At 41.7% G+C, this 72,089-nt stretch overlaps 1 long non-coding RNA gene across 1 annotated transcript; it reads left to right on the top strand.

Moving 5' to 3' along the window:
• Positions 1–19,767: 19,767 nt before the first annotated feature.
• LOC115903547 lies at positions 19,768–55,206 on the top strand. The gene is made up of 11 exons (XR_004060701.1): positions 19,768–19,844; positions 21,782–21,874; positions 24,063–24,202; positions 24,870–25,103; positions 25,360–25,517; positions 39,719–39,811; positions 40,768–40,950; positions 50,099–50,240; positions 50,716–50,763; positions 51,722–51,810; positions 54,906–55,206. It is a non-coding gene; the product is annotated as an uncharacterized LOC115903547 (long non-coding RNA).
• The last annotated feature ends 16,883 nt before the right edge of the window (positions 55,207–72,089 follow it).

Below are 72,089 nucleotides of genomic sequence, written 5' to 3'. Positions count from 1 at the left end.
TACAAGGAAAGGAAGAATAGGGAAGTCAGACTAATTCCTGCAGCAATTTCTCAGGAGTCAACAAGATGTCACTACTGATTGTTTTGACATAGATTTTTTGGTCCTGAGTAATTACCTGTCCTTTTAGAAAAAGAAAACACATGAGAAGACAGAAAATCAGAACAACTGAGGAGATTTGCTAAGGGAGCTGAGCCCCACCACCTCAAACAGTGCTGACCATGAGTTGTTCTCTGGCTTTGGAGGGGGAATGAAAAAGCCTGAAGGATCTATATCCTGCTCAACCAGAGATAAACTGCAATTACACTTATCAGTATCCAGCATGTTGCCTGATGTTATTGGTTGATGGAGACTAAAAAAATTATTGCTCCATGATTCCTTAGCTCTCTGTGACTGTAGGGCTGGACTCCAGTGACCCACACAAGAGCAGAGCCACAGCTGCAGCAATGAGAAGGTCAGTGTAAGGACTGCCACTGGCCATACAAGTTCCAGGGATTGCTGCAGGCTGGTGAACATACATTTTGAAGTTGGAGAATATTGCCTATCCAGTTTAGTCTCAGCTACCTTGCTGAAGGGCCTTAATCAGGCACCAAGAGTTCAGTCTTGAGCCTTGGAGAGAGACGGGAGCTCCAGAGCAGCTGGCTTCCTGCATCCTGGCATTCTGCCTCTCCCTCAGCAAAAAAATGCAAAAAAGGCTTTGAGTGTGATTGCCTCAGATGGGGTCTCAGTCACAGTCATTGCTGCCTTGATGAACCTGACCATCCTGAATGGTTTAAATTACTTTGGATGATGGATTTTATCCATTAGCAAGAAGGTGATATAGCAGCTCTGTCCCTGGCCTTCCCACAGGAGGATTTAAATGTGCTGAGCTGCAGGGTCTGGGCTTCAACATTAGTGGTACTTTATAGAATGAAGCAGAGTGCACATGAAAACATATCCAGTTAGGCAGTGTCTCCTTTCTACCCAGAGCTTTTTGGAGTACTGTGCCGCTGCCAAATACAGTTGAATTAGGTTCTCAGTGGAAGTAACCAGGCAGAAATTACACATGAACCTACGTAGGCACATGAGATGCTGCTTTGCTGCAGGCATTGCTGTGGCTGCACAGGGCTCCTCTGCTATAACCTCCTGTGCAGAGAGGACACTCAGCTCTTCCTCTTGGAACATGGTCCTTCACCCAGTGTCCTGGGGAATGAGTGGACACTTCATGGACTAATCAAGCTGCTGCTCCCTCATGTGTGCTGCTTGCAGTGAGGCACAGGTTGCCCACAGCAGCTTGTCCTTCCTGCAGCAGGCTTACATCTTTGCCCAAGCAAAAGAAATAGAAAATGCTTAGGAAAAAAAAAAAAGGCTTTCCAAATGGCTAGGAAAGGAGGGAGAGAGCAGTTTACATAAGCACTAGTGATGAGAATGAGGTTGCTTATACTTTTCTTAGGGTAGAAAAGATACCAGTGAAATTAAAAAGCCTTTAAAGATGCCTGCTGTTTTAATGTTACTTAGACTACTGCTTTGCTCTGGCATAGCATATTTCCCTCTCTTTGACTTTAGAAGCTGAAGAAAGCCTCAGTGCTCTGGGAGTTTGGGTTTGTCAGCATGGCATTCCTGGGCTGTGCAGTCATAGGGACACGAAGGGACAGACAACATTAATTCAGGTGTTTCCCTGCTCAGTGGAAGCTTTCCAAGCAGACCTTCAGGATTTGTCTTCTCTGGGCCTGTTTTTTCTTTGATCTCTATATGGCTTAAGAGAATGAGAATCCCATTCTACCCACTCTTCTGTCTTTTCTGGGTACCTCCTACACTCTCTATTAGTCAAGAACTTCATAGCTTATATGTTCATTTAAATTTTTGGTCAGGTTTAAAAATGTTCTGGTTTCCCCCACACCCAAACTAAAGGAAATTTTAGTCTACTTGTTTATGTTGGGTTTCAATTTTGCAAAATGTTAACATTGACTCTTTTGAACTTCTTAGGTTCTTGAATGTAAATGAGTTCAGCAGCAGCATTGATACATGCATTTTGCAGGATGGATAGTGAGGGGACAAAATTCTTTAAAAATGCTCAAATAGAGAAATTGTGCTTGGCTACAGGAATTCTCAGTGATCCGTGCCCTTGTGACAACACTGGAGAAATCCCATCTTCCTCCCCTCATTAAGACCAAGGGCAACTGCTATGTGCTGAATCTCTGAAAAAATGTGAAACTCAGTGCTTCAGACCTGCCTTTCTTTAAGAAGGTGATTACACAGACTTCCTCCCTCCACAAATTAATGTGTTAGAGATACTCTCCTCACAAAGCTGGTTTTCTTTTTGCTGCAAGAATACAGCACACAGCCTTTGCCTGGTGAAAAGCCTCTCCCTAATTGCCTAGGCTGGTTCCAGTGTTTGAATTTTGGATTGGGCAGGTGGCCTGAGCCAATTTTTTATGCTTTGACGTTTTAGCAAGGCCCAGCTGCCAGGCTGGGTGAGCTGTGAAAACAGTCTTCTGTAAGGCTTGGCTATTTATCTTAGCCACATCTTCAATGCCAAAACAGTCTAGGAGCATCTAGCTCTCCTGTGGTCTATCAGCCTTGAAATATAGCCATGGCTCAAACTAAGAGCCAACAAAACACTTTTCTTCTGTACAGTTTCTATACATTTACTCTTGCAGAATTTTTTTGGAAGGGCAGTTTACATATCAGCCTGAACAGCATTCTGTCTGTCTATTTTTCCCTTTGGAAGACAAAATCCAAGAACCCTTCAGTTTTTCAGGAGACAGAAAATGTGTTTTGTCTCTGATATCTGAGCTGGTAATCTAATACTGTGGGCAAAGTTTACTATTAGAAGTCAGTAAGACAGATTTGCAGCCTGACAAGTTTTCTGGGTTGGCTTGGAGTGCACGCTGACAAGCCTGATCACTGAAATTGGAAAAGTACATACCTCATTTTCACACCTCATGTTAGCACCAGGATAAACAAAACTAATTTTGAAAAGCAGTAGAGCTAGCTGGAAAATGAACTCCCAGCTCTAAAAGTGCTCAAATCTCAACACCTATTGTCATGTGACTTCAGACAGAGATAAGGACACTGCAAAGTCCTCCTTCACATCTCCTAACATCTGCTTTTCCTCATGCTTTTTGGACCACATGGATTCTTCAGCTGGAAGATGGAATTCCTATTGAGCATTGATTTCAAAATCTAGCCGGTTCGTGCTGCAGATGTACTTAAAGATCAGTGATGTTGGAAAGCACTGTAGGTCTAGGATGTGGTTGTTTGAATGCACAGAATGACAGCGACAGAGCCAAGAGCTGTGCAGGGCTCCTGTGGCCATGGTAAGGACTTTGTGCAATGTATGAACTGTTATGAGATTGAAAAGCAACATTCTTCCTTGCCTTCTGAAAAAATCTTGAAGAAATGAGTTCAGGGACACTCAGATATCCTTTTCTGCTGTCTCTCCTTTGATATATAATTTTAGAATTCTTTTGCCAATTTTAGAGTGCACAGAAGCAATTAAGCTCCTATGAGAAAGGCAGATGTCAAGAGAGTGAGATCCCATACTGATCCCACCAAAATAATACCCTGATTGCAGTGAAGCAGCCTTGTACAGCAGCATTGTGACAGTAAGAAAACTTACATTTATTAGACCTCAGTGAAACCAGCTAACAAGGTGGAACTGTGCAGGAATACAAATTTTCAACGTTACTTCTCATTGAATAATGGCTTGTTTTCAAAAAAGATGATTAAAAAAAAAGACAAAACATCTTAATGGTATAAATATCACCTGGGACAGTGCAATAACATAAGGTGATGCGTTTGCATGAGCTATGAAATCAGACATTCGCTTACAGGTGCATCATAGAATTTCTCCTGAAACTTACCAAAGTACTTCACTTTCTGTTTGATAAGATGAATGACTCAGAGCTCTCTGTAATCAATAGCCAGTGGTGTGTAGCTGTGTATTGGGTTGTGCAGTTACTCCTCTGAACCACAAACCAGCTAACCTTCCCCTGTGTGTGCAAATCAGATTAAAATTCAGCAATATAGAAGCAATGATAGCAGACAAAGCAGCTGTAAAAGATTAGCCATCTCACTTGGAAATGGAGGAACTGGGAGAGGATTGGTAACTACCACCTATAGAGATTATTTTTATCAGATAGAGGTGTGGTTTTGGGTAGCTTCATGTATGTGATAAAAGGGCAGGAGAGTATGGGATGGTGATCCTTTAAGAATGGGACAGCATTTCAGTAGTTCAAGTTGTAGAAAGTAAATGGTGGATGGCATGTGAGGAAGTGAGAACTGTCAGGGCTCCCATCAGCTGTGGCCAACATCTGCACTCATGGATTGAACAGTAGCAGAGAGCAGGTTTTGGTTCTCAGGCCAGCTGGCAGGACTTGACCTTGTCCACACTGTTAAAGTCCTTCAGCTGAGCTGCATGCCCACATGGAAGCTGCCTGTTGGACACAGTTCCTGGGTTGTGCTAATGGCAGAATTTGGGAAATGCTTTGCTGGCACAGGCAGCAGCTTGCTGGAGCTGAGCAGCAGATGTAGCATAGCTGACTGTCAGGCTTCTGTGCACAGAAGTGGTGTCTGGCATGGTGAGTTTGACTTGTGCAGCTTCAGTCCTACCCTTCTGTCTGTCCCTGGATTCTTGTGTTTACGGTCTGTTGTTTCAGAGGTCAGAATTATCATACATGCAGAAATTTGGTGAGGTGCAAGAAGCACTTAACGTCTGCAAGTGCCTTAAACTCTTCCCTGACTTTCTGAACCTGACTCAGGCAAATCCTCATTAGCCCTATTAATGACATGAGATGCCAGGGGAGCCATGAATTTGGTTTGCAGTAGTGACAGTCCCTGTTCTGTGAGTCAGACTTGTGTCACTGGGCTGTGACCCTTTGGAGCTGGCAGCCCCTCTGCCACTGGGGAAGGGTAAGTGCTGTAGGAAAGCTTACAGGTAGTATGGAATAGCATCATCAAGCAGATGGGTTCTGGCTGCCCCAGTCAAACAATTGTCTTTCAAGACATGTCCTAGATTTTAACCTATTGAACAAAAACACAACAAATCAAATGGAAAATGCATGGTTCACTGCTCTCAGTTTTGATAGCATCAGGAAGGTCAATCAGAGATTAATGTGTGTAACTGTTTTCTAAGCCTATCTTTAATGCTTTTAGCTTGGTTTCCAAAGGAAATAGGGTGTATGTAGTAATCCTCTTCAGGTTTTTCTTTTTTTCCTTCCCAGTCATTCTTAATCTGAACAAATCTGACAAGCATGTCAATTCTTAGAAGTTTTGTCTATCCAAGTATAGGAGAGAGTCTCTGTCAGTGAAGAAAGATGGTACTTCAGCTCAGGGAAAGATGAGCAGGGATTGCACAAGAAAGAGCAGTTCTATAAACACCCCAGCTGAAGGAAGAGCTGCTTCCTGAGTTTTCTCAATCAGCAAAGATCTGTAATAAAATAGGGCTTGAAAACTGCCTTTTGGTTACCCTCCATCACATCTCAGTCTTTTTTTCAGGGTAAACTTGGCAAATGGGACAAGGTTAATAAAAGCTGCTTTGGAAGGTGGGGCTGGTGTTTGCAGCTCTGCCTTGGTAGATAAGAGCAGTAGCTGCTTGGAAAGGAGGGTGATATCATCTGGCTTTGCTAACTAGTGGGAGCACTGCTGCATAAGCTGTAAAGAGATCCAGCTGCCTGGCCCTGCAAAATGCCATGTGCGCAGAAAGCTGTGCACACTGGAACTTCTTCTTAGTGGTAACAGACAAGAACAAGCATGTGATTTGCCTGGAATGAGATATTTTCATGCAGACTATTTTGAATGTGTCCTGTCATTTCTGTGACTTCTTGTGTTTAATTTAAAATAACAGCCTAAATGCAAGGTCAGGGTAACAGAGCTGCATGCAAAACCCCAGATAGCTTTCAGGGAGGGAGAAGGCAGTAGTCAAAGAAATTGTTTATAATCCTATTTTTTCTAAATTTTCTCTTCCTTTGTTTCTTTCCATGTATGTCTCAGCTTTTTCAGTGCCTCCCAACTGCCTTCTAGTTGTCTTTTTTTGTGAACCCTGTTGCTGCTCATTTTTTATTTTTTTCTCCCCTCTCTTCCTCCCCATTAGTTTATTGTTCCAGATAAATCTCATGTATCTGTTTTCAGCCTTGTTGCTCCATTTAACTCTTGCCTGAGACTGTTCCTTTTCTTCCCCCACCCTGCTCTGTATTTTGTCACCTTTGTCTCTGCTGATTGTGTCAGAATTCAAACACCATGACTCAGGTGGTGGACAGCAGATATCCCTGGGCACTGAGGAGACCCTTCATTTGATGGCAACTAAAGACAAGCTTCAGTATCTGTATTCTGATTAAAACAGTGTTGCATCTTTCCCCATCGCAGCCTGACTTTTCTGCAGCCCTAAGGAGAGTGGAGAATTGGGTGTCATTAGGATTAGCTGTCTCAAACTGGAAAGAGCAGAGCTGAACTCTGCTGGAGCAGCACTGTGCATACCCAGTGTCTCTGGACACAAGCCACGTGTGTTTGCAGCGGCCTGAACCCAGGAATGCTAACGGTGCTGCCATCCACCAGAGGCAGTGGAAATGAGCACTTGCTCTCAGCTATTTCACCTTGCTATTATTTTGGACCATTGACTATGAATGAAGTTCGAGCTGAATTGAGCACAAATCACCTAGAGCTGCGTGTGAAAGACTCAGATGAATTAGCAGCAGAGCCTCCAGCCTCACACAGCTAAGTGAGCCATCATTGCATATCTGCCCCTCAATGCCAGCGCTGCTCCTCCTGCCTCCCTGTTGCTGCAGGACTTAGAGCACACAGCCTTGGCAAGGCTGGATTGCCACCCTGCGCTCAAACGCTGCCTGTACAGATTGCCCTCCTCTGGGGCACTTTGTAAGCGAGCAGAGCAACTGCTGACAGCTAATAGAGTTGTGACACCGGGGACTGATGTTTGCTCTGTCTCCAGCAACACTCATGGGGAGTCCCTTCTGCATTGTCCTTCACTGGACCTTTCTCTTTCACACCCAAGGAAGGCTCCTTCTGCTGGGTACTCAGCAGCGGGTGCAGGAAGGCTCTGAAATTACAGGATCAGCCATAAGGACTCCAGTAAAAAGAGATACTGGAGCTTGCATGGGAAATGTTAGAGGACTGCCTGGCTTCTCTTCCAGACCCTGGAGCTGTGTGGCTTTTTGTGTCTGTCAGTAATCGGGAGCAGGAAAGAGACTCTTCTCTCTAATTGTCCATCTAATTTTCTTTAATTGAGGAAATGGCTCTTTTTGTGGACATTTCTCTCCATTGGGCAGGTTAGAGGGACTGCTTTGGGCATCTCCTGCAGTGCTTGAATGACTGGGAGGAAAAGCGCCTCTGAATGCATGGCATTTATTCATTGCCTCCTCCTTGAGAGGGAGGTTAGTGTATCACAGCATGATTAAGGGAAAGAGAATCTTACTCTAAATCAGAGAAAGATGGGGAAGAAATTAAAATTTACTTCCCCAGGCCACATATATTTTTTTCCTCACTGCTGTCTTTCCTCCATCACAGAGCTCTGGCACTGTTGGCATGTACAATCTAATGGGTACACCCGGGCCAGCAGCGTGATGGATTTCAATGTCACAGAGAGACTACTGAGTGAAGCACATAGGGGAAAAAAAGAGAAAAGGAAAGATCCTTGGATTTCATTGCACAAATAAATGTCAGAATGAAACAGGTCTGGCACGACTGCAGCTCTCTGCTACCCAAAGTCAATCACACTGAAATGCTCATACAAGCAAGAAATACTGTACTGCTCTGGCACAGGTGAAATATTGGGTCTAGAATAAACCTTTTTGACCACTTCAGTGCTGCCTAAAACTTAAGAATAGACTTAGCAGCACTTCAGTGGAGGCTGGAACTCTTCACCCAACCTTATAGCAAGGGTAATTAGTACTGCAGTTTGCCAGGCTAGGGTTGGAGGGGTGATGCTGAGCTGGGGGACCCCAGCTGAAGCTTTCCTCACCCCTTTGAGTGCTGTGCATTGAATACAAGAGGTGTGTGTCTTACACTGTGCCATCACCAACCCTCAGCCTATTTTTTTTTTGTGCAGCACAGATCCGTGTTACAGCTTGGACCTTGGAGATCAAGAGCAGGAGCACACCTCTCAAAGGAAAGGCAAAGGTGACTTGGCACCTCTGTGTGTTCCTGGCTGAAATGGAGGTAAGGGATGGTTGTAGAATGCAATTTAGCAATGTGTAGCAAATTCAGGTCATAAACAAGTGACCACCTCCAGATACGCTGTTTGCGCTGCTGCTGTGTGTGACAGCAGCTCAGAGCAGCTCTTCTCAGTAAAGATTTAGCCTGGACTTACTTGACTCGGGAGATCAGCTATTGCTGTTTAATGACTTTTACTGAAAATCCAGTCAGTAGGAAAAGGCTGGGTTTGCTTTGCTTCATCCTTTTTCCTTACCACTTCCCACAGGCAGGCTCTCATATCATTTGGAGCAAAACACTGTCTCCTCAAGGTAAATGAAATAAAGTTTAGAAGTACCAAAGTCTTTCTTTGTGGAATAAATACCCATTAAGAACCACCAAAAATATTTTTGAGATTTTAATTATAGAATCATAGAACATTTGACTTGAAAGGGACCCACTAAGATAATTAAATTCCAACCCCCCAGCCCCGCACAGGACAACCCAAAATTCACACCATGTGCCTGAGAATATTGTGAAAATGCTTCTTGAGCTATGTCAGGCTTGGTGCTGTGATCCTGCCCTGGGGAGCCTGTTCCAATGCCCAGCCACCTTCTGGGTGAAGATTCTTTTCCTAATATCCAGTCTAAACCTCCCTTCACACAACTTCAGGCCATTCCCTCAGGTCCTGTCACTGTAACCACAGAGCAGAGATCACTGCCTGCCCCTCCTTTTCCCCTCCTGAGGACTTAGTAACTGCAGTGACATCTCTCCTCAGTCTCCTCATCTCCAGGCTGAACAGACCAAGTGACCTCAGCCAGTCCTTGTATGGCTTTTCCTTCAGGCCTTTCACCATCTTCATTGCCTTCCTATGGACAATCTCTGATAGTTTAATACCATTCTTACATTGTGGCACCCAGAACTGCCCCTAGCACTCAAGGTGAGGCCATCCCAGAGCAGAGCAGGACAATCCCCTCCCTTGCCCAGCTGGTGATGCTGAGCCTGATGCCCCCAGGACACATCAAGGCTGGAAGAGATCACCAAGTCCAAGGCTTTAAGTACAGAAGTGCAACTGTGCCCTCAGCATTGCCACTGTAGCCCTTGAACCACTAAATCACATCACTCAGTGCCAGATCCAGGCACCTCTTAAACATCCTCTGGAGAGCCTCTCTGCCTATTAGTGATAATATTGCTTGTTACAGCACAGTCTCCTGTGCTTGTAGAGATTTTCCAGAACCTGCAAAAAGCACAAAGCAGCAACATATTCACTAAGCATCCTGGCAAAGGGTACACTTGTGATCAGGTCTAGATAGCAAAGATGTTTTCTTCCTTCATTAGTCTCTCCATTTCTGCAGGCACTACAAGGTGGCTTAGCACATCCACTGTTGTGGGGAAATAGTCTAATCTTTATTTGCCAAAATGATAGCTTGAAACCAGAAGCTAGCCCAAGAGGCATCATGTCAATTGAACAAATAATCCTGACAGTTTCCATGGCTCCTGCTAGGTTTTTCTTATTTAAAATAATAATAATAAAGCTGAAAGCAAGCACTGAATCTTTGTGTAACCCAGTGAGGGCACAGACAGTAAAATTGCTTTATATGTGTCCCTCTCTTGCCCTTATCTTTCTTCAAAGTATCAGCAAAAAAAAAAAAAAAAAAAAACAACAGAAAAAAAAACAAGCGGAAAGCAACAAATACTTTATAGACCATATCAAGTAACACAGGGTCATGATGCTGTTTCTCTCACTGATGCCAGGCTGCAATGAAAGGTGAGGGCTGTGTCCTGTATGTGGCTTTTGAGCTGCTACTTGAAAATTTGGTTTAGTTAATGTGGTGCAGATGTTTGGAGTTACTTGTACAGTAATGCCCTTGGGAGCTGTTTCATATAGAATAGTACAGTATAAAATCCAGTCATTAACCATATGGGATGGAAATCCCAGCTCTTAAGTGTCATTAGTGCCAAACCTTAATGTAGAACAAAACTGTATGAATAACATTCTTTGGCTGTTTGGTTTTTTTTCTTCTGGTTTACAGGACAAAAATAGGAAACAAGGTAATTAAAACCTCTGGTTCTTATTGAAAGAAAAGACAACCCCAGGGTGTTGAAAGAACTTTATTTAACCTAAATAACTGATTTTTTTTCAGTTTTAAACACATAATTTATCTCAAAATTGAAATTCTGATTGCAGTGATAGAAGCATTGAGTGGAAAACAACCTCCTGACTCTTTAAATGGGACTTAAAAAATGGACACTTGAAGAACTCACTCCTATCTTCTTACTCCTGTCTGTAGTTTCAGTCAGCACCATCATGAATTTGCCATGTTGACTGTATGGGACACCTGAGAGGGCCTGGCATTTTTAGGAAAAGTGTGGTGTATCACAGAAGGCATCCTTTCAAAAGGGCTTGTGATCACCTGGTTATACTTTAAAAGTAATAATCTTCTCAGTTTCTTTGACTGTACATTTATTGTTCTTGTTCTTTCCTTTCAAAGATAAAAATCCATTAATAACATGTACACACTATATGGGGACAGAGAAATAGCTTCCCATGAGGTCTTGAAATCCTTCATAAAGCGTTTGCCCTCAAGCTGTCTGGTGCGTTTTGCTGGGATTATTCTTTGCTGTCTGTAACATCATTGCTGCCGAGTCCCTGGATGCCTCAAACGTGGCACTCTGGGACATGACAGGAGAGGGGATATTTCATGCTTTACTGCAAGCTGTTTTGGTGTGAAAAGAAATGGGCCAAATTTACCTATTTCTAGCATTTTATGATCCTCTGCATAGGAAAAGAGGTTGATGACAGCACAGATCAAGAGAAAAATATGTTCCTCAGGAGTGCATCTCTTCAACATTGGGCAAGAGCAGGATTGAGGACATTTCCATGGACTTGGTAACAAATTAACTTCAGAGGACAGACATGTTTTGCCTATATTTCTGTTCTGCATCAGTGGAGGAACTTTGAAGATGGTTTGGTTATTTGTTTTAAAATCTGAATTGGGACAGAAGTTACTCTGGCATAAACATCGAGCTGGGAGTTTTTAGGATTGTCCCTTATATTTCTTCTATTTCCTGAACAACTTTTAGCAGAGATGTCAACTGCTTCTGTGGCAAAAAGCACAAAATTAGGACATGACAATGCTTAATTTGCAGCTGATCTAAAGTGTCTCCTTCATTTCTGATAATGAAAGTCAGTGAGTTTTCCCACATCTTTGGTATCATTAGGTAATTCTTAGTGCCCTGGGAAGCAGGCTTCCAACCAGTAATCCTCTAGAAATAGTGAGGTTCAGTTTGTCACCTGGATGTAGCTCTAGCAGTAGCTTCTTTGCTTTTTTCCTTTTTTTTTTGGTGATAAGCTGGCATCTTCACCTGTGGAGAAAAAACTCTGAAAATTTTCCAGAATGGCAGTGCAGAAAGGAATCAAACTTGCAGTTGGTGCTTACAGACAAATATCAGTACAGCAACCTCTGTTTCACTGGTGGCAAATGAAAGGTAAATATTGTAAGTGATGGGTTTGTTTGAATGGCTGAAATGAAGCTTTGCTCTGACTCTCCAATGTGCCTTAATTTTCAAGCAGAGGAGACCATGGCCCACCCTGAGAAGTGCACCAAAAGAAACTTAGGAGGCTGCAAGGAAAGCCAGCCTCAAAAGTGTGGATTGGGCACTCCCAGGTCCCTTCCACAAAGAGAACCAGTAATCAGAAGGTGCTGCAAGTGTTTGAGGGGAGGGATTGTCTGTGGGCATCATACTCCTGCCTTTGTTGGGTCCAGTGCTGATCTGTAGCTGCTACAACCTTACAAAATTCTTCCAGCAGCACTAGAGCAGTTGGAGTGGCTTTGAAAGGAGATGGTGGAGCATTAGTGTCTTTGTTTGGCATGTGTCTGTGGAACAGCTTGCATCCACAACCAAATCATTTCATTTACTTGCTTTCAGTCCATGTTCTCATCTCTTTAAAATGGGCACTATAATGCTGTCTCATTATGCACAGACTTTATGAGAGAGGTTCAGTAATCATTATGAAAAGGTCAGATGCTTCTGTGAAGGGCACCTATAAATGAGTCTATAAATAAATAGTCTGGAAGCCTTTAGGAGAGGCTAACAACTTATTTATCTTTTATCCTGCTGGTTGCAGGGGACGTATAAAAGCAAGAGCATACTGCTAATTAGTTTAATGCTGGAATTTTTGTTGGGGGCACTGAGAGACTGCTGGGTGTAGCAGTTGGCTGGATGTGACACCTGACCAGCACTTGGCTCATACTAATGCACACTGTGGCTCCATGAGATCTGTGCTGAGCCTCACTGGGGACTGTGTTTCTTAATTGGGAAAGGATTGTGTTTATTGAGATGATACTCACTGCTAAATATATCATCAGCAACTCTGTGGCACTGTTTTTTTCCACTTGGCTTAGGGGAGAAAAGCGACTCTTAGTAATGCTTTTTATTGACTAGTCTGAGTGCTGCTGGTTGTTTGGTTAGCATTCAAAAATGTCAGCTCTGGACTTGAAGCTGTCTAGCAAAAAGCTGGTTGCATTCCACACTCCAGTGATGTTTAAGCCAGGTAGTAAGAAACACCTCATTTGCCTTAAGGTTCTTTCTTAAAACCTCCTGATCTGCCTGTATACCAATGGGATGGATACTTTTGTTTGCCACCTGCCTGTGCAACAGGCTTTGGCTGCAACAGAGAGGTCCAGGGTGGAGCACAAAGACAATTCTGTGGGGTGGCAAGAGATGGGGGAAGTCCTGAGGTGACTGAGGGGATGCCTCTTCGCAAGGCTTGTCCCTTGGGGGCAGCTTGTTTAATTACTTCAGTATTGCTTAGCTTTTTGTCACATGAGGTGCAGCACTTCCAGCTGCAGAGAAGCGGACAGTTTCAGTGTGGAGGTTTTCAGAGCCTCTGGCACACAATCCTTAACACACAGCTCCTTAGGAGACCCATCCAACTCCTTGATCTCTGGCTGCAGACTGAAGCACAGAAAAAACACTTGAACTTGACTGTAGGACAAAGAGTGCCCCCTTCCTTTTCTCTCTGACTGAGGAGACTGGACTTACAAAGGGTGTTTTCAGTCCCAAATCATTTTGGTGCTTCTGAACCCAATCTGCTCCAGGCTGCAAATCTGCTTAGTCCTCTGACTCTTCCCTGTGTCACATGGTTTAATGGCAGGTAGAGAGAAGAAGGAAGTTATTCATTGCCCTACCCTTATCTCTCCTCTGAAAGAATTGAGGCAGGCTGCATGTTTATTTTAAATCTGGTTTAAATATTCAAGTTCAAAGACTGGCCTTTTCCCTTGACAGCCTGATCCCAGCTGGGTTTGCTTTTATCAGCAGTCTGAATGGAATAGGGCTCAAACACTGTGGCTTCATGACAGACAGTCTCATTTCTCACTGCTGGGCTTGCACAGGATGGTACCGGGTGTTACACTCTTTGCAGGTGGGATTTTAATGATTGCAACCTTTCCCCTGTTGCAGCCCTTCCTTTCAGAGAGGTGGGAAACACATGCATCTGTCCGAGAAAGAGCAAAGACTGCTTAAAAAGGGAGATGCCTTGATGCACTAGGGAAAAAAAAATGAAGCTGCAAACTTTGTTCCTCAGTGCAAGATGACCCATCTCAGGAAGGCAGATTTGGTAAGCGGTTCTTTCTGTCTTCAGACCACTGTCTCTTTTGAGTATCTCAGCCTACAAAATGTTCTCCTACTCTGGCATTTGCACTAGTTTGATTAGGTTGGAGAGAAGTGCAGGGCAGCCCCTTTCTCTGATGGCACCTTTAGACACTTCAGCCCAAGAAACAGGAGTACACTCTCTACAAAAACATGAAGGCAGTGCTGCAGCAGAGATGCAGCTGAAGAGCACCTGCATTCAGGAAGGTTCCCAGCTGGTGCTAGAGGAAGGAATTAAGCAATGTGTTAGCACATTGCAGATTAATCAAACCTCTGTCTGGCCCTCCTGAGCACCCAGGGCAAGCTTATGGTTGGGGCTCCATTTTCCAGAGGGGCATTGCCTGAATTGAGGTGTCTGTATGTATTAATTGATGTATTAATTGAGCCACATGGGAGCTGTTCCATTGGCACACCCAGCAGAGCAGTTTTATTCAGTGTCAGGTACAGCAATATCTGCCGGATTCCTCACTTTGCTAGAAGAACACAGGGGTGAAAAGAGCCTAAGCTTGGGCCCTGGAAAGCTGGGCAGTGCCTTCTGTGTGTTGCCTTTCAGTGAGATAAAGGACTGCATCTTCAGACCCCATCTCCATCTTGAGAATCATCTGGTTGTTTGACCTCTTTCCTTTTCCCTGGAGGTCTTCTCTTCTCCTCCAATCCCTCTGCCCCAACCTAAGGTGCTTTCTCACAAGAGATGTCTCCATTTTACTTCATGCCAGCCTTCTGAAGATTGTTGAGCTGTGTATGAGGTAGGGCAAGCTAAAGAAGAGCAGAGATGGAGACTTTCCCCATAAATACATCACCAGGTTCCTCAGACTCTTACAGCAGTTCTCTCCTCCCTTTCTCACAGGATGTTGTCTCTTTCTCCTGCAGCTTATTCTTAGCCCAGAGGAAGAAGAAACTTTTCTTTGCAACTTTAATCATCACTGAGGAGCATTGGATGGAGTGAAACAATACATTTGCTGGAGGGAAACAATACATTTTTGCAAGCAAAGTAAAAGGTGCTCTGATGACCACTAGAATAGACTTTCCTTTCAAGCAGAACAAAACATTTTTGTCAACCTGAGGCTGCTTTACTTTGGGATCTCTAATGACGGGGTTTATAGTCTTTGCTAGCTAAAATATTGTCAGTTCTTCAGGCTCACTTTCAGGCATTAGTTTATGTGTAAATGAGAGTTTTGCCAACAAAACTTCACACCATATAAAAGTATATGGAGCCAGGGTTAGACAGGACATAGAATTACCTAGACATTCATTTAAAGTGTGTTAAAGTTGTAAGGCTCATTCATCCAAGCCCAAATTTTTGCTATTTTCATTACTGCCCAGGTGCCCTCCTGGAAAATTTTCACCTAAGAATTTCACCTAAAAAGCTACTGAGTTAATATATGTGTATTTAATTTTTCTCCTTAGTAAGCTAGTGAAATAAGAGAAGTTCCCTCAACATCTTTCCTGTGTGAAGTTTTTTTTCCTGTAATACCAGCAAGACACTTCATCACTCTTGGTTTATGCTTCCCCCTTTTGAAACAGGCATTAAAGGATTGGCTCACTAGGCAGATTTGTAGCAAGGATAAATTCAGCTATACACATGAAGATGGCAGATATTGAACAAGGAAGTGCCATCCCAGATCAGTATCTCACTGTCCAAGCTGTGGGCTGGCTATGGGAGTTGCCAAGCAGCTCCCAACAGCCAAAGTATCCTTAAATAAATGATAATATTTTTTTGTCTCAAGTTAAAAGATGATCAATTTGGTGCTTTCTGGCATTTATATTTGCAGCTCTTTCAATTTTTAAGAAGGAGGTTTGGTTTTTTTTTTTTTTACATTTGCTAATGGAGAAGAAGTGAGGATATTTGTTCTACAAGTGCCTGCTCTAGATGGAATATTTCATCTCTATTTATATTTCTTCTTTCTACAATGGGCATGGATATTTTTGTCTCATTATTCATAGACTTCAGAGGATTAGATAAGCAATAATGGTGAACAGGCCAGATCTCTTATTTAGGGGTTCCAGATCAACAAGGCAATGAATGAATAGGACAAACAGATTTAGCCAAGGCTTACAGTGTATTAACTTCATCTCAATTCTCATTAATTTGGTATCGAGCTTGTCTTATAGTCTGCTGCAGTCATACTGTATATAAAAATCTGCTCTCAAAAGCAAGTTGGTAGTTTCTGGGATTTATTAATATTGATGGCTGAATGAGGCTCCCAAGTGTGTCATGACATTTCACACTGGAAAAGAAGAAAGTTGCAGCAGCTGTGCAGCTACCCAAGATCCCTTGCCACCAGCCTTTTTTCCTCTACTGTTCAGCCTTTCTTTTCCACCCTACTGAGGACAAAGATGTCTTTTTCATGAGTTTGAACCTGCTTGGGAAATAAACATTCTGCATACATAAAGGGTAATAGCTAACTGTTAGTTTTAGGCTATTCTGGTTAAAAACTCATTTCCTACATGTGGTTTTATGCTGTGCCCTCAGGCATGGTCAGAGGTTATGCTCTTCCATGTCTTGGATGGAAGTGTCAGAGCTGTAATGGCTCAGTTCTGTGAATTAGCTGATCAAATTCTTTCTCAGTCCTGGAAGTAAACAATAGGTAGGTCTTGTGTCTCTAAGTGAAGCACACACCTTTCTCTCTCTGCAAAGATCGTCAGGTTTAAGAGAACAAAAGAGAAGGTATTTGCATGTATCTTGCATACTTACTGAAATAGAAGTGACTCTGTTCTTACAAGCAGAGGTGTAGAGAGGAATCCAGGCTATTGATTTTTGAACCAAGCCCTTTTGTTCCAAGGGAGAAAGTAATTCATTCTTACATTAGACTGTGGTTACATTAGATATTGGAAATTTGTATAGCAAGACAAAAAGAATTGCTGCCCTAAAACTTATATAAGTCTGCATCTTCCCTGGCAAAATCCCTGGGTAGCTGCAGAATTGGTGACATCTCATCAGCTCTGAGCAGGAATTGTCCCAAAAGAGGGTTCTTGAGTGCTTTGTCATGCAAGTTTGCAGTTTGGACAAGAGCAGCTGAACACTGGTCACTGTCTGACAACTGCCTGAGCTGCAGCTTTCTCCTGTAATGAGCAAGTCAGAGTGTTTTGTATTTTTGTGTTTATGTGTGTGTGTGTCTCAACAGCTCTTGCTACATTGCCTTGCTGCGGAAATCTGCTGTTACAACAAATGCTGTGCTAACTGGTGATGAGATGTTTTAGGAAGCAGCTCTGCATGTACTATGATAAATGAACAGAAGGGCTATTTCATAGTGCTTCTTGGAGAGAAAAGAGAAGTCCTGTTTCCCCTCATTGTCTCTATTTTTGAAAAGGGTTGTCTTTATTTCTTCTTAGTTTGCTGTTTCATTGGGTTTTTTTGTTGTAGTCATTGTGGTTCGGGTTTTTTGTTGGTTTTGGGGTTTTTGTTGTTGTGGTTTTTTTGGGGGTTTTTGTTTGTTTTTTGTTTTGCTTTGTTTTTTGTTTTTCTCACTGCTAGACCACCAGAGCAGCCCCATATTTGGGAAATTTTCCCAGAATATGTTGACACGACCAGCTTGCTGTCTGTCAGCATCCACAGCTGCTCTGCTGGGAAGGGAAAGGGACCTGCTTATTATTCACTGATGGTTTGTTGAATGCTTAGAGGCAATGATTCCCAATTTTCTCTTCACCTAACTCCTTCATTTATTCTTCTGGGGAGAAGGCAATACTGTTTGGGAGATACAAAGGAGATATAATGGGGTAGAGTTGGGATAGTTCTTTCCTTAAGGTAATTCCCGCCCTATTGTAAGAGATACATTTTCACGTTGGGTGAATGGGGAAGAGATTTCACACTCCTTAGCAGTGTGGACTGCACAAGCTTAATATCTGTGGCTGACAAAATAATGGTCTGGTTTTGTCTCCTCCTATAAAAAATACAGTCTGGATCCAGAGAGAGAAGAGAGTGGCATTTGTTGCCCCTTCTTGCCTTCTTGTCACACATCTGTGTGCTTGTATGCTCGTGTCTGTCCCCACTTAATTACAATTAAACCCACTGCTGGATGCAACCCAAGAGTCTCCTGCGTGCTCCTGTGAATTTCATGAAAATAGGTGTCAAGATGGAAAACAACTGCTTTGCTGAGGGAAGGCCTTCCAAATTCATGCTGTGTCAGACTTTGGGGAAAGCACATTGTGGAACTTCTCAGGTCATAGCATACATTAGCTCTGTTGAACTCAAACACCTACCTGTTGGGAGTGTTTGGTTTTCAGACTGCCAACAAACCTCGAAAATCAATTAGTCGTGCAGCTTTACTTGCAGTACATATTTTCCTGCTGTTCACAGGTAGGAGCTATTTTATATTATCCCTAATTAGTTTTACATTCAGCTTTCCCTGCTGGCTAAGGCAGGCATTGCTTTGTGTACAGGAATTAGATCCCAGGTACCTTCTGAGTTTTTCCAACCTGCTGTAAACCTCCCTGAATATCAGCAATGCTATTTATTTGTGTCTGGCACACTTGATGGAGAACAAGAAAGTCTGACAACTGCTCATTCTCTCCAAAACCTTTGGCATTGCACTGGGGGGTAAGTATAAATCCACTTCTTCCTGTGGCCAGAGCTTAATATTTCTTAGATTCAAATGGGTCTTCACAGTTCATGTCAGAAAGCAGGAAAATGTGTTTAATACATTGTATTTATACCTACTGGTGTGTGCACATGCATTTCAATCTGTTGTGCAATTGATCCAGGATTTTACATTTCTTAATGTCAAGCATTTTCCTTGGTTGTGGAGAAGGGAAAACCTTCTGTGGTGTGTAAACTGTGGCTGTTTCTCAATAGGGAAGTGATGCAAGGCTGGGGCCTAATTTTCCAGCAGTTATCATGGCACTGAAGTTTGGATAAGCCAAGCAAAATCCACCATCCTGTGGGTATGTTATTTGCAGACAATTGTTCTGCTAAGGAAGATGACATAGAGAATGCTGCCACTTATTTTGATGTTTTTCCCAAAACCTCACCCACTAGTTTCTTTATTTACCAGGCTCTTATGGTTTCTCAGTGTTAAAGAGGATCCTCCTCATCATCTCTCACTCTCCTCCTGCCGCTTGCTCTGTTTGTTCCTCCTCTCCCCACGTCTTTTTTGCCCTCAGAAAACTGTCCTCAGTTTTCTGTTCCTAATTCCATCTCTCTGCAAGGGTTCCCTGGGAAGGAGATGGCACATTTTGAGGCTTGGGCTAAGCTGCCCAGCGGCTGCCCAGTTGCTTGGCAGGGCACAGGACATGGGGAATTGCTGAACTCTTCTACTCAGCCCTGATTTTCACAATTTGCTCCATTTCATCTGAGAGATTTCTACCCTCCCTTCCAACTCAGTTGAAACCAGGCAAGCAACTCAAATGCTGTTAAGAGGAACCTTTCAGATGGGCACAGTGCAGCCATGCAAACACACACACTTAGAAAACCAGGGCCAGAAACATGCTGTTCCACATAAAGAGTAAGAGCATAATAGGCTGATCTCAGCCCAGCAGAGTGAGCACATTCAGGGTGGTGTGTGAGAGCAAAATTGGAAGCTCTGCCTCTATCTCTGCCCTGTCCAGTAGCTATCCTAGAAGCAGATGATTTGGTAATTTCATTCTTACAACTTCAGCTCCCCTAAATGACCTTTAAAATTTATTTGCTTCATTTACTTAGGTTTTAAGAGATTATGCTTAAGTAATGCTTTGCCACATTTAATTTTTTGTTGCATTTAAATTTAGTGTGTAATGATTGTCTATATTAAATAATAGTGCCAACATCTGAAATTATTAATCAACAAGAGATGGCAGATAATGCATGTTAAGTTCTCTCTGTATTTTGGATCATTTATCTCCCAGGTAACATAAGAAGAATGTTAAATCCTGCTGGAACACACTCCTCAGCTGATATAAATCGCCAAATGTACAGCAGCTGAATTTCTGGCCCATTATGTTTTCTATGAAAGATTTCTTTGCCTTTTGAGTATTAATTATCCATGATTCTTTTACTTTTCTTGTTTTCTGCCTTTGCAGGTGCTGCTAATTTTCTCAATTTCTTCCAGAAATGGGAAAATTTATCTATATTAGGAAATGTGATCTTCCTTTCTTCAGTAAGCTACATTTTCATTTTTGGCATCCATATTTAAATCCTAATGCACATAGAGATGTGAATGATGTGGGTTTTACTGCTGACAGTTTTAAATCCTACCATGCATCAGCTGTGTAGACAGCTTAACCCTTTGTTGCTCTAGCAGAAGACCATGAATTATTGTGCAAAAGCTGCCCATGTCACACACTGCACAGATGTCTCTGTCAACAAACTGCCCCCATCTTCAAGTCCCAGAATTAAATCAGGTAATAAATGATGCAGCAAGGCTGGATGCTGGAGAGGGGATAAAGGCAAGGCCCAGAGTCCTTTACCCCCCAGCTCACTGGCACCAGCAGATGCTCCCAAAGCTCCCACCCAAAGGAACCCAGTAGAAGAGGTTCCTTTCCCCTTCCCTGATTCCCCTTTCAGAAAAGCTCAGGGTGAAGCCCACGATTTCTGAGCTCTGGAATGACTTTCCACATCCTGCTGCTGTATGTGAGGGGCATTTCAAACACAAGTGGGTTATATGCCAGGGCAAGGAATATTCCATGCTGCTCCAGAGGAATTCATCACTGGTGACCTGCATCCAGCAGTCATGATTGGAGCAACAGCCATGGGAGAAACCCCTCTCTCCATGAGCCTGTGTGTGCTATTTGCCACCTCTCAGTATTTGCCTCAGGAGCTGCAGCCTGCCTAGAACAGGGGAGAGGGTTAATGCTTCTGTCTCTGCAAGAGTTTAATTGGAAGGGAATTGTCTTTGACTTAATTTTCTCTCTTGTCTCCACTCAAGCCTGGTGGATCAAAAGAAAAGCAAATTGAAAGATAATATTTTGGATGTGCCCAATTTCAGAGTTGAACATGAATAATCTTTCATGCCTCTGACTCAATGTCTGTATCATTTTTGTCACGAAAGTCTTGAAACAATGAGTATTTCTTGTGTGACAAAAAGAATTTACTTTTCATCAAGAGAGGAAACCTGAGTGATGCTCTCACAGTACTAGAACGCAGCTACTAATTACCTCATGTTATCAAACTTGACATTATCCTTTATATTAAAATACCATATGTTTTATTTTATAATGAGAGGGCAAAGAACCACTTACTACAAAATATTAAGCTACTGCATGTCGGGTGGCACTATATAGCAGGGTTTATTCACACAGAAATTCAATTGGCTGATTATTAGATTAATGGTTAATGCAATTTAATATAAAACCCTTCTCTTTTTTTCTTTCATCTTCCTTTCTTTCATTGTTATTTTGAATTATAGCACTAGGAAAGTATTTTTCAAGTGGTTAACTTAAGTTTTCTTTCCAACATCTCTTTATTTGTGAAGAAATGAATTCAAAGATCCTGTTTTCTTTTTAGTGTTTGTGAAAATGAAGGATAGTTGTGCCTGCACTACAAGAAGGGTGATTTAGGTAAATGTCTCTGAGGCAGCTTGAGTCAATTTAGCTTAGACTTGCCCTAAAATTCTCTATTGCTTTGCTGAAAACCTTCCCAAGAGAAAAGATTTACTCTTGCTGAGCTGTATTGGAGAAGAAGGTAGTTTTGTTGGTGTCCTACATTATGGCTGACATAAAGGGTAGAGAAAAATGCTACATTGAACCACATCAATGGGGAGGAGAAAATATTTACTCAGATTCTCTCCACATATTCAGTCTAGGGGTGATGGATGTCAGTTGTCTTCTCTAAAATTCACATCAGACTTACCCAAGAAATCTATAAGGATTTTTTTTATTGATGGTTTTCCAAGAATTCCTCATTTTCAAAACACACACAAGAGATTTTTCCATAACTTTTTGAGTTGTGGCAGATAATACAGCCCTACATTTTGGCTGACACATTGCTGGAATAAATGCCCAGGTCTACATTCAGCTCTATCTTGGGAAGGCCTAAGTATAAATTTATAGATGGAAAAGTAACCCAAAAAACCCCACCTACTTCTCTGCCATTCAGACCATACTGTCCTGAGAATGTGCTCCAGATCTGCGCCATGGAACACAGGGGAAGGCAAAGTCCTGAGACAGAACAAAGGGAGAAGATGCAAGGGTAAATGCTGTTTTTCCATTACCATGGCACTTATTCATAGACTGGGAGAAATAAGTTGTGCCTGCTCTTGGAACTGAGCCATTCCTTTGCTCATGCAGAGACATCTCTCAAGCCAGCTGTGCTGCCTCTGAGTTCCTTGTTATCAACTCTTACAAGTGTGGGGGAGAGCAACAAAATCATGACAATGATAAATGCTGCTTCTTTACACACTCACACAGTGCCAGCCTGGTTTGTGGTCCAAAAGCCCCACTGTGGTCTGGCTCTGAGTAAACAGAGTTATTAGCAGTCATGAGAGGCTGCAAGGTTGGAGGCTGGAGCTGACCGGTTGTTGCAGAAAAACAACAGATTCCTCCTCTTCTTCTTTTTTTTTTTTTTTTTCTTTTTCCTGGGCTCCTTTTATTGCTGAATCTTTCACACTCCAGAGAAGAGCATTGTTGTTGTCTGGTGGCCAAAAGCAAAATCACATAAAGGGGGAAGAGAAAGGCCAGTAAAACAAAGAGTAAAACAAAGCTGTCTCTCGCCACCAGCTCGTTAACAAATGCAGCAAGAGATCCCATAGTGCCACCAGGTAGTGCCCCTGGGCTGGCACGGTGCCCATCTGTGCCATCTGCTCAGTATCAAACCTTCCTCTGCTTCCCATCACGCAGAACCTGCTGCAGCCAGGCACTGCTTCCCTGCTGAAATGGCGCACACAGCCAGCCCAGGTTAGCAGCTCCATAGCTTGTGCTACAAAAAAAGGGGAAGGAGAAGAAGAGTGTGCATTGCACCTTTGTATTTTCACAGTTCTGTGAAATAATCACACTCATCATTGTGAGTGTAATTGGACATTTTTCTAGCTGTTTACAATAGGTCAGTGTCCTGCTTCCTATGTGCCATCTCACTGCAATGGCTCTTTTTGTTTGCTGAGTACAACTTTAGGTGCAGGTTAGTAAAACAGCTACAATGGAGTCATTGATGTGATTATTGGGTTGAAGGAGAACAATAAATGAAAATATGTTGTGTATATTATGAGATGCAGGACTCAAAATGACTGTCATATAAAAGTGGGAATGAAATAGGTCTCTTTTTTGGGACCCAAAAAAAGGCAGTAGTAAAAAGCTCAGTATTTTACTCCATGTCAGATGATTTCTCTTCTATCTGAACTGGCGCATTTCCTAGAACAATATTATTTAAGGAAATAGCTGGCCCATCATAATGCTTTCCTTTCGCTGTGTATCACCCGCACAGCATTTTGCTGTGATCAGAAAGGTAGAGCATGAGAACAGAGGGAAGCTTGAAGGAAGAGTCACTCCATGCCTCTAAACAACAATGCAGCAGTTCCAAGGGAAGTAATGGAAGTGTAAGAGAAATTCACTAATAATTTAAGCATTGACATATTCAGTGAGAGAAAGTACATCCCAACTATCATAATTTCTTTCAGGTTTTACAAGGCCACATCATGAGTACTTCAAATCAATGAGAATGTTTAGGCCTATGTCTGAGATTACAGTAAAGCCATCTAATTTCCACAGTGCAAGGAACTCCCAACAAATTTTGTAAAATCCGTAAGTCTAGAAGTCTTGCATGTGAACAAAATCATGTTGTTCTACTCTTAAAAATTGAAAATACAAGATGGTACAACATGTTTTGAAATGTCATAGGACTGTCCACTTGGATGAGATGCTGCTAAAAAATCCTGTTAGGGTTAGAAAATAAGGTTTTAGTTCAACTCCTGCTGGCCTGTGTTAAAGAAGAGTTTGATTTAAAGGCCCTTCTGTCTAAAAAACCCAGCCACAGAAGAATTTAATTTCCAGTCTCAGAAGCCTGGGTCCTTTGGAGAACTCTCACCTCTGGCATTTTACCTTTTGGGGTTTTTTTCTGCTAGCAAAGTTGGGAATCTTGGAAACACATCAAAATTAAAAGAGGATGGGCAAAAGAGGTGTTATGCCAGGAATAGTGCAAGTTTTACATGATTTTACTTTTAGACTGCTTTTCTTTCAACTTGAATGGGCTCACTATACTTCAGAGCACTTGCAAGAATAGCTCATGCATTGATATGTGATGTTGGGTTTGAAGTGTTAGGCAGACACCCTAATAAATAGTGTGATATTTAAAGAGGATGAAGTGACACCTAGTGAGTTATTAACTTTTATTTTGTGCATTTTGCCATCTGTCTTTCCTGCTATGCTTCTTGTGTTCTCAAATGCAGATCCAGTAGTTTAGCCGATTTTGTACTGAAGCAGCTCTGATGGACCAAAACCAAAGTTTTCAAGGCAGAGTTGCCAAATTTGCCAATGCTGATCTGGAAGTCAAATACCCAGGTGTTTTGAAGAGTGAAAATGCTGAAAAGTGAGTATCTCACTGACAGTTTTGAGTCCTTTTCAAAACCTAGCTTTCATTTTGCCACCTCTCCCCGAGATCCTTCGAAAAATACAATTCTAAATGTGTATGTTGAGCATTTAAAAATTGGTCTTTGGATTCTTTTTGGAAACAACTCTGCAGCTCTTTTGAACAGAGTTAAGGTAATTACTGCATCCCCTGAACTCTACTGACATGGTGCAGATAGGAAAAAAAAAGCCATCAATGCTTTGCATCAACATTTAATTGCATTTGACTAAAGCACACATTTGCTGGAAGCATGTACTCCAAAAACCATGCAGATGTAATTTTAAAAATGTTGAAATGAATTGGCTTGAGCTTTTTACTTTTGCTAAAATATGAGTCAATGCTTTTACATTTAAAAAACCTCATTTCTGTTTCAAGAGATCTTTTTGAGACTGTAACCAAAGCCAAATAACAGCTGTGCCACACAAGCACGGGAAAGAAACTCTTGTTTTTCCCCCCAAAATACATGGAAAACCCATAGTTTCTGATCTTGCTACAGCTGATTTACTACAGTTTTAACTTGGCAATCTAAAGTCATGTGCCAGAGATTTATGATGCTTCACTTTTACCAAAATTCCTTCTCTTATGTAGCTTGGTATCACTTAAAGTTGGGTTCGCTATGTTTTTCCAGAGCAGGGTGACAAGATCAGAATCCCCTTGACTTTGCTGTGGCAGCTGCTGCTTGGGCTGCACACCCAGCTGAGGAAGCAGCACAGGAAAGGGTGCTCAGAGTAGTTCCTGCAGCTGAAGAAAGAGCCTACGCCAAACTCAGGACTCGCCTGTGGATCACCACATTGCTTTTGGAGGAGATTTTTAAGGAGCTGTGGGACTTCAGACTCGAAGGATTATATCATGATGAAATCAGGTATTGCAGTTACTGTGGAGAGGCACAGCATTTGGTCTGGGCTAACAGAAATAGTTCGCTCCTTTTCTGAGGAAAATGTCTCTTCAGCCTGACTTAAAGCATTCAGTTCAATGTCCATCAAGTGTTTCAGGTTGTTCATTTGGGGGTTGCCACTTTAGATTTTGCCCTTTTCACTTGCCACCTCCAGACATTTCTTTTTGAACCCACTGGCAGGCAGTGCTCCATGATGTCTGATTTTTCCCTTTCTCTTTCCCAGGCAAAACTGCTCATCAGATGACCAGAATTTGCAGTTTCCATCTGCCCCAAGCTGGACTTTGGGCTAGAGGAGTAGCTGCAGGCTGCTGGTCTCCTAAGAAGCACAGGGCTTGGGGTCTATCTGTGCCACAGCACCAAGAGTTCATTTATCTCTCTCTGGTAAGTACATGCAATGTGGACACACACGTAGCTCTTATGTAATCCTCCTTTAGGGGAACATCTAAGGCTCCTCTCCAAAGGCTTGAGGCTTTGTGTTGGGTGAGCACATCCCATAACAATCCTGGTCTGTGCTGGAAATAATCATACGGTAAATTTTGCTCAGGGTTTCCGCTAGTTTTGCTGGATAAGGTAGATGGTGTTGTGTGGAGGGCGTGCAGCCTGAGCAGAGTTGTGTGGGAGCACTTGGGCTGACCTGTTCTAACTTCAGAGCTGTGCACAGAATTAAATGCAGCAGGGAGAACTGCAGGGCTCCTTCTCCTGAATGACAGAAATCCTTCTTGACAGACACAGGGAAGCTGGAATTGCTGTATGGCCCCCTATACCAATACAATGCCATTTCTGACATTCAAACAACAGTTTAATTTTTCTGGGGAGAAAATGTCTCTAAAATTTCTGGGGAAAAAGTGAAGGAAACCTTCAGCAAACTGCAGATGGAAAGCTTGTATTTATGTAAAATGGAAACATGCTGCGAATCATTGGAGAAAACCTATATTTTCTTGCCAATTATAACAATATTAGGTAGCAGTGATGGTTTCCAAGGCAACCTGGACACGGGTGCATTCATGTGGAGTGTGTGTGACTACCTGCTTTGTCGAGCAATGGATGCATGTCAGAAGGTGGTGTGTGGGGGGAGTACAGATCATTTCATCAATCTACACTACAAAAACTATTTAAAAGCAGAGGGTTTGGGTTTTTGGTTTTTTAGTTGTATGTCTGATTGTGCTGAGCATTTCCATGCTTTTCTAGAATAGGCAAGACATAGGAATAGGCAAATATGTGGGAGCCAGGCTGAAGACACCTGGCTGGTGGGGTGTCCAGAGGGGTGTTGCAGGAGGTCTTCTGGGCACAAATTAATGTGAAGTCTGTTCATACATTCTCTGTAGATGTAAACAAATGTACAGCATCTTCCCCCAAAAAATTTCCTTCTTCCTTTTGCCTGAAATGACACCAGCCTGTATTTCCCAAGGTGTTAAACCAAAGGAGCTCTTCCAACACCTTGGGTTTCTTGCCTTCAATTGCACTGCTTGGTACCATCTTCTTTTTTTCTGCCCCTCATTCCTCTCCAACACATCTTTATTTGGTGTATTGAAGCTTTCCTGGCCTCTCCAGCTGTCCTGGGAAGACAGAGAGCAACAAACAGTGTGGTCCTTCCATATGTTTTCTTCAAACTCTTGTTTCCTCTGAAGAGCCATTGCAGTTAAATATTGTGTGAGGACCCTGCTGTCAGTCTCCAGGGAATTCACTGCCTTGTCTTTGGCCTTTTAAAAACTTCCAAGAACTGCACATTTAGTTTATTTAGAAAGATACCATCAGGGCTGCCCAATACCTGATATAGCTGTCAGGAAAATTAAAAAAAACCAGCCTCATAGCCACCCAAGGGAACTGAGAAAGCAAGGTGGGTCGTGTTCATCAGCCTTGACTGCTTTACAGATTGCTAAGGCAGTTGTGACACAGCCATGATGTAGAGTCCATCCCTCGCTTTAGCCAGTCAGGTAAACTGAGCCTGCAGGTCTGAGCTGGCATCACTGGGAGCAGGGAAAATCACCAGGGGATGCAGCTGTAGCCTGAGATTTGGCTGAAAATTTCCACTGTTCTTCAGTAGCAGTCCCCTTTCCAAATTCATTTTGCTTCAGGAAAAGGCTGAGAGGATTCCCAACCACCTTTCTCTAAACCAAAACTGTTGTGGTATTGAGCTCACTGTAACTTTGCGGCTTCCCCTGGGAATTAAAAACAGTCATGTGAGGTGTTCAGTGAGCAGTTACTCATTGAAAAATGCCAGTGTGATGCCTGCTGGCTCCTACCACACTGAAACTCTGCTAATGTGCACAGCCACGTTCCTTCCTCAGCGCTGCTTGCAGAGTAGCCACGGCAGCTGCTGTGTGCAGGGAATGGCAATCAGGCCCTCAGCACCCAGAAGTAAGCTTGAGTGAGAAATTAAGATGCTGGGAATTTCTGCTTAAATTATTTCACCTAACCGTTGCCTTTTACAGTGGATTACAAAATGCCCTCTGTGCATGGAGATGCGGATGTTCACACACATCTAACTCAGCTCAAGAGCTCACACTTCTGTGCAGTGAGAACCCACCCAGCTGAGCAAGCTGGGAAAATGTAACCATCCACCTTCCCAGAGATCCTCCTCTGCACTGGCTGTCCCGAAATTGTAGGCATAATCCTGTTTTTTCCTTTGCTCCTGGGCAAGGGAAGATAAAACTTGGAAAGAGACAGCCCAGATTGTGTCCTTTCAGTACCTAAAAGGGGCCTGCAGGAAAGCTGGAGAAGGACTTTCTGCCATGGCATGTTGTGGTAAGAGAAAGAGAAATGGATTTAAGCTGAAAGAGGATAGGTTAGATTGGATATTAGAAGAAATTTGTCGGTGGGGGTGGTGAGGCAGTGGAATTGGGTCTCAGTGACCCAGTGGAATTGGGTCTCAGAGAAGCAATGTCCAGGTGCCCCATCCCTGGTCATTGATGGAAGGCATCCAAAGGTGGCAGTAGCTATTAAGCACTAAATATGTTATTGAATACTTTGGCCCGAATAATTCAGGTGCCCTTAACACCTGAGTCTTGTGTTTAAGCCTCTCAGCCCCCTTAGGGTTCCACATTATTTGGTATTTTGGGTTCCAGAGAAAGACACATCAAGCTCTTGCCTTTAGAGGCAAAATCAAACAGAGAATTGAATTTCCCTTCCTTTTTACAATATGGGACACTTGACAGAGCTACAGAAATCCCATTTGAAAAACGATAGCTGTTGATTTTCTGCTTGCTGAGAATTATTAGTATTTTTTCTATCCTGCAAAACCAGCCATTAAATCAGCAAAATGCTTTGGCATTAGAACCATTTGGAATGTAAAAAATATTGCTGCTTCTTGTTGAGCTGCACATGTTCAGTTGCAAAGTTAAGGGAAAATCTAAAAGTACGAATAATGATCTTTATTTGAAAGACATTTTACAAGTAAACATGCTACAATTGTAGCTACAAATCAGATAATTGCTGAATATTTTAGAACCCAGGAGTATAAAATTAAAAACAATAAAATCAAATTTAAGTCCAAACAAATAAGAGGGGAATTTTAAGTAGAAGTTTCATATTATTGATTTTTTTTTATGGACCATTTCTTTATCTCTAAAACCTCAAATACCACATAGTGGTCTCTAATCATCTATGTTATAATATTTAAATGAGCATATGCTTTAACATAAAGTGGTTTACAGTCAGTTTTTCTATTACTGGATAAGAAATGTATCCATGAAACATAAAAAGGTCAACTACTTCAGTGAAATAACTTTTAAAAATAATACAGTTTTACAGCCATACATAAATATATATATATTTTATTATGTCAAAGAATATGAAAGAATATAGCTCTGTGTTAAACTGCAAGTCTTTCAAGGAGGATACATTAGCATTAAACTGGGATGTATGATCACTGAAATACATTATTTCTGCTTTGGACTTTACATTTCCAAGAGAAAGGTTTTCCTTCTCCCTGCTTCCCAACTTTTTTCTCCACTCATAAGAGTTTTTCAAAGTACTAATATGTCTTGTCACAATGTATTTTAGTAATGACTAATAAGACATTTGGGGCTGTGCTGGCTCCCTGCATTGTGTCCAACTCAGTGGCCCAGCTCTGCCACACCAGGACACCCCAGCTGGTCTGATCATGTTTTGGGAGGCTGCTGGCAGCTGGGATGGGGAGCAAAGCTGAGGTGCAGCCACAAGGCAGGTGACAGAGAGGGTCTGGAAATATCCCAAGATGGGAAATAGCCAATATCCCAAGATGGGAAATAGCCAAGATGGGACTTGGACTGAGAGGAGCATGCAAAGAGACGGTGCTGAGATTGATGGATGTGGAACAATCATCACAACTCCCTGAGAAGGCAAAAGGAAAGGGAGAAGAGACCAGAAAATATATTTTGTATATGTATTTGGCCCTCCTATCAGCCTGTGACAAAATATGGCTTGGTGTGAGCCGATCCTCAGAAAAGTTCCAAATCCCTGAATGGGTTTTGTAACTTCTGACAAGTCTATAGCAGCCCAGATATCTCTGCTGAGCTGCCAGCTAGTTCCTCCTGTGCAGGCTGCCAGCATGTCCCCCCCTTGACTGTGGGACCCCAGGAATACAGGTTCCCAAATCATCCACTGTTCCACTGTTAACTAATATCTCTAGGCCATACCCAACCTAAGTTTAATGCAACTAATTAAAAGGATAAGCTTGTTTCTGAGGAGCAGCTGTTCAGAGTTTGGAGGTAGAAGAAAGGTAAAAAGCATTCCCATTCCCTTCACGTCCTTCCTCTGAAGCAATCAATAAGTTTAATTAGAGTGGTTAGGAATGAACTATGAAAGCAGCAAAGTTAGTATCAGATAAATTAGGGAAATATTGGGACAGGAGAAATATTTGTGACATTTTTAAAAGAAATCTGACGTAGGTAATTGCCAGTGCTGCTTGTTGTGGAGGGGAGGAGTGCGTGCATCAGGGCCTCGCAGCAGTGGAAGGAAAGTCTATTATAATCCATCCATTTCACACACTGTAACTGCAGTCTCCATAAGTAATTGGAGGGGAGTGTGGTGAAACACCCATGCCACCCTGCTTGAAAATACTGGTGTTCTCTTGCTGATTACCCCCAAAGTCCATGGGCAACATACAGGTTTGGTATAATGCAGTATGACATAATCCTCCTGTGTGCAAGTCATTGCACTTTGCACGTACACTTCTTTCTGGTACAGAAAGAAATCTGTTCAAAATAAGCCACATCTCTTCCATTCCCTCTTGCAGCTGTTCTGGACTGTGCATCTTAAAAATGCTTAAATACATATTTTTAGGGAGATCCTCCCTCAAATGATGGGCACAATTCTAAGATGTGGAGGTTCTACAGTAGGGATCCTTTATAACTGCAGTCATTGCCTTCCTGAAGAAAGAATTTTAAGAAAAACACTTTATTTCTAAGTCAGATTTTGTTGCTGGTGGGACTGTTCATACTTTTGACGTTATGCATGTTCTTAAGAGACTTTGCTCATTTTGGGTCAAAGTGATAGAGACAGAGCTGAGAGAAGCATTCATAGCAAATATCTTTGTGAAAAATGCTATAGATCTGTTGATACCAGAATGTTTTGTATCCTTTTAGTTATTTTGGTGTAGTGAAAACATCTGTTATTTTGTCTGAGGCACTGAGCTTAAAAATTTTATTAGCTGAAACATCTGAACTTCCATTTAAAATTGCTCCTTGCAACAATATTTTTTGTATTCAATTGAGACACTTCAAAACAAAACACCTTGCATTTTGGTGTTTTTTTCTGAAAGGATAGAGTTCATTGAGTGTGGAGGAGAGAAAAGATTGGATTGTTCAGTCCAAAGGAGAGAACATGATGGAGGATATCTTTCCAAATAGATAAAAGGCTGATGCAGTAAGGAAGGCAATAAATCTGCTCTCCCTGTTCAGGGTGGTCACAAGAAGAAATAATGGGACTTTAATAGCAGAGGAAAACAACCCAAAACATCAAGCTAAGCATTAAGAAAATATTCTACTGGTAAGGCTATAGCTCTTGGAGAATTCTGCCTGACTGGAGATCTCCACCAAACAATCTCAAACCTGGGTTTGAGGTAAAGCACCCTCAGGATAACAGAAAGGACTTGTTCTGCCTGAGGGCTGGATAATCTCTGAAGTGTCTCCAAGGCTCGGGATTCTCTGATGCTGAGGGCAGTTTTTTTAAAGATAAAGCACTACTAATATGGAAGGAGTCTGGTAAGAGAGTGTAGATGCAGCAAGTAGACTCTCAAAGAGAGTTTCCTTTGGACAGCAGTGGCTTTGGCAGGCTGGTGTGGCTGTCCCCAGGCCTTGCACGTGCCTTGCCTGAATGTGGTCTGCGTGTTCACAGGCACAGATGGGGCTGGCAGAGGCAAAATAGCTCTTTTAATCCTTCTAAGAAATGACAAATTAAGATGTGATTATAGAACTGTTAAAAAGGAATTACCAGAGAGGAATTTCCAGATGGTCATGCAGAATTACTATTGAAGAGTGAACAGCAAGGTTGAGTTATTTATCCAAGTGCAGTTCTTTCTTCTCTTTGTTTCGGGTTGGAGAGTTCCATTCTGTCTTCCAGTCCATGTAATAATTTCTTATTCAGTCCAGTTACAACTACCTTTCTGCCTGCTAGTTCCATTTTCTTGTCCAGTGCTGATAATAATCTTTTAAACCTAATTCCTCAAGAATATAAAATGATGGGCTCCGTTTCTTCCCTGCTGTGGAAAATAACCTTGAGACTTTTTTGGCTGGTGCAAAGCTTATTTGACTGGGTGTAAGGGATGCTTTGGTACTGCTCTGTGGAGCAGCATGCCATTCTGCATGATAGGGTATCAGAGCAAATCACTGCTGATAACCTTCTAGGTTAATTGCTGTGCAAAGAGTGCCTTGAGTCAACACATTATGTTTAATCCCAGAACACACTCTGGCTGTCTCTTTACTGCAACTCTATGGGTCTTCCAATTGTTATTTATGCATGATAGGTGACACTTATTTCAAAGCCACCTAAGTGACTTAGACACAGTACTTTAAATGTTTTGCAGGAGCTCATCCCTGTAGATGGTTCTGGCATAATATACATGCCAAATGTTTCTACATATTCCAGCTAATGCATAGATAATTCCCTACTCCTTTTCCTTATCAAAACTTCTAAATCCTTATTTGTTCTAGCTACATTTTTTAAAAGTCTTTTAAGTGAGCATTGCACCTGAGTCTCAGAGGTCACCATGAGATCCTGACAGAAATTCTCATCAAACCGGAGGTTTCTGTATTTGATAAAGTGTCCAAAAGCTCTGTTTATTCCACATGGCCCTCTGGGAAATGATCCCAGGGATGGAGAGAGATTTCAGTCAAATCAGTGGAAAGATTCTCGGTGTCACTCCTTTGGCTAAGACCCATAGAAACTCCAGAAATCAAAAGCCTTGCACAGCACAGGACTCGTGGCTGCTGAGGATTAGGCTGTATTGCAGTTTTACTAAGGAAAATTTCTCAAGGTGTTTCACATTCACAGGAACTGGATTCACATTCTTATTGAATTTTGTGGCAAATTAGATTTTGCTACTTCTGAAAAAATGTACCTTTATGATCTAACAGGATCAATGCTATTGTGGTCCTGAAAGGCACACTTCTAACACAGCATCGAGTTTCCCTAGGTTTAAATAATGCAAAATAATGTACTGAAAAGTAGGGCTGAGCAGGCGCTTGTTCGCAAATTCACTGACCAATCATGTGACAAGAGGAACTCTGGTAGCTTGCTCAATACTTCACTATTCATACTGCATGTGCTCAGTCTCTTCTTTCATTAGGTCTTGCACTTCCAAATCACAACATTTTTCACAACCAACTATTTAAGTATTCTTGCCATGACACATTGCAAGGAAAGGCGGCTTCTGTTTCTCTTTTAATCTCTTACCCAAGAAATTGTGCCTCTGCAATGCTCTTTCATTTATTACTGTATCACTCACAGCTTCATTTTTTTGTTTTCTCACACCTCCTTGTCTGCAGTATTCCATCCATAGTAATCAAGGGTGTGACTGAATTTACATCACCTTGTAATACGGGGAGTGGAGTAAGGAAGGAAGACAGTGCTGCACACACCCTGTTGATCTCAGAAAAATGGTCTGTGTACACAGCATGCAGTTAGTTCAGCTGTAGTAAAAACCAAAGAAAATGCTGTTTTCTTACATTGCAGTCAGCTAGAAGCTATTATAAAAACTTCCACTATTGGCATCAAAATAAATCTTGGCTTCCAGATAAAGCAGTATAAGTTTTCTTTGCAGGTTCATAGAGTAGCTCCCAATTTACATCTTATATACAGAATCTGTGGAAGGAATGCGTATTACCTTTTTCATCAAAGTGTTGATCTTTGCTTTGTAGCCTGTGAGGCTTTCCATCGCTTCTTTATTGCTTTCAAGGCTGGCAGTGTGCTCACAGTGAGGACTGCTAAAAGTTATTTTTTCCTTAATCCTTCTCCATCACATGCTTGGACCTAGAGTCTAAACCTAGCTTATAGACTTTAAAGTTAACCTTAAGCATTCATGAAAGAAACTTACTGCAAATACAGCAGTGGCCTCTGTAGCTTCTTTGTTTATAATTTTAAATTTTATGGTTTTTTGGAGGGGATTTAAAACAAAATATCATTTAAAGTCATAAAATGCACATCTGTGAAAGGAGGCATGCAGCTCAAAATACAAGGTAGACACAGAAGTAAACAGCTCTGGGAACGAAATGCTCTCAAAGTACCCTTGCCATGTAGAATGACTCACCTGCTAAACTCATACTTATCAGCTCACACAAATGAGTAGATAGGTTTCAGTAAAATGCAGGACTTTCCTGATAAATTGCAACTATTTCCATGGAAATGATAAGGATTTTGCTACTTGGGCTATTTCTGTGGATCTGTTGTGTCACTGCTATATACTCTTTTCAAGTTGCACTTGTTCAAAAGATTGTATCAGCTGGAAATCATGATTTCTAGTTTGAGGAAAGTTTTTTGTGGAAAACCTTTGCTGATCCGGATCACATCTTGTTATAATACAGCTCTTTTACCTAACTTAGACTTGCTTGCACTTTAGGCCAGGGTTGAGATTATCCTTTAAAGGATAGGTTTGCATTCTAATCTTATGAGAAGAAGGAAAAGATTAGAGGGTGGCATTCACTGGCAAATTAGGAACATTCTTCATTTGTGCTCCTTGTGCTGCAGGCACTGAAGGTTTAGCTGCTGATATATCCCAGGACTTTGCTGTCCACATTCTGGTTTAGAGCAGTTTTGTGACTGCTCTGACCCTCCTGTGATGACACTTAATAGACATTAACCTTCTTGGGAGGGAACGGACCACGCTCAGGTATCTGGGCTCCTTGTTACATAATGCCTCTAAGCTTAGCTTTACAGAGGCAGGAATGACCGTGAATTAGTGCTAAATGAAACAGGGAAGAGAGGAAAGACAAGGGTTTTTTGTGTGTGGATATGTCTTCTGGGGAATGACCTACAGAGAAACTGTGCAGTGAAAGGAGTATTTGATAATGACTAACAGTCAGTGAGCAGTCAAATCCAATGAAGATATGCCTTAGAAATCAGCTGTGCTACATAAAAGAGAGGTGCAGAAAATTACCAATGCATTCCTCAATATAATAAGTACTTTTTAACAGAATAGGCAGAAGATGATGCTGCGCAAGGACCTATCTTTCATTGCTTTAGTTTTATAATGAGACCACAGCAACTACCTTTTGTCACGAGCAAAAAAAAAAGTGCTTTCTTTGAACATAAGTGCTAGTAGTTGCATAATATGAAACTTACTGATGCATATAATGGTAGCACTGGGCCGTCTGAGCACAATGTACGCTTTAAAATTCATCTCTGCACAGATCAGCAAGCACATGCAGATTCTCCCATGTTGACAAAAGCAGTGCACTTCTTTAGGAGAAGCCAAACTTCCAAAGCCTGGCAGCTGGAGTTTGCAGGCTTGTTGTTCCGTTATTAACTCTCTAAGCCTCAGGGAAGGGGTAATGGATGAGATGATCCCAAGAGGTCCATCCCAGACCTACTTTGTTTGGTTTCATGGTTCCTAACCAAGCAAGCAATAAGCACAAGCGTTCTCTGAAATGAGCAGAGGGAAAGAGATGTGTATTAGTTATGCAAGATACTCTGTTCAGCTCCAAGCTGTGTAGTCCATTCCAGAGCTCAGCAAAGAACAGGTGCAAGGAGCCACAGCCACAAGGACAGTGCTTGGAGGGACCCTGTGACCCCCAGTGATGCTGAATGTACTTTGAGGAAAGCCACAAGACTGTAAAGAATTGATTTCAAGGCAGTGACTTTGAGCAGAACAAGACTGTTAGGGAGAACCTTTCCCAAGAGTCCTGAAGTGAGCAGACCTTGCCAACACTGCTCATCAAAATCTTATTTATTTTCAGCAAGAAAAAGTGGCATTTTACAGTCATGCCAAAATCACACAGCCAATATTGTAAATACCAGAAATTTGAATCCCAATGGCAGAAACATACTGGGTTTCCCTGTTGCTGACTTATGTGCTGTGATCCTTTGGGAAGTGTGGGTCTGGGGGGAGAGGTCAAGCTCCCACCCAGGGCAAGGCCAGCACTGCATCCAACCATGTTTGCTTGGGGCTTTGTCCATTTAGGACTTGAAAGCCCCTGAAGTCTGAGATTCCTGTGCTTACCTGTCCTCCCAGTGAGTGCAATTCAATCCATTATCTGCTCTCAGGACTGGGGTTGCCAGAGATTAACCAAGCCTGGCTAGACTGTAGCTGTATCTCACCTCTTTGCCGACCTTTTGCTGCTCCAGTTGTCATCTTCAACCACCGCTTGCAGCTTGCCTGAAAGAGACTTTTCTTGCATATTTGGTGGTTTCAAATAAAAGCTCACTTTCCCCCCATCTTTTTATAGAAAAGGAAGGGCACATTTTTTAGAATAAAATCTGTCCCAGTCTTTTTGCAGTCCTTTGACTACGACAATGCATTTCTGGGTTTCTCCCTTTGCCTTCTTCCAACAAATCAAGCAAGTCTTCAGCTCAAATTTTAAATGGAACCCAGATGATTTGTAGGGATTTTGTTATGCATTGTAGAACATTTGTACTTTTATGAGCTCAGGTCAGAATTTTCCTTGTGTCTAGAAGAATCAGCTATCTTTCCCCATCACCTTTCAGGGGCTTTCAGGCATACAATAAAATACTCCGAGTGATTTAGGTACCTACTGAAAGTCATTCAGGGAGAAGACCTATTGCACTTTTAAAAATAAGTCTTTCTTCAATGTGTTAAAAATCCCAGCTGCGACAGCTGTGGTGATAATGTGTTAAGTTGAACTCTGCCTTTTTGTAAAACAGGATCGTTTTTCTCTGTCTTCTGGCAGATATGCAATCCAGAAAAACAAGTCATTAAAAGATTCATTTGTAAGGATAAACAGAATTGACGAATAAAGCTATTTTTTGAAACTAGGCTGAAAAAGTATTTTTTTCTTGAGAGGTGATGATAGATTTCAAAGCTCAGTCCATGCTACCTAATGCCTACACCACAATTCTTTCCTCAATTAGCTGTTTGTAAGGCAGTGACATCTTCCACTTGTCACATTATAGACTTTATTCAAATGAAATACCTGAAAGAAAAACCTCCAACCTGTCCAGTACTACCGAGAAGAATTCTATTATGTAAATCTACTTCCATATTTTGGGAACAAATGATAGGCAGGACATGAAATGGAAAAATAAATTATACGCACACAAGTAAAAGATCAGTCAGGCAATGTACTGAGGTATCATTAGGGCTGATGAATCACTATTATCATTATAAAAATAACATATAATGCTTCAAATCCTGCATCGTGGCTGACTTCTTTGCTGATGAATATTTATGCAGTTTCTTTTGTTTCTTTGTGTGTCTAACAGATGCCAAGCTAAGTTCAATAGACAAATTGCATCTCTGTGAACTGTCACAGCCTTGTCCTTGTTTTTTCTAGCAAACTGAAGTTAAATAGGAAAATAGAATAAATAAACAGAGGTCAGAACCTCCATCTCTGTACAAGATTCAATCAACTGATAAATAAGGTGAAAGCATTCAGATCAAAGAAGGAATGAAATTTAAATATTCTTTATTTGAAATAAACCCTTGCATATCTGCACTCTGAGGATCATAAGTTACCTAACCAATGTGTGCATCATAACCTAATTAGCCACATACTTCTACTAAATTTCTCAATATTCCTTGTGTCTGTGTTCCTTACCTTCAGTGCAGGATGGGAGAATTATTATAAGTGTATGGGGTTTATTAGCAAATAAGGCTTATAAACAAATAAAAAAATTACAAGGAGGAAAACAAAGATGGCTAGATAATGATGTTTGGAGACACAAAATCTGAGGTTAACAACTTTACAACCTTTTTCAATTGGTAATAAATCAGTTCAATTAACTCAGTGTCTTAGCATAATCTTGTTCCCAACCAAACTTTTATTTTAGCACAGTAGTCTTTATGGCAGGTGATTTTTATTTTTTTTTTTTTTTTTTTTGCTGTGCCTCCAGATGTACAGTCCTATTGATTTGCTTTGCAAGCTTTCTGTATAAGGTAGAATCAATGGAGCACTGTCACCCAAACAACTCTGAAGTAGAATTTATAGATTTGGGGAAATGACTTAATTGCTGGAGTGATGTTGGTATCTAAGCCTGCCCACTTACACTTGTGCAACTACTGTGCATTATCCAAGTCCCAGGCATCAAATATGTAACAGTATATACAAGTAACTGGAAAATAATGTAAATACTTCTGGAATGTCATCACTTTTGTGAGGCATTACACAGAATTTAACTGATGCTTACACAGGGATACCATCTCTGAATTTCGTCCTTAATTCTTCTAGAACAGCCTTAAGTCTTTTGACATCTCTTAAGATGCACGAGGCTTCCCACAGCTAACTCTGGATATATGAAAGCAGAGTTTGCCATTTAAAACAATAAGAGGCAGAATTAGGTAAAGGATTTTCTCCTCTCTCAGTGCCAACCACTTCTTTCTGTCTTCATGTGGAAAGTCTCTGCAAAAGCAGCATGCGGGATTTGGTAGTGATTCAAAGGGCTAAAGAGATACATGCCTTCCAACAAGCATATAGCTCAGCATCACCTCACTGAGTGACATATTGCAAAGATCATAGGTCTGCTTTGATAAGTAGAAACTCACATAAAAGTTGATTCTCCCTCATCAGCTTGATTGTTGCAGTTCCCATCAGTACAAGTCCCACAAATCACTGTGATTACTTACTGCCCAGCCTCTTCTCCAAGGTCTTGTAGTCCCTCTGTTCCAACTTTTTCAGGAGGTGAACTTGCTGATATTTAAAAATGACAAGACTGCAACCAAGCAGTGAGCATGTTTTGAGGGGACAGGGAGATTCTTCCTTTGTTTTGTTTGGGTTTTTTTGATCTGTTCTGTTTTGCCTGGTAGTGCAACACTCTACATCTTTTGGGCAGCTTTGTCCAGGAAATTTTTTATATCTTCACAGAAATCATCACCTGCCATACCCAGCTATACAGAAGGTACTGAGCCTTACTCTGAACACCTCCTACTTCTGTGCTTGGCTGCTGCCAGGGTGTTTTCCTGTGATGCCTTTGCCAAGGGATCCAACAATGTGTAACACCACACCATTTTCTAGCACTTCCAACTCCTGAAGACAGCATTGGGTCTGGAATCAGAGGAGTGTTATTTACAAGGAAATCTTTGTACATACCTGCATGATACTGTCTTTAGCCAGTGTCTCTTCAGTGGCAGTTAAAGTCATTTGATTCACTTGCTTGACCAGTTTCTAATTGGATATAATGAAGCAATGTGAGATCACTGTACACACTCCCTCCAGCGCCACTCAATTATTCTTTGCATCTCTGTGATGAGATCAGCAGGACAATTTCGTGCATGCTGGGCTCTCTGTGCAGCAGAAAGTCCCACCCAGCTAATGAGGCTTTACTGCCATTCCAGCACCATCACATTTTTATTCAATTCTCCTTAGATTTACACTTCATATTCATATTCCCCTCTGCAAGTACCACATGAGAATATCAGCTTCTTAATGCAAAACAATACATGATCTGGTGGTGTGCATTACACATGTATACTTTTTGCTAAAAATCAGCTGTGCATTAAATGGATGGTATTTCTATTTAAAACAGCCAGCATGATCTGAACAGATACACTGTGAGCTGGTTGCCTAGGCAACAAAATTCATCAAATTAGAGGGGTCTGTAACAGAAGATGTTTATCTAGCTTTAATTTTGGGGCCTGGTTTCTAAAAATCTTAATTGACTCCTTTCAAATGTATTTTATCTAGTGATAATGCTACATTTCAAGGACCAACTAGGACAGATCCATCTACTGTATCTGTGATACAAATGATAGATATTAAGCACATAAAATAGAGACAAAGATTAAAGGGTAACTTATTTCACAGTTTGGCAATTGTTTAGATTATTGAACTTTGCCTCTTGGCTGCTAGGTTCCCCATATATTTGTTTATTCACTTCATTCATATAAAGCATCAAAAGTTATATTTGTCAATTTGACAGCAACTAGGCTATCAGCTATCAAAATTCTTGACCTTGTTTTTATTAAGTTCTATATTTTCTATCATGTTTTCTGTAAGTCTCCCTGAAGCATGCTTCTCTCGCCGCATAACTCAGCACCATGGACAGAGGTTCTCCCTAATCCTGGAAATGCTGTTGGACCTATTATCAAGGTATTGTAGACATTTTTGTTTTGCTTCACTCTTTTTTTTTTTTTTTTTTTTGCTAAATGGGATGGGCTTTTGGCTTTTGCTCTCAGTAAAGTATGAATGCAGTCTCCCTTAATAACCCCCATCCCCCAATGGATGCAGAAGTAGGGTTCCAGGTTAGCATGGCTTTGCAGCAAGGGTTTTAGGGCTTGGTGCTCCCACACTGGGAGCTGTGGTTCCATGAGAGAGCAGCTGTGCCACTCACAGAGCTTGAATCAGTGTCTTAGGGGTGACATCAAAGTCAGCTGTGAAGGGTGACGCTGCAGGGCACAGCTGTTCCATCAGTGTGGATGTGGGGATGTATCACCATCATATTTTCTGGAAAAATCCCCTTGCCCAGGATTCTTCTCCTGGGAAGCTGAGAAGCCTCAGAGAAAACAGAAAACAAATTCTTATCTCATTTGCTTCTCTTATGTTTTGCTGCTTTGAAATGTGTTTGGAGATTGTTTATCCAACTGGTGATTGTTTAATTGGTTTCATGTGAATTGTTTTGACTTAATGACCAATCACGGTCAGGCTGTGTTGGGGCTCTGGAAAGAGTCACGAGTTTTCATTATTATCTTTTAGCCTTCTGTCTGTATCCTTTCTCTATTCTTTAGTATAGTTTAGTATAGTATTCTTTTTATAAAATAGTATCGTAAAATAATAAATTAGCCTTCTAAGAACATGGAGTCAGATTCATCATTCCTTCTTGCCACGGGGCACCCCGCAAATACAAGAGGGGTGGCTGTACAACTGAGGGGATGCTGCAACACCAAGCTGGGGAGAACCATTTCAGGTATTCCAGCATCACTTCCCTAGGAGTTCAGCACCCATAGCTGGAGGGAAAATCCCAAAATGCTTATCTCCCATTAGTCATTACCTAACTGAGTAGATAGTCTAAAATATTCCGTGTTAGGTAACTTCCGTTGTTCTTACAGCATCAGAGACTTCTGAAAAGCCAAGCAGGTCATGGCAGCATGGGTCCATCCTGCAGGTCTGTGGCAGCTGGTAAATTGCTTTCAGAGGAGACTGTGTGTGCAAAGTGTCCCCATTCAGGATCTCTTGGGAACCAAGTTTTCTGGCTTTCCAGGGATTTCAAAAGGAATTAAAATTAATAGGAGGTAAGCGTTCAGATTTCTTAAGTTTTAAAGCCAAAGCCTTAATGTTTCTGTAGGTGGTTTTTTCCAAAGTGCTTGAGAAATCTGAGAGCATGAGGCTCCCTGCAAGGCAGCAGGACTGCACTCCTCAATCCCTTTAGGGAGAGGATTGTGGGCTGCTTACCCAAGACAGGTAGAAAACATCTCCCTAAAGAAATTCTCCACCTTGTGTTTCCTTTCTGCTCACCTGGATTATACTGATCTGCACTGAAAGCAAATGTAGGACTGGGAATCAATCACACATAAGTTGCTTCTGCTGTCCGAATTTAAGTATTTCTTAGTCCTTGTCTGGAGCTGTGGTTTAGGGGGAGGCATGTGCAGTGTTCTGAATTTTAACTTTGGGAGGAAAGAATTTGGTGTTCATGTGGTCTGGACAGCAGAAACTTTGCACAGATTATGGTGATATTACTTTTGTTTTGCCTCTCTTCCAAAATTAAATCTCAAATCAATTAAATTAATTAAATGCCAGATTAATACTGATTTCCCCACTGTAGATTGAAATTTCTCAGCACTTTGTTTCTAGAGCAGATATTCTTGCTTTTCAGCACTGTTTTTCACAGATGTTTTTAAAAACCTTTGGTAAGTGTATCTTTAATGCAACACATGGAAACAGTCTTGTGCACTCATGCTTGTGTATTCAGGAAATAGAAATTAAACTGATTTGAGGAAATCTGGTGAAAACGACCTATCAAATGTACTAAAGTTTCAGTGCAAAATGCAGGCAGCAAAATATTTTCTGCTCAGCTGAGTTTGCCTCTTGCTTTTCTTGCTGAGCACCATTTGCTTCCTCTCCTGAGGACAAGATCTTTCTCGCTTTCATTAGGCTTCTCTAAAAATTCAGACAACACCATTTGCTGTTCTCTGCAGATAGATTTTGGCCTTTAAAAGCTCAGTCTTGCTGTATGATTATGCAAGTACTACTGAATATTATGATTCTGGGTTTTTATTCTTAACTGTCCATCAATTTTTAGTACCTGAAAATCTCAGTGGTTTAGACAAGAGAGAGATGTCAGATTCAGCTCAAAGGAGCTGCCATGATAGCAGCCTGTCACTAGGACCACTCAGTGACTCAAAATAAGATGCTTTGTTCCTAAGCCTTCTTTTGTGTGTAGCTCTGGACATTTATTGTGATGAGTTCAGCTTAGACAGATGTGTTTGCAGGTTCTGTCTTGTTCTTACAGTAAACAGGAAAGATGGAAAAATGTACAACTAATTGCCAGTGGGGTAATGAATTCCTCATACTTTGACAGAGCCTGTTAATGAAGTTGTGGTCCTGTGGGTTGTTTAACTAATTCTGCTGGGAAAAGGGTAGCCACATACCAGAAGGGTAGAGACCCGTACCATGCTACTCAGGATTAAAAAGAAAAACTCTGGCTTACGTTGATACACAATAAACACAAAATATAAAGTCTTAATTAGCTAAAATATTTTACTGCAAACTTCCTCTTTTTAAAAAATTATTATTACTATTATTATTTCTTTGGTGTTTGAGGTTTTAAGACACTTTTAAAGATGAAAATGAACATTTGGAAACGAAGAGACATTTGGAATTGAAGTATTTGTTTAAAGAAAACAAAACAGAACAAAACATCAAGAAAAACAACAAAAACTCAAAAAGAAACCCAGCAAAAGCAACCAAAAAAAGGCTCAACCCAACATTTCAACCTGAGATATCTAGATTGTTACCATCCTGTACCTTATTCCTTCCCTAGACCTTCACTGACATGAGGAGTGAAAACAAACTGAAAGGTTCTTTTTCCAGAAAAAATACTGTAGTATTACCAGGTGGCCACTTTTTTTTTTCTCCCAAAGCATTCTTTGATAGAAAAAAAGTCTTTGCTTTGTGCTTATCTAAGAGCATGTGACATTCATCTGAATTGCAGGTGAGCTCACAGAGGACTACAGATCTTCTGCTATCAGCAAAAAACACCTTTTGAGTTAGCTCTGCACTGGAATAGCTGAAATCCTCTTCAGCTGAAGGCAGTGGCAGCACAGCCCTTTATAAGAAAAACAAACAAACTGAAATCAGTCTGTGGGGCATTTACTAAATTACATAGCCAGAATTCATGTATAGAGTATTTTAAGCCAGTAAAATCTGCTTGTGGGAAATACATCTGGGAGCAAAATTACTTAGGATTTCTCTGTGTCATTTTACTTTGCTTTAATTTTTGAGTTAAATTTGGAATAGCTTAATACTTTTTTCTGAAATGTGGTAGGGCACAGAATCTAATAACTGGAGAGTGGCACAAAACCTTGGATTGGAGGCAAGAAGCACATAGAGGTGACTTCTGAACCCTTGCTCCTTCCATGGCTTATCTCACCCAGTATGATATATGCTTACTTGCTCTTAATGACAGTGAAAGTGGAAGTGGAAAGTGCTAATGGTGCTACTTTTTTTTTTTTTTTTTTTTGTCTCTGGTGAGAGGAAGTTTATGTCAATCCATTATTTGGCAGTGCTGGATGGTTCTGTTGAAATCACAGCTGGCTGGCCTTTTCCTGCAGTAGCAAATAGACCAGTCTGGCTATCACATCACTGTTTTGTGTCTCCTGCTGGTATTGCCTGTCTCAGGACCCACATCATTCACTGTGGTTGAGCAGGTTAGTCATCTCCATCTCATCTCCGTGCTGGCTGAAGTGCAGACCCAGACATTTCTGTGCACAAAAGGCCCAAACCAGGTCCCATCTTCCAACTTCATTTCTAGTGTCTACTGCCACTGGTTTGGCAGATTGTCCTTTTTTTTGAGCCTGACACTGAAAACATGCCCTTACAAAGTCCCAGTGGTGTGCTCAGCACCCTCCACAGCTGTTAAGGAAGTGCAGCAATGGAAGGCAGAGCTTCTTTACACAGACACCCCGCCCTCCTTCTTCTGCAGTCAGCTTTTCCCATTCTTTTTCCACAATCCAAGTCACCCAACAGGCTGACAACCTGCCAACAGGTCATATTGCCTCCCAGAAAACACCTTATTTCCCTTCATATCTTTAGAAGACTAAGACATTTCTTGAGAGTTTTAGGAAAGATACCTACAAGATGGTGGCCTGCAGTGATCCCAGCACAGCAAAAAAAAGGAAACAAGAAGTTTGTCCTGCAGATTTGGTGTCTTGAAGAAATACGAATGACCCAGTCCAAGAAGTTTTCTAAATCCATACAGGGATCACTTCAATCATCTGCAAAATCACCTGCAGAACAGCTTAGAAATAATTTCTTATGTTATATATTTATTCTGTAGTTATTGCCTGAGGAAGAACCACTTCACAAACTTTATGGTCAACATAAGTTAAGCCTGGCTGACCAGAGAAGGGTCTTTTCAACTTCCATGAGTAGCCAGCTCACAGAAATTTTGTCTGTTCACCTGAATGGGGATAATACCTTTGAAGTCCATTTGTACAAAGGGAAATAGCTGTATTTCAGGCAGGTAAATCACAGTTAATGTTCTTTGAGGGATTCTGCATTGGGAAGCCTTACTGAAGGCAGTTGGATCTAGGAATATTTGCAGTGTTGATCTGTTTTCACAAGAGTCAAACCTACTTCTTGCATTTCAGGGATTTTCAAATGTTTGTTCTGTATTTCTTTAAGTTGCCTGAGTCCTATGAGGGCTTAGGTCACTCCATCCTGCTCACCAGAATAGGGCACAGGGGTTTATGACCTCATGTGCCCCAGTGGCATCTGTTATCTTTCATTGTTATATGTTTTGCTTTCTTTGCCCATTTCTATGGCAGCTTTTGACAATGTCCCTTCTATTATGCAGTTAAGCATAACTTAAAAAAAAAAAAACCTGTTAAATTTTCAACAGGGTCAGATGTCAGGCTTTTTTGAACGAGATTGAACATTTGGCTGGCAAAGCTCATCTTGGCAAAGCAGAGAAAAATTCCTTTGTGGGGAAGCTTTTTCTAAAATGTACAATACATCCTGTGACTGTGGGTGATAGCGTCTCTGCACTGCATCCCCAGCATGAAGTACAGGCAGGATGACAGCAGCAGAAAAAAATCAGCCACCAGTCTGAACTACCTGCATCCTTCTAGGCAATTGCACTTCTCTCATTGTACTGCTCCATGGGTTTCTCTGCAGGAGCAAGGCACACTAGCAAACTTGTCCTCCTGGTGAAACAACAAAGGGAGCTTTTCTTCTCATCTTGCTTTATTTAATTAGAAGAATCCAGAGCTAATAACACCTGAATCCTGCACAAAAAATGCAGTGGTAAAAGACAGTATCCACAGGGCCCATGTCATGCCCATCTGCTCCCCAGCAATTATGATATCTGTGGTGAGCCACTCAGACAGTCACTGCACAGCTGAGAATGACAGTATTGTAGAAAAAGTCTTGTAAAAATTGCTGGTGTCGTAGTCAGTTCTTCTCCACCACCTTGAGAGAAGCTGAAGTTGCCAGGCACTAACTATATTCAAGAGCTGAACTCCTCAGTCCTTAAGTGTAGGACTAAATTACTCATGGGGAGGGGTCTTCCGAAAGTCTGGTCTGACCAGTTTTGCTTCTCTGGAAATGAGATGGGGCTCTGACCTTGTATTTGCAGTCAGGAAAGAATGAAAGAAGCCCTTCCTGTGCACAAAGCCTGCAAATGAGATCAAAGAGGATTCAGAGATCAGAACTTCACAGGAATTTGGGGAAGAGCAAACAGCAGGTTTTCTTTAAAAATTCAGATATGTAGAATGAAGATCAGCAGTTTCAGAAGATACCATGTTTATCACTGATACACTCCATTTATTTTTGTCTTCTGCCCTAGGAAATGACAGTGTTCTCAATGATGGGCAGGCCCATGAGCACACCTTGAAACCAGTGGATGAATGGAGGGACACACACGTGCATTGTTTACACCTTGTAGTACCGAGAGATGAGTGATGGGCCAAGATCTAGACCATGCCTCCCCAGGGGTGGGAGCTGAGGTCTGTGCCTGGGGCATTCCTGCCAAGACACACAACACGTGCCCCCAGCTGGCCCCTGTGAGCTGGGAGAAGCAGGGGGGTTGCACTGGGGCAGGTGCTGCCTTTGCAGCTGAGATGGAATTCATAGGGAGAGGTAATGCAGGAGGCCTTATTTCAAAGCAGTCCCTCCCTCTGTTGCTTTGAGGGAAGCAGAGCAGCTGTCAGGAGGAATATCCCTATTCCATATGGCTGTACTATGTAAATATAGCACTGTAAACAAAGACCTGCCTGGGAATTAATCCCAGGATGACAAAAAATACATGGACACACTTTTGCTGGCTCTTCTACCACTCAGAGAAGTGAGTAATAAAGGCTGAATTATCTATTTTAAAGAGATTCATTCATATTTTGCATTAAAGTATTCATATTTCTGTAAAAAATAAACCTCATTCCTCCTCCCCTTTTTAAATCGCAGCCATATTCTGTTGCTTCTAGAGGAAGTTTGTGTTTGTTTCAGTGCTTTGAAATTAATTTTATATTCAAATAAATTCTTCCTCATTTAGGAACTCTTGAATTTTTGAAAACCATAGGGACCTGAAGGGTGTTGGAAAGTCCATTTGTTCAAAATAGTTCCATGGTGAAGATTTGAAAGCATTTAGGAACTGTTTTGATAATCCCTCTACTGAGCTACTTTATAACTTCAGACTCTAAAATACTTCCCTGATTCTGGCCTAAATCACTTCAAAAACAGAATTTAGACACTTAAATCATTAGGAGAAAAAAATTCTACCAGCAGCATATAAGTCCTTCTGAGAGAATGACGACAGTGTCTTTGGTGGCAAGTCCAGAGAAGCTGCTTGTCAGACAAGAAAGCAAGTTTTGCTAGCAAGAAAATCCCCTCAGCTTTGAAAATTAAACTGCTGTGATACTCTACAAGTCATATGCTCATTGCAGCAGCCTGTCATCACATTTCAACACCTTGTTCAGGTCTCTCACACCAGAAAGCAGTTGCCTTCATAAACCAGAAGACTGTCTAGGTTTGAAAAGACAGGTGTCTGCTAAGGAATGTAGGAACCTCCCTTGAAATGGAAAATGTAAACCCCTTCCCTCTGAATTATTATAATTTTGAAATTAAGGGGCTCTCAGGCAAAGATATAGGAATAGTAATAACAGTTCTTTACTAGGAAAATTAGAAACACAAATCCAATAGTACAAAAAAACCCAAACTACTGACAGAGTCAGAATATGACCTGACAGCCTGTCGGTCAGGGTGTTGGTAGCAGTCTGATTAAATGGTGGCTGCAGTCCTCCTGGAGTGATAGATGTGGTTCTGTTTAAGCAGCGATGCTGTAGAAGGGTGGAGTTTTCCTCTGAGGGTCCAGTGGTGGTGTAGATGGGCCTGGTCTTCCTCTGGAAATCCAGTGGAGAAGAAAGCTGCACCTTGAGGAATCCAATGGGAAAAGGCTGCCTGTGGTGTTCCAGATCTCAGATTATATCCAGGCAGGAATGCTTGGCTCCTCCCCCTGGGTGGAGCATCTCACAATGGGATGGTGTAATTTTTATCAGTCATGCAGTGACACTCAGTGGCCCATTAACAGAAGATATCCCACTGGAGGAAGATAGGTTGTGGAAGAGATAAAGAAAACTGCCCAACTAACAGAAGATAACTGCCCCACCTCCAACAGATGGGGATAGAATACATACCCCCAGCCACATCTTGTAGCCTAAGACAAGGACACATAGGCATCTCTCCAGAAAGAGCAAAGCACGGCAAATTCATTCTGTGTCATACCTCATACAGCAAAATCAAGAAAGAGTTTTAAAGTGGTTCACAAAAAACAGAAGCAAAAATAATTGGTGTAGACATGTTAGATGACCTACCTAATTACACAGTAAATTGGTAATGCCTTTGTGGGCACACATGGGAGAGGAGTTAAATATAGATCCTGACTTATCTTCTTCAACATGAGAGTGTGGTTGGTTATTTTTTTTTTAGTCCAACAGATTTGGACTACGACAAACATGTCACCTTGTGATTCTGCATATGCCCTGCACTAGGTAATACCTAGAAATAGTTTAGACCCTCATTTTGTCTAAACCCGGATGCCTATTGTCACAGGGCTGGCAGATGGGAAATGTGACCTGTTGGAGGTAATTGTTTTTCTGGAGAGGAGCCCACTGCCTGTCTGGGCAGGAACATTTCTACCCTTGGTCTGCAGTCTCCCAAAGGGGTTAGATCATAGAATCATACAATATACTAAGTTTAAAAGGACCCATCAAGATCATCAAATCCAATTCCTAGCCATGTTTAGAACCATCCCCTAGAGTCACACCATGTGCTTGAGACCACTGTGCAAATGCTTCTTGAACTCTGTCAGGGTTGGTGCTGTGACCACTTCCCTGTGGAGTCTGTTAGTCTGTTGTAGTGCCCAGACACCCTATAGGTGAAAAATCTTTTCCTAATATCCAACCTAAACCTCCCCCAACACAAGTTCAGTCCATTCCCTCAGTCCTGTCACCGCTCACCAGAGAGAAGAGATCAGTGCCTGCCCCTCCTCTTCCCCTCATCATAATCTGCAATGGAGTTTACCAGCACCTGCAATTACATGGTCCTCGCTTACCTCAGAGACAGTGCAAGAAATGCAAGCTGTGCACCAATCCTAACTGTGCTGGGAGCCAGGTCCTCAATTCTGTTGTGCATGGGGTGACTCTCTCCTTTGTTTGACCAGTGGATTTGGTATGATTGTCTTTTCATTGTGGCAGGCACCTCACTGCAGAACAGCTTTCCAAACTGAGAATGGAAATGGCATGTTTCATTTCAGGGCTTAGGGTCACCACTTCTTTCTGCCCCATCTTCCTTGGATTGGGAGAGTTTCTTTATACTGTAGGTTGTGATAAAATCTTGTGGATGTTATATTTTTGCTCTCTCTGCCAGTAGCATTCCTCTAGCAGACAGAGGTCCCATTTCTTCTTCTCATGAACCTTTTCAAAGAGAGGAAAGGGTATTGATCTTTCTGGATTTTTCTTGAAGCTTCAGTCAGCTGTCAGCAGGTGTGGCACCCAGGCAAAGTACTCTCTTCTTCTTCTTGGCTGCCAAGATCCTCATTCTGCAGCCTTCCAGTCCACTTGGTGGGCTCTCAGTGAAAGCAGCTGCTTGTAGGGCTGTAATTAGTAACTCTTCACCAGCCTCTTGCCCCACTGCTGCTTCTTAGATCATTTTCGTGGGGCACAGTTTTTCTGAGATTATCTCCTCAGCAGCAGTGCTAGGGGCACCAAAAATGTTCCAATTTTGAAGAGTGACATCAGTAACTTTGGACATCTGTTATGATATCTACTGAGATTTTGGGGGGAGGGGAGAAATAGCTAACCCTAATAACAGCAAACATTTAAGAAATAAGGTTCTGACTAACTCATTGAGTTTTCCTGGGGGATTATTATTTTAAGATAGTTAAAATAAGAAAAGAAATCTTGGTGGTAGTTTGGCCCCAAAAAAGATCTACTATGAAGACAGTGCGATGGATGTGTTTCATAGAATGAATATCAAACACTTTAATGTATTTGCTAGAGTGAATAGATAGAATTTCAACTACTTCTTGAAGTTGAAATACTGATCCTAAATATGCTTTAAATTAGGCAGAGTCTAACTGACTACAGCCCAAGAGGCAGGAGAATTCGGAAGTCCATGTAACTTCAGCCAAAAGATGTTAGTATTACTGCTTCATGCATTTTAACATGAACTCAAGTTTTAGTTTTTTGAGATCCTCAAAGCAAAATATGGGAAGAGGTCACCGTAAACTTATCTGCAGCTTGACAGGCAGTGTCTGTGTCCACCACTCCATCTGCTTAACCTTCCTGAGAAGCTGATGTTCATCTTTGGACTTCAGTTAATGGTTTTGTTTTACCGAGAAAGAAACCTGGATCAGTAGCATTCACGGGACTGCCAAATGAAAATGGAATTCAAAAATGCTGACAGTTGCTCTAATAATCAACATTCTGCTTTGAAATATTCTTGACACTTCCTTTTCAAATTAATTTGAGAAACATTTTATATGCAAAAGTCTTAAGGAGGTTTTCCTGACCCTGGTGTTTGAAGATTGTCCTTTTTATGCAGAAAGCTGAAGGGAGCTCCTGAGAAAAGAACTTATAGCAATTCTCATATTTAGTACTTTGACTATATCCTAAATATGCATTATGTAGGTGAAGGTTTTTTATTTTGTTTTCTTTGGTTTTGTTGTAGTTTCCTTACAGTTCATCCACACTCCAAAAAGAAATTTGTTGAGACTCAGACAGGAGGAAGTCCTGCTTCTTTTCATGTTTGTCAGGACTACAAAGTGGTCTTGGCCCTGGCATGAGAAAGCTTGAATTATATGGGATTTTTGGTGAGTATCAGGCCTTCCTATTTGAGTTTCTGGGCTGCTGGGGATTCAGTGTATCCAATACTCCTTAAGTGGAAGGTTTTGATTTAGTGTTTTCTAACCTGTGACCTGTGCCAACCATACTCAAGTTCCTCCAACTATATCTGACTTCAGGCTTACAAACCAGACCTGAACACAAGCTGGTAAAGAGACCTTTGTAAGCTCAAAGTCAAGTACTGAGGCTTTTGAAAAGCATCCTAGTTTCATCAGGCCCTGTTGGTTTCTCTCCCCCACAAGGCAGATGTTACTCCCCATTTACAGCAGGCTGCAAGGTGACAGCTGTGGAGCTGAAAGGCCTGAGCGCGACTCCACTCTTGGGAGGTTTCTGTGCCTTGCTGCTGCCAGGCTGCACAGACCAACGTTTGGCACAGTGGATAACCCAGAGTATCTTGTTTTATCCCCGAGGGTGCAGTGCTGACTGTTCCTCTTCTGTTCACAGATTCCCACAGCTTCAGTCACTGGTGGAGTCTCTGCTCTGCCCACACAGGTACGGTGTGGGTGGCAACTTCAAACAGATCCTACTGCAAAGATGACACACTACATATTTTAATGACTGTCTTGCTCAAAGGATGGGAAAATAACGGCCAGCATGCAGAAAAGGAATAGAATAATTTCATATTTTTACAATCTCCTCGTTAGTCATTTCACAACACTTTTCCATAAAGTTACATGCCCACATACTACACATTTAGGTTTTTTGACATCTCTAATTGAGGAATCTTTTTTGTCTGCCAAGTACTGCTTTTAATCTGTTTTTACATACTCCTTTTACCTATTTAAGGACCATTAATTTCTGTAATATTTTTCTGAAAGCCATGCAAGTATAGTTCTCACTTCTGAAATTTCAAAGATAGCTTAATGATAACAAATTATACTTTACCAGATTGCATGTGGGAAACATTTGGCGTTAATTGAATTACTTGTTTCTTCCAACTCAAGTATCATTTGCCAATACATATAATTATATCTAGAGAAACTTATATACATTCTTTACAAATTGTACATAAATATACTTAAGATCAGGTAATTTTGATCATATTTAACAGTGGGCAGAAAACAGCTTCTCTTTTGTGGACTCTGAGACACCCTTGAATTTATAACTTATTTTCATATTTTCTATAACTTCAGTCATAGTCATGAACTAAGTATTATGCTTTTTCTTCCTCATATAAATATGTAATTGAAATAATTAAAGTTAGGCAGAAAGAATCTGATAATTTTTTTTGTGGGGGAATTAACTACTTGCTCTCCTGTGCTGCTTATGGAAGACATTTAAAAATAACATGAAACTGGTGTTAATGACCACCTTACTTTCCCAGCTTAGAACATTTTCCTCCATAGGAGTTGGATGTTAACAGCAGAGTCAGTAGTGGGTTAATTATTTTATTTGGTTTATTAGATATTATTCTTAGGCTCAGATTTTTGTCATCCTTTTCCCTTCACAGGGAAGGTTTTAACCCAAGATCTATAATCCTGTGCCATAGCGTCAGCCTCAGGAAACAGATGCAACAGTTAAGCCACAGTCATAGACAAGGTACAATTATTCTCTACTGTTTCATTGGTTTTGGCCAGGGTAGAGTTAATTTTCTTCACAGAACCTTATACAGACTAGGTTCACCTGCTTCTTTTAAAATGTTGTCTTGTAATCCTCTGCAATGAACCAGAGAGCCCCTCCAAAGTTGTGGAAAGTACTTGGGTTTAGAGCATTTTCCTAGCAGTTGATGGAGACTTACTGAATCACTTTGTAAGACCATCTGTTCCTGAAATTTGAACTCTTTGTCAGTGTCTTCATTTGTTTCGTGATTTAGGAAGCTGTTTTTTGTTGTCAGAGGGGGTTTTCCAATTAAAAATACTATCAGTTTTATGAACTTGCAGTCTTTTTCTACTTTTTAGCTGGGCTTCCTGGGCTCTTCTCTGGTTCTCGTTATTGTGATTAGCCTCTGCAGCAGGCCGTCATTACTAATTAGAATTAGCAGAGGAGCTCTCATGGGTTCTACTTGCACATCCAGCTTCACCCTCTTAGTTATACCTGTAAAAATGCTGTAGCAGTTCATGCTCTAGTTGAGTAATGATTTGAATGGCATTTTTTACGTCTCCCTAAAGTTTCTCTATCAATACCAATATCTTACACTACCCAACAGCCTCAGTTCAAGTCAACTTTTAAGTTCCCTAAATGTGAAACTGTAAACTGAAAAGCTGAGAAGTAACAGAGTTACTGCTACTCCTTGCTGCTTTGCTGATCTTATTAATTTTAATGATACTGGAAAGTCACACTGGTAAGGGCAACAGTACCTATAAAAATGAAACACACCACTCATATTCCTGCATCTTTGGCATGTATGCTTGATGCAGAGGCAAAAGACCTGGTTCTGGGGAACTGCCAGTGCACTGTGTGATCCTGCCTGGCTCCTACCACCTTCATGGGGGTGGGAATGCAGCTCCTGCTTGTTCTGTGTCACGGGGGCTCTTGATATGGCTGTAAATAAATTGCTGCCATCACTTGTTTATAAGTAGCATAGTTTAATATTGAATATGTGTTGAATAATCAGCGTACAAGTATATAAATAATAATGAATTACTAGTTTATAAATATTGTCTGATTATTAAACACTTAATAATTACTTAATAAGCACAGAAAATATTGTGTAAATATAACATATCAAGTGGAAAATGCTGTTTGGCTGCTTCCTGCAAAAATGCCTTCTCTTCCAGGGGCACAGGAGCTAGTTCGGTCTTGGGTTCATCTGTGGTGAGTGAGGACAATTGGGCCAGTAACACTGTTCCCCCAAATCTCCAAGCAGGCACCATACATCTGCTGGCACACATCATTTCTACCCTTGGAAAGAGATGGGGAGAGACTGGCCCAGGGTTCCTTGAATCTCTGAGGAAGAAGCCAGGCTGCTTGTGCAGAGGACAGTGCTGCTGCTTCCTCTGCTCCTGGCTGGGGACAGCCCTGCCCATCCTTAAGCTAATTAGAGCTTCTGCTTGTTATAGCAGTGTGGGTTTTGACAAGGTCATAAATCAATCACTGTCCTAGGAATATGAACTGCCATAATTGTGCACTGTCTAAACATGAACTGATGACTTAATGACAATTCCAGCTGTTGTACACGCAATGAATTAAGAGCTGGACATATAAAAACAGTGTGAACACTGTCTTTTCCCCCAGAGACTCTTTCAGACATTGAGTTCTGCCTGATGCATGCTGGCCTCTGAAATTTGGGAACCAACATGACTGAGCCCCCGACCTGAGGCAGGAGTCTCTGTCCCCTGCCCACCTCCCGCCTGCCTGGAACCCAGCACCTTCCCTCTCCCACTCCTGCTCAGAACCAGATCAGTCAATCTCAATTGCTGAGCCCAAACACACAGGACTTGGTCTCTGCTCCAAGCCCCAACCCACCCCCAGGAACCCTTTTCCCAGCCCCAAACACACAAGCCATTTTTCGTTTTAAAGCCCCCAAAACAGCCTCATCAGCCTGTTCTCAAGTCTGGAAAACCCAAAACTTAGTCTCCATTTCCAAATACAGGAAACACAGGACTAATTCTCTGGGTCTGATGATTCTTGGTCTTGAGGCCCAAGAACACATCTTCCTTTGAGATGGAAGAAGCCCAAAGCACATGATTTGCCCTCCTTTCCTGGAGTGAGATGAGCTGGGGTTTTGCAGCCCTAAAATAGCCCCCCCTGCCTGAGCCCATGTCTGTAAAACAGGATTTAGAATAGCTGGCACTGCCCTGGGCTAGACCAGCTAGTCTGGTTTCAGCCAGGATGTCACCTCCCCCATTCCAAGAGCTGCTCAGCTCAGTGGGTGCCATATAATGCCTTCATATCTGGGAACTGATATTTCTGAGAGTAAAAATTTGGAGTAAATGCAACCATAATAATCTGTTCCCACATCTAGGGCAGGCCAGAAGGTTCCCTCAGGGGCAAATGTAATATCAGAAGCCCTGGATCGGGCACTGAAGGTGTCGGAGCTTCAGTGAGAGCACACAGACATGTTGGGAAGTGCAATTTCACTGGAAAGCACACCGCTGTGTGCATAGAGCATTCACAAATGAAAAATATTGAGCAAGGAGGAAGAGCAAAACAAAGAGAAGCCCAGAGAACTCCCTAACATCATGTTAGTGTCTCTTTTTCTATGGTCAGGATTTTGCACAGGAGGGTGGACATGTGGAGGACACACACATTGTTATCTGCTTCTGTCAGTGTGCCTGAAGGACAGGCACAAAGCCTCCTGCACTGCTTAGCTGGAACAAGTGCCAGGAGAAAAGGGGAGTCCCATGCACAAAAGCCAAGCCTCTGGCCTCAGCCAATGGTAAAGGAAAAATCCAGAGGTGAGCAAAGGCCAGAATATCACCCAGCCTGGCACTGCAGCTGGTAAAACCTAGGCTGGACAGAGCCTTCCTTGCCCTGGAGCTGTCTGGGTTCAGTTTTCATCTGTCCTTCCTGATTTGGGGCAGTGACTAATTCTCTTGACTTTGGAAGACCTCTTCACTGACTGTGGTGTTTTGGGAAGCAAAGGGAGATGGCTGTCTCTCCCAGAACTGTTCAAGGAATATATGGGAAGATACTCCAAAAAGCCATGAACTTTTGTCCAAACATGCTCTAATTTAACTTTATTTTTCTCCCAGGAGGACCACCTGCTCTCAGGCAGCAAAGGGCAGCAGCCCTGCAGGGCTCTTCCACACCCTTAGAGCCCCTAATTGTCCTCAGCTGGGCCTGCCTACTGCTATTTAAGCTCCAGCTGAGGAGCATCATCTGTTATTGCTTCTCCTGCTTGGCTGCTGGAGGAGTGGGGCTTCCTCTTCGAGGCTGACTTCATCTTTGAGGCTGGCTTCATGGCCACTGTCCTGCATCACACTGTGTGCTGGACCAATACGTGTATGAGGACAGGATGATCATCTTCCTGGTGGAATGCAGAAGTGAAATACTGCAGGAGGTAAGAGGCCCTTTTTTGGTTTTTTTGACTGTGGATTTTTTTCTTTCTTGCTGATGAAAAGCTTTTACTGAGGTGGGATAACCTGGCTGCTGTTGTCACAGGGCTTTGCCTTGTCAACTTGTGGGCAATTTGCTTTAGTGAAACTGTTCTTCTGGCCTCAAGTGTGTTAAACTGACAAGATAATGTAAATTAGCCTTAATTTGTCCTTTCTGGTGGCCCAGGAAGCAAATTTTCCTTTTGGCAATTCCTGCAATTTCAAGTATGGAATGTCTTCTTATGCAAGCAGCTGGGATTTTTGGTAGCCTTGACCAAATTGGGAAAGATTTGCATGGTACAACCAGCAACTGGAATCTCAGTGTGTGGAACAACAGTTCATCAGCTGGGGTAAAGGGCTTTTATGAGTATGCAGTGCTCACTTCTGTGCCTGATTTTTCTCTCTCCTATGGAAATTTATGTGAGGAGAAGGTAATAGTAGATTTCTCAAAAAAGTCCTGTGTGACCTGTATTTCCCTGCCCCTTTACCAAGGTTGAGGAATATCAGAGCTATTGAAGCTTTGGGGTAGTGAAAATTTGAAAGGTGCAACCTGTCTGCAGACTAAAAGCTGTATTATTTATTTCAGAATTAAAACAGAGCATGTGTTTTAGGTGATACAAACAGAGAGCTTTTGAGAGCAGCAAAGCTTAGGTTTGGTTCTGAAGAGAAAATCCCTTCATTTAACAAATGGCTGTCATAACTTTCACTGGAGGATTTAATATCAAGCAAAGGCTCTTGCAAAGCCTTTAAGGTGGTCTGTCATGAACACCAAGATTGCAGTTCTGTTTTTGTAAATAATAATAACCTCATTGGTTAAGACATCTATTTCTTGCTTGACTTCCCACCTGCCAGTTCATCCTTAAAACCTGAATAAAAGTCCCCCTGCCAAGAAGGAAGACCAAAAGATGCATTTAATTATGTGTTTATGAAGGTAGTGCTTAGTGTGAGCTGTGTTTTCAGAGTTTTGAAACAAGGGTGAGAAGCATATTGTCTTATTTGCTGAGCATTAGTCTTGCAGTCTTGAAATCCAAAATAAGTTAGGATTTTGAAGCTGTTTCATAACTGGAAGGGAGCATGGTTGGAAGAATCAACTGCTGTGTCTGGCAGGAGGGCTCTTGCTTTAAGTCAGATGAGTTTCCTGCCTGCATTGCTGAGAGTTGCTGTGTGAAATTTCATGGGCTCCTTGTGTTTGATCCCAGGATGTGTTGTTGCCAAAGTCTGTAGAGACACTGGCTGCACTGTCCTTCCTGTGAGTGAGAAACAGTGTCAGGGGGTCTCTTCTTCACTTCTCGTGAAGTATTTGATGTCAAAGATCTGCACAGACATGGACAGTGAGATGGTAAAGGAACAGCTGTAGAGACTAAAGGAAGAAATGTTGTCTCTGCTGCTGTTTAGCATTAATAACACCCCAATCCAGTTATGTCTCATGTATACAATAAGGTGCCAGATGCCCACATTATCCTGGAGTAAGGGAGGCATAAAGGGTGCAGGTTTGGAAGTGGTGAACAGGCATTGGTTTTACATTATGCTGCTCACTGCTTCCTGGCTGTCTGGGCTGCCTGCAGAATACTTTCTGCAAAAAGTGCAATATTAAACTTTGAGTGGACAACTGAGTGTAATTTATAGTGTTTTCACATCCCCTTCATTTTTGGTTCACATAAAATGTCTTGTTTATTTTCCTGATTATTCATTTCAACTGTACATATGATTAAAAATAATGAATGTTATTAATTTTTATCATTAGTACCATCATTACGCCTACTCATATCCTTTGATATTATTGCAAAAATTATCTTTAATAGTTTTAATAGGAGCTATTCCCCAGGCTAATGAGGATATAAATCAAAGTATTAAACAGGGTAGAAAGTAAAGTTGTGGACTTTATTCTGAAATTGAACCCCCTCTGTGCAGTGGATGCCTTCAGATTTTGCTCAGAAGAATATTTATATACGTCTCTTCCATGTACTTGGATGAGATGGGGTTTAAATTTGACTGACATCAATTAGACTGTCTGTGGCAACAGGGAGACAAATTCAAAGGTAGGAGAAGGAGTAGCAAGGATGTTGCTGCACTCTGTTCTTGCAGAGGTCAGGAGGTCTCTTGCCCCTGGCTGTAACAAGGCAAGGTAGAGTGAGTACTCCAGGGAATCCCACCTGAAGGACTTAAGCAAGTACAGAGCAAGAAGCAAGTAGATACCAGTCATTAAATTCCACAGGAGCATGGAGAAAAATTCTGTCTAATTACTAGGCTTCCATCTGTTAAAGCTGAGACATGGCAAAAAAGAATAAATAATCTCTGTAGTATTCTTCCAAAGGATGTCTTCTAAACGTCGGGATCCATTTCTGCCCTCTTATTGTCCTCTGTTTCTTTGCTGTTTGTAGCAGCATGCAGCCTAGAAAGGATGGGGTGTTGGCAAGGGATCAGAAAGTCAGGCTGGTTTCCTCTGCTTTTTTGTTTTATTGAGTGTTTCACCCATTAATTTTTGCAAGGCCTTTTTTTTTCTTTGCTGTAAATATTGAACTAAAGATCATTTCGCACAGCACAACACTCTTGCCAATATGAGCAAAAGCAATATAGCAGATAATGCTTTGGCATGTTCTCTGTGTTTCTAAAATTTCCTGTTTAGACTCGAATTCCTGGCTTTAAGAGGATTGCAGTCTATTTGCTACAGAGCCTGCCAATAAAAGCTTTTCAGATACCTATTTTAAACTAATTGTTGCTAGTTTTGTCACAGTTTTTGGGGCCAAGGACATTGCTGCACTTTGTGGGGAAATCTGTTAATGAATTGAATGAAGCTGCTAGAAAGCAAAAGCCAAGTGCAAAGAAAACAGAGTTGTGCCACCCAGCCTATTGCTGGCTGAACACTGAGCAATTGGGGCTTTAGGGGCTTCAATAGCATTCTTCTGGCTGCATCTCTGAGGTGCTGGTGTTCTCCTCCATTCTGTGGTGAATCCCTTCCCCAGGAGGACGGGAGCGAAAGGCTGTCAAAGGGTAAAAATGTGTATAACCCTTGCTCTAAATAAGTGCTAGAAGACAGCAGCTAACTGGACTTCAGTCTGATCCAGAACACATCCTCACAGTTTCTTGCTCCTGGACTTTGAAGACAATTTGTTCATCAGCAATTTAGGTACCAGCCTTCAGATAGGCCACTGAGAAAATTGCCTGAGCCTGGAGAACTGGAGCTGGATCCCATCCAGACCGGCTACCAGCAGTGCTAGGAGGCAAGAGGCTATTGCAGGGGGGATCCCCAGAGCTGTGACTTGGCTAGAGTCATGTTGCAAGCCTGCTGCAGTCAATTTGAACCTGGGTCTGTGGTGTCCTGAGGCAGCACAGGAAGTGCCCCCTGGTCCTTTCAGTCTGCCACTCCCTGTATTGCTCCATGAGAAGTGCTCCCCTTGCACTGGGATAAGGCACGTGGGGGATAAATGCTTTCTGCTTGGTTTCAGTAATGGGCTGTAATTGAGGCAGGCTTGAAAATCTTATTTTTAATGTTGCACAACACTTCTGTGTTGTTGGTGGTGCTTTTTTGCAAGAGGAGATGAAAACTATAGAAGGAAATGGCGGGGAATTACAGATGCATTTTTGCTTTGCCCTTAGTAAATGAGGTCTTCAGTGTCAGTCATCTTTCAAACTGCTTGATTGTGTATAATCGTGTGTCTGCCTGGGAGCATCTCCCATTTGAATAGCAACAGCTCCCTCTGTCTGCCTCCTTCTGTGGGCTGTTGTACTTTAACAGATGATGCCATTTTCTTGCTTCCTGCCCGCTGAAACTCCTGCTCTCCAGGTGTGTTTGCAGATAAATGGGTTGACTTCGAGAGGGTTTGAGACTTCCTCTGTATATTTTTAGGAGTGGCTGTAAACTTTTTGCTGTTACTTCCACTACCAGTTTATGAATGGAACAACTATTAAAAAAACTCAAAAGTGGAGTAGAAGATGCAGTGGCTGCATTAGTGGGAGTGACTCTTTCCTGTTGAAAGTGAGCTTTGAACAACCTGTGAGTTACTGTCACATTGAACACATCTCTGGAGATTTGAAGCACCTCTTCCAAAGTGCTGCTATTGTCTGTGTAACAAACGTGCACGGAACTGATCTGTGAAAAGCCAGTCACACACACTTAAGGACATGGTAGTAGCTCAGTGCTAACGATGCTGCTACATTCATTTCAGCAAACTGTTACTGTAGTACAGCTGCAGCTCCAGCAAACCATTTGCCCTGTGATGAGGAGCCAGCATGCCATTAAAGGCATGCTATTAACATTTCCTAGCTCTCGTCTCACTCTGACATTTGTCCTGTGTGAGGCTTTTTGATCACAATCTCAGCGGCAGACTTTGCTGTATGTAGCACTTCAAGGTTTCATAAAGCTGCCTATAAAGGATACATCATATCTCATCTGGTATTTGCTGCAATAGATAGAGGAGAAACAACCTGCCTGAACTTTGTTTTGGATTAAAATATTGTGTCCAAGAGCTTCCTTTCATTTTTAGGTTTTTTTCAATGTGTGAAAATAGGGCTCCAACTTTAAAGCACAGAACAGATGATAACTCAATGCAGCTCTACTGCTAGGAGGACATTTGCAATGCTTTAAGGGGCAGAGATTATTCAGATGACAAGCCAAAAATTCTAGTTTTCCACCACAGGAAATGTCCTCTACAGAGTTTGTGGGAGATGTAGTCCAGCAAGAACGCTCTGGATTTAGGTGGCACATACAGGTCCTTTAGGCTGGCTGTGCTTCCTGTGATGTTTTGCTGGAGTATTTCTGAATTAGTGGAGCTCTAGAGTTTCAGTGTTTGATAGATTGTCCTCTTAATATTGAATTCTCAACTGGATGGAGGAACACATTTTTCTTTTAGGTTGCTGTTGCCTCCTTAGTGAATTGGAATGAGGTACTTTTTGAAGAGTGTACCCCAAGAACTCAGATTAAAAAAAAATCATAAAAGCAACCAAACCAATGCAGCCATTAAAAAAAAACAAGCCATCACCAGTTTGCTGATACTCCTGTATTCTGCTTTTCAAGTGAATTACCAAGGTTGTCTTGGCATGTGTGTGCATGGCCAGAGGTGTAAGAAAAGTGGCAATGAATTTGGAGTTGTGTTTCATGGCATGGCTCAAATAAGTGCCTGGACTTCAGAAAAATCTCCTACAATTTGCCCAAAGAAAGCAGCATATGGTGACTGCAAGATGAGATGCTTATATGTAGGAGGTGATGCTGCTGCCAGTGGTGTTGATAACAGACCTGCAAGGGTTAAAGCAAGGGGAGATGGATGAACAGCCCCTTGTTAATGGCACAATGATGGCTGTGGGGCTAGGTGGGCTGTCCTATGCTTAGTTCTGTGTTTTCAAAGCCAGCAGCTCAATGACAACTGCTATTCTGCATGCAGAGTAACTCAGTCTGTGGGGAGTCCTGTTTTTTTTCTGGTCACAAATGACCTCAAGTCACAGCATTGGTTGTGTGAAGCTTGGTATGTTTTTGAGAGCAAAGAGCACATGTTATAGGGGGAAAGATACTTTGCTGATGTGTACCAGTCAGGTGAATCTACCCAGATAGATTGCAAAGATGAATTTAGGATACAGCCATGTTCTCTGTGTTGTACTGCAAAGGCACATGTCTGGTATCCTCTTCCTGTTGTGTTTGCATTGCTTGCACGAGTGCCCACTTGTTGCCAAGGCCAGCTGGCTGGCCTTTGGGATCAGTGCTCCCAGAGCACAGCCTTGCTGCCTGAAAAACCTGGAGAGGCAGCCAAGAGACACTGAAGTCTGTGTACTTGGGCCTTGGGTGCCCAAGTCTTCAAAGCCCAGGGGGAACATTTCCAAATTTAATTGGTATTTTGGATCTCTCGTGAAGTATTTGAGTAATTAGAGCTGTACTGTTTGGGTGGGAAAAGATTGGGCTTGTTTTTCAGGTCAGTGAAAACCATATGAACAATTCCAAGGGCAAATCAATGTAATTCCTGGCTGGTTTGGCTCTCAGAGTTTTGAGGGCCATTTCTGTTGGCCAGAGTGAGAAAGGGTTTTAAGATCCCTTTCACGTGCCTCGAACTTTGTTGTGGCACTGAAACTCTCCACGCACACCGCCAAAGCAGGAATAGAGCTGGTTCTGAGCATGCACCTTCTGTCTGAGGGATGGAGGGGAGAAATGTTTCCCTTATGCCCATTTCATGGTGAGTATAAGGGAGCTAGGATGAACCCATCTGTCCCTTAGAAAATGCTTCTGCAGTGAAGGAGGACCAAGGGCGCTTGAAGGGAAAAGAGGCATGTCCAGGGACAATGTCTGAGCTGGCCTTTGAAGGCATCTCCTGGCTGGTGGCACCAGCACCCAGCTCTGTGGCACAAAGGTGGCAGGCAGCAATCCAAGCTTGTCAGCTGCTGCAGCTAGCAGGGAGGAATTGGGCCAGCACACAGTCTGTCTGTCCCCCACCTCTGGGAAACACCCAGTGTTTGAATTCCAGCCCTATGTACCGGGAGCATAATCATCAAATGAGGTTTAAACTGAAGGATTAGCCAGAAGCCTTAACCAGGCTCTGGTTATTCCATGAGTGCTGCTGCTGCTCCTGGCTTGCTGTTTACTCATCTGCACCTGCAGTGTTGAAAGCTGTACAGAAATCCTGTTCAGCCTGAGCCAAAAAGTATAGCTAGGCTTTGTGTGTACTGAGGGCTTTATAAAGGTCATGAATTGAGCTTTTGTGCCAACCTTTTTGTGATTTACTTCTCATTGTTTCTCTTTCTCCAGGAATTCCTCCTCTGAATTGCCATCTGCCAGCTCTTTTAACAGGGAGTTCTGTGTTGTAGATTTTCTATTAGCACGAGTCTTACTGCCTTTGTGCAGGAAAGCTGGATCACTGTGGAGGCATCTATGTGTTGCTGAATCTACTGAAGTCATGATGAAGGGTGATTTGGTTTTTGGAGGGGAAAGAACCACTAGTTCCCAATAGTCTGCAGCACTGGGTGTAACAAAATTGCTGGGGCAGCAAGAAAACCTAGGGTGTGAGTGAGATTTGTTGGTCCAAGCACAAAATAATTTGGTTTTACTATCAGTTTTATGGTTTAGGTCTGTGAGGGATTCATTCAGACTCATTCATAAGCCTTCTATTACCAGCTCTGAGTATATTTTTAACTGCTTTCACTGTAATTCTGTGGAAAAGGATTAGGCACAAAAGACCAGTTGCAAAGATGCTTCCTGTGGTCCCTGTAACTGGGGTTTGCTGCTGTGCTCAGACCTGCAGGATGCTGGTGCAATAGGCTAACATGGTTCTGTCTCTCACTTTGGTGACAAACACTATAAATTCTCTCTTTAGGATGTTTTTATTAGTCATGGAGTTATGACATGTGCAGCCTTCATGTGTATGTCTTTTAAATAGTCACAGTGACTGTGGCACACTATCAGCATTGAAAATTCTTCATGATTCTACTCTTGAAAGCAACCAGCATCTCCTTTTTGTAAAGCAAAGTGAGGAAGCTTCCTCTCTTGAAACTCAGTCAGGTTTTGGTTTAGGAGCTGTTATGAACTGATTGCAAATAGAAGACAGCAGTTTCTACAACTTGTGCTTTCTAGCATGGCAGAAAAGCAAAGACCAGGCTGTGCAAAGCAGGAATCTAGGGAAGGATTAGTTTGCCCATCTGTGGGACAAGTGTCTAAGAAATGGTTTAAGCTCCCTCTGGTATAAGTGAATTACCTATGAGAAGGGTTTGATTTCTTTAAAATAACCAACTTAACCTAGATGCCTGACTTTTAGCCATTTAGCATTGGGTGATATGATTATCATCTGCATATCTGTATTAAGATACAAGCTGTTGATTTTTTTCCCCTCAGTTTTCCATTTTTAAAGCATTACAAGATTTCAAAGTATATTCTAGCAAAAGCAGAACTATGAGTGTGAGGTGTCCACTGGCTTATTCCTTCCTAATGCCAGAGCCCACTTTGCACATGGAAGCCTGAGAATATTGGTGAATTCTGGGTTGTGCTGCACCTCAAGAAAATACTGACTGTTCATATATTTGAATATTAAAATGCAAGTCACACATTATTAAATAATGACAGGTGTCTGCACAAGGTAATCCTCAGGGAAAATGTGTTTCACTCCTTGAATGTCAATAAACCTCACTTTATGCATGGAGGTTTGATGAATAAATGAAACCTTGATTTAATTCTGACAGGTGGCATCTCATTTAGTGCTTCTCCACAAAGAGCCAGATCCCTTTGCCCTTTTTATCTCCTGAGGTCTCTGAATTCCAGTTTGTCCCTTGTTTCCTTTCACACAGCTGTTTTGAGGCATGAGTTAATATGGTGCTATCTAAAGGTGAGTCCCTCCGATTCACGGCACAAAAAATAGGCTGTGTCTCAGGAGGCTGTGTTCAGCTCAGAGGAAGAACTGCATTTTGGAGGTGGTATTTATTAGGCAATCTAGTATCATAGAAAATTGGAGGGCAACAAAATAAAACCCAAAAAACCTGTAAATAACAGGGGACCAATGAAGGCTTCTGCTGACATCGCTGAGCTTGACCTTGTGTCCTTAAAATGAGCATGAGGAGCCAGGCACAGTTTTGAGATCTCCAGTTTTAAAATTAGTTTTAATAGGACACAACAGGTAGATTAGAAGAATACAATGCTATAAATTTTAAAAGATTAATTGTAAAGGTTGAGACAAATTAAATGAAGCTTTGTAGACAAGTAAGGCCCATAGTAAAGATGTTTTGTTTCTTGGGTTTGGTGTGGAGTCTTTGGCTGTTTTTATTTCTTCCAGTTAACACTGCTTTATTCTTCTGGGGTAAAACTGAAGCTGAATCACAACCTTGCCAGGTTCCCAAGAACTGCAAGTTGTAGCTGGCAGAGTTTTCCATACCAATTTTCACATTATTTCCCCTTTACCATCATAGCTAAAACTCTTCACTTTCCAAGGAAGAAGAACCTTTGTGGGGCTCAGGTTTTAATGCATAATTCAACCTTCAAAGTCCAAAACAAGCATGCAGAAATCAAAGGCTTGACATGAAGTAATTTATTTGATTCTGCAAATAGCAGTGCAATGGTTTTTCCATTGAAGAGGCTGTATTGCCTTTAGGATTTACTGTAATCAAGGCAGTCATTTGCTGCATATTGATAATTCAGCTACTGCCTCTCTGAAAAAAAGTAATTCACTAACTGCTGTATAACAATTTTGTCAGGAGTTTCCCCCCAGCAGCCTACATGCTTTTCTCAGAGTGTTTTTCTTTCAGTTTTACATATGTTAATATATATTATTTTTCTTTTGCATAAGATTCCCAGCAGTAAGTGTCATTCTTCTGCTGGGAAGCAGTATTTCTACTTTAGACAGTCACAAACCCACAAATCCTGCAAAGGCAGGAGCAGGGCACTATGCACACAGCTAGACCACTGAGCAGGCTTCTTCCTGTGCTTGCTGAGTAAGACTGGATGGGAGTGGAGAGACTACATGAGGCTGACAGCTGGGCAGAGCCACCTGCCTTGAAAATAAAGTCCTGGGTTTAGCAATTGTGATACCATCTACCCAAGTCCCTGTAACTAAGGCCTGGATTTTACACATTACACTCTGTGGATTTCCACCCTCCTCAGAATTCTTATCTAAATGTTATTTTCTACAATTTCTGTCCCAGGTGTATTGCTGTGCATGTCGGATTGTGTCTTGATTCCAGTTTTGCCAGCTATAATGCTGTCCCACAGGTTCAGGTGTAAGTGCTGGCCTTGCAGCACACAAATTTATAACTGAAGCAGGAACTGACTGTGCTAACCTTGCCTCCTAGTCTGCAGGTCCAGCTAATCCTGGCCCTAAGGTGCCATGCTTATCTTAAACCACTTCTTGGACATAGTCTAGTGTCTGCAGTCATAACTGTTGTTGTAGGGGCCCTGTGGGGCTCAAGTGAGGCCATGGCATAGATGATAAGCAGTATCACCTTTTTCCAAGCCCCATCTTCAAATTTTGTGTGATTTCTGGGAAGAATAGAACTTGGAAAAAAGGATAGAAGAGAAAAAGAATAGAATTTGGACCCAGCAGTAAACAGCCAAGACCCAGGCACTGCAGCAGTGGGGAGTGCTGGAGTTGGTCTTTGCAGGTCTGAGGTGCGGACGCAGCAAAGCAGGGCATGGCTCCATCACAGCCCAGCAGACTGGCTGTGGTACTGTGTTTAAAAGGGCACCCTGCATAAAAGGGCTCCATGTTCCTGCCTGAGACTGACATGTACCTTTGGTGTCCTGCCTGGTCTGTGGAGAGACAGCAGGGACGTGTTCTGCCACCTCTCCTGTCTGAGGCAGGTGAATCCATGGCGGAATTCATAGACATGCCGAGGCGGAGTCCTCAGTCAGTTATAAATCATTGATGCTTTCTCAGTCCTCTGCTTCTCAGACTTCAATAATTTCATTGTTCCAGCTGAACAGGAGTTTTACCTTGTTAAATTCAGGGAGTGCCACTAATGGCAGCAGTCTTTTATCCTGTCCTTCTCATTTTCTGACAGACCCATAATGAATGATTAATCTCGGTGTGCTGCAAAGGGTTCAACTACCTGTTTCTTTTATCTGTAATAAAATATATGCTGTTTGACTGATTGTACAGTATTTGTATTTGGATTTTTGTTCCATTTAATCTCTTTTATACTGTGAACCTACTTAAAAAGCTGTACTGTAACTCTGGAAAAAGTAATTTTTTCCCCCTATTGTCCTTTTTATTTTTAAAGAACTGATTTCACTATTTTTAAAGCACATCAGTGTGGGGGCCTTTACCACCCATCCATGCTAACATTCAAGTTTATTGATTCTAAATGCATATATTTCACTAGCCTTTGTGATTATTATCAAAAATCAACGCAGACAGAAACACCTCTAATTTACAAGCCCAGGTTGCCATGGAGGCATCACATTAAAAATCAAATTTCCCCTCTCTATTCATGGTCTAGAGCAGATTCTCCAGGTGTGTAAATTACTACAGCTCTGTGTGGCTGTGGTCTTCCATAGCAGCACACTTTCTGACGTGGATGAATAATGGAATCATGTCAGTACCTCAATAATTCAAGAGCATGGAAACACTGGGTCCATTGATTAATTCTTTTTCTTGAAGTTATTAAAAAAAAATTCACTGTTCTTTTTGGGTTGAAATACTGAAAGCACAGTAAGATGGAAAATGAGTTGTACAGAAACATCTTCATAGGAGGCCTGATTGCTGTTAGGCCAAGAGCGGGTATCTTAATTTACTAATGTATCCTCCTTGTCAAAATAAGCTTGTAATTTTATGTTGTAAATTCAATACTTGCTATTTAATATTGCATAAACTGTATTGCTAGTTCTCAGTACTAGACTTACCATAATAGCTGTATTCCAACATACAGTTGCCTGGATAGTTTGAAAGTCTAGTGGATTTCTTGCAGCAATTTAACAAAGTCATTGCTGGCAGACTTGCCACAGTGTAGTTTGCCACAGGTTAACTCTTTGGGGAACTAGAGCCTTACAGGTGGCCCTGAAATCCCAGTGACTTTATGCAAAGATAATTCTGCAACTTGCTTGAAACTTCATGTCCTCAGCAAATGAGACAAAGTGGTCACAGGTCTTTAACTCATTGGGTTACCTCCCTGGCACAGGGCCTAGCTGTGTGTTATTTTGTTTTTCTGCCTTGTTGAACTGCTGTCTTGTAAGCTGGGGGAATTTAGGCCATGAAATGTGTGGTGATCTTTTTAGTAATGGTGGTGTGAACTTTTGTTTGTAGCAACTCCCCTGCTGTCCATGTAACTACCCTTGGCATTAGTGATGATTTTCAGAAACCTGCAGCTGATGAAATGCTGAGGTAATGTACATTTTTCCATCACTTATGTTCAGATAGTACAGATGACCTCAGAGGTATCTACTCATTTTATGGGCACCCTACCTCTGAAGTCATTAGTGCTTAATTTTCACTGCTGCTTGCACTCAACAATGTTAGTAGTGGCTTCATGAATTACTAATGTGGTGCTTAAAGGTGAAAAGTAAAGACCTCATCAAATTCTGGATATTTGCATATACATTGCAGATAATTAAGTATCTGAGAGGCAATGCTTTTTTCTTCTCTCCCCCTCTGCTGTTAGGGTGTTCAATAAGAGAAGCCATTTAGTATCTCTTGCTGCTGAGGATTAACCTTTGTTTAATGCTGTCCAGTCCTATCTGGTGTATCACATGCTGCATTAACCCTCATTTGCAAAGCAGCTTCCTGGGTTCTGTGGTGTTTACACTGGCAAGACCCAAGAGGTAATTACAGGGCTCCTTTGAAAGAAATTAAGTGCTGCAGATGAAGTCTTTCCCAGTAAATCAGAAATCACATATCCAGTTTGGTTTAAGAACTCAGGGAGACCCTCTATTTCTTTTCCCTCTGAAACTCTTCTCCATCAAATCAAAAGCAGTTCTTCAAAGCACTGAAGTGTATTCTTAGCATTACACTCTTGAATTCAATAAGACACTTCTGCCTTTACTAAGCAGACATGTTTTTAAACAAAGCACTTAAACACATGCTTAATTAGTTATTGAGACAAGAGGCATGGTGTATGTATTCTGCTCCCATTTTAAAAAGGGAATTTCTTTCTGCAGTATATATGACCTCTTTAAGAAATGTAATTTTAACTTGAGTGATGTTTTTTTTTCTTTTTCAATTGCATTTCAATTCAGTTTAGACAAAAATAATCTTTAAGAGTAAGTCAAAAGTTTAAATGCCTGTTTTGCCCAATCCCTTTTGAAAACCTGTTTAGACGTGCAGCCTCTTCAAAGTAAATAATTGTGCCAGAAGCTATGTTCATCAGGAAATGGTTTTTAGTATCACCTGCAGAAACCAAATCACAGATGTTTCAATCAAGGATGACTTTTTTTTTTAAGAAAGGCTTTTAATTGCCTGCTCTGCAGTATCACATGCTTGCTTGTAATTTAGTGCCTTATCCAGTGGAAAGTCACAGGGATTAGTTTTCTTCTGGAATACAGAAATGATTAGAAAACTTAAAATCTGTATAAAATTCCATGCTATTTTCAGAATACCAAAACCATTTAAAATTACGTTTAAATTATTATCATTCTTATAATCACATTCTAAACATTTTTTCTGAAGTCTACCATACAGTGGGGGGGGGGGGGGAGTGTCAAAATTACACTTTGGGTTATGTGTTATTTGGGTTTTTTCAAGTTTTTCTCTTTATTAAGGACTGATACTCTGGTGTACATGAGCACTACAAAAATCATTACTTGAAAGAGGAACTGTGAGAGATTTTATCTCTTTTACATCTGAGCTGACTGCTTTAGGGACAGAACTGTGAGGTTCTCCATCTGTCCAGTGACAGGTAACAGAACATACACTGTGTAGGCTCTGTGGACATTATGGTCACCCCTCACGGGTTCCAGTGTCATGGTGAAAATCACTTTTTAGTAACATGAACAATGCATTCTGAGTAAAACTGATTGTTCAGAGCTTCAGCAGAAACTGGTCCTGACCTGTGCTTATTTGTGACAGATGCTAGAGAGAAAATTCTCAGATGCAGGTACACGTTCACCTGGCTGAACTTGATAAGAGACTGAATCATATGTTCCTGAATCTGTAGCAATGAAGTTCAAACTTGCTCACAGAGTAATTTAGGGGCATTGATCGCCAGAGTTGAATGGACACTGTGCATCATTTGGAAAAGCTTCCACCTCTGATTCATCTAGCCGTGTTTGAACTATCAGCAAGAGCCATAGGGGATTTGAATGTCTTTTAGCTAGTTAAAACATGAGCCTGGCAATAAAGCCTGCTACAGACCTGGAGTGTAAAGTCCATCAAATGCAGAGGTGTTTGTGTTCCTTCCTAACTGCTCTTGAAGACTCAAAACAGAGGTCCATTGCTCTTCCAATGATATATGGTTATCTTCATTATTTTTGTTATAAGTCATGCAAATACCACTTTGCATTATAGACAAATGATATTCCTGAAAGACATGATTGGCTGGAAATACTTCACAGTTGTGTAGAAGTTGTCAAAACAACTTCATAGTCAAGAGAATGCTTAACTTAATTTTCCTCCTTCCAATCTGTGTAGACATTTCTAAACTCCCCTCCTGTTTGAAGCAGAAATAATTAATTTTTCACTTATTCATATGAGGACGTAGGTCTGCATTTGGCAAGACTTCCTTTTGTGATGGACAATATCAAGGTGATTCAATCCTATGAAAAAATTAGGATTGGAAAATAGCAATTAGCAATTGAAAGAGGAACTTTGACCTTGCTTTCACATTCTCGTATTCCCCAGGATAGCTCTCAGTTGCAGGTGCAGAGGTGACCTAGCACCTCTTTGTAGGATGCTGCAAGACCTTCAGTCACCCCTGTATCTGTACCTCTTGCACTATCTTTGGGAAGCAAAGCAGGACCATTATCCCAAATAATTTGTCCAGGATCACAGAGGAGGTGAATGGTGGAGCAGGACCTGAGCCCATGCCAGCACTGTAATCTCTCTGCCCTGTCACTGCCTATGCTTAAATGACTTCAGAGGCTGACAGCAATACCTTTGGAATGCTGCTGTGCTGTGGAGGATTTGTCCATTGTCCAGTGCACAATCCAACTACTTGTGCAAAATGCTCCAAAGCCCAAAATGTTCTTGATTGTGATCAATGTGGACTTAGAAAGTGCTGAAATCAATAGACTGTCGACACCTGTTTAATGGTAAGCAGGTGCTTAAATGTAGTGTTGCACAGGAGGGAATGGTGATAAAAGCTACTGGATTCTGGTGTTGTGTTTGGCAGCAAGAAATTTAAAAATCAAGAGGAACATATATTTTATCAGTTAGTAGATATGGCTGTGCTGCAGTATCAGGGAATATGTTAAATCATGGCCAACAAGCTGTCCAGCTCCTACCCATACCCTGTGCTTGGATAATGAACAACAAGTTCGGTCTCATGAATTTAGAGGCTGTATCTTTAACATAGAATTCACTTAAACTGTTGTTGGAGAGTGTTGGATGCAGACTGAAGAGAAAGGAACATCTCAGCTCCAATCCTCTTTTTCAGAGGCACATCAGCACATAGTATGTTTTTCCATCATATTCAAGTAGATGATCATTATCCAGCTTGCAGTAAACATCTGAATTGATCTAGACAGTTGTGCAATGACTTGATACTTAATCAGTGTGGACTTGACCTTTACAAAAGCAATTTTGAAAGTCAGATGCCATCCTCCTTCTAGTTTCTATTCCTCTGCAACAAGGCTACCTTTCACTTGGTTGTTTACCTTGAAACAGTTTGCCAGAAATCAGAGCTGGTTTGCTTAGCCACATACGGCTCTGGCTTTAAACTCTGAAGTGTTACAAAACTCTTACCAACTTACCTTTATCACAAAAAATAAACAAACTCCAAGAGACGTCAGGATTTCTGTGTTCCAGCTCCCATATTAGGGATGCCATTTGCCAACTAGGACAAAACCTGAAAGTGAGTATTCACGGACTCAGGTTTGGTTTGGAGGCAAAAGGGCCTCCTGTCTGAAGCATTTTGAGAGATACCTACTTATCAGCAAAGCTCTGCAGGGGAAGGGAAGGATGCAGTAACTGTCCCATCAAACATCTTACTTTTTTTGAGGGGGGCTTATCTAAAACAGCTTCAGGCTACTCAAAATTTTATAACCGTTCAAAACCTTACAGCCAGCTGTAAAGCAAGAGCTCCTCTTGTTAAACAGCCAGCAAATCAAGGTATGAAGCAAAGGATATAAGAAATGTGCCTCTTCTGCTGCATTTATCTTTAACAAGAGGATGCCTAAAAGTTGTAGCTTTCTTTTATCTTTCACAACGATTTACCAGAGCATGTGGTACTAAGTTTTTAATGCTGTTGCTTTATGTAAGCCAAAATGTTAAGTTTATTTCCATTTTCATTCATCTTGATTTGAAAAACCTAACTCTATATTAAATAAGAGTATTATTTTGGAAGTTTATTTGGAGTTTGGGTTGTTTTGGTTTTTGAGGTTTTTTTTAAATCCAGGCAGTACTGATTATATCACTAGAGTATTTTGAATTCTTTTGCAACCTCATATTTGCTTTATATAGCCATGTAGCTTGGTGTTTGACAAGATTTTTTTTTCTCCTTTCATCTTTTTATGGAGATAATCAGTACTGCATTGTAACCAGCATCAGAACTTCATTGCAACAAATCTTCTGTGCTTGTTCAATGAAATGCAAAATGCAGTGTGGAACTTAAAGCCTTTGTCTGACCCTGGGGTCCGTTTGTGCCCAAGTGAAGTTGACGCTTTGGCCTGTGGTTGCATGGTAGATGATGCTCTGCAGGATCTGAGTCTTGAAGATGAGGCAGCATGAGCTGCTGTAAGCAATTTCCCTGGCCCTTTGGTGCTGGCACAGGGCTGTGGAAGAGCAAGGGCAGTTGACTAGAGGATGGGACTGGCCCACCCTGGGTTTGTGATACTTCTTTGGCATATACTGGGATCAGTCACTGTAGACTCAAAGGGAAATACTTATATATCCCCACTCTTCCTCATCTCAGCTTTTACAATGATCTGCCGTGGTGGTCTTGGTTGATATCTGTGACCAAGATCTATTGATTTTATTCAAGTGATGGTAACTTATGTTACCCACATTCCAGCACGATAAAATTTCACTCTGAAGGCCAGTCCTTCCTATCTGTCTGTTACACAGCTTGTGAGATCTCCTAAAACGCAGCAGTTTCCATTCCTGACCACAGGTGCTATTTCTGGCACATGCATGTTGAAATGTTGTTTATTCTATGACAGCATGCCTGTCCTCTTGACTCTGAAACACAGTTTGCTTATGAGGAATAACCCAACTGGTTGTAGCCAGGCCACAGAAATACTTCTGGCTACATAAGTTAGACACGTAGAAAGGTCCGGATTTTAACTTGTTTTTCTTC

This window comes from Camarhynchus parvulus, chromosome 4, assembly GCF_901933205.1.
Source record: "Camarhynchus parvulus chromosome 4, STF_HiC, whole genome shotgun sequence".
In the NCBI taxonomy this organism is placed as follows: domain Eukaryota; kingdom Metazoa; phylum Chordata; class Aves; order Passeriformes; family Thraupidae; genus Camarhynchus; species Camarhynchus parvulus.
This window is presented reverse-complemented; position numbering and strand designations above follow the sequence as displayed.